Raw genomic sequence first — 72089 nt, 5'->3', positions numbered from 1 at the left:
TTAACTACTCAGGAAGCCGAACTAATTCCTGATGTGATAGCCGGTACGTTCTTAGTTCATGACGTGTTCGCCAAAGTATTATTTGACTCTGGTGCAAACCAAAGTTTTATTAATACTTCATTTTGTCAAGCTCTTAAGTTACCCTTAACCACCCTTAAGCAAATTTTTATGGTCGAAACGGCAGATGGGAATTCTATTAACATAGATAAAGTTTTGCAAGAAGGAAAAATAGAGCTTTTAGGCCATAAGTTTTCTGCAAACCTATTACCTATGAAATTAGCCGGATTCGATGTCGTGTTAGGAATGGATTGGTTAGTAGCCAACCATGCTCGAATCCTGTGTGATAAGAATTCCGTAGAAATTCGTACCCCCACAGGAGAAGTAATTTTAATCACAGGAGATAAACCTCGAAAGCCACTGAAATTCATTTCAGTAATGAAGTTGGCTAGTTATTCAAGAAAACAAGAAACGGTGTATATGATTTCTGTAATCATTAACACTAAAAGTAAGGAACTTCAGGACATCCCTATAGTCTCAGAATACCCAGATGTATTTCCAGAAGAATTACCTGGATTACCACCCGATAGAGAAGTAGAATTTAGAATTCATCTAATTCCGGGCACTACACCAATAGCCAAAGCACCATATCGATTAGCACCCACTGAAATGCTAGAATTGAAAAAGCAGTTAGATGAATTACTAATCAAAGGATTTATACAATCTAGTTCATCCCCTTGGGGAGCACCAGTGTTGTTTGTGAAAAAGAAAGATGGATCGATGAGGATGTGTATCGATTATAGGGAACTAAATAAAGTTACAATTAAGAATCGATACCCATTACCTAGGATTGATGATCTTTTTGATCAACTTCAAGGCGCTAGGTATTTTTCTAAGATAGACTTAAGATCCGGATATCATCAGCTGAAAGTACAAGAAGAAGACATACCTAAAACCGCTTTCAGAACTAGGTATGACCATTATGAGTTTACAGTCATGCCCTTTGGACTAACAAATGCTCCAGCAGCATTCATGGACATGATGAACAGAATCTGTAAACCATACTTGGATAAATTTGTAATTGTCTTTATCGACGATATACTTATTTATTCAAAGAATCAGAAAGAACACTGTGAGCATCTGCATGCACTCTTAACTTTGTTAAGAAAAGAAAAGCTTTATGCCAAATTCTCAAAGTGTGAATTCTGGCTACAAGAAGTGCAATTTTTAGGTCACATGGTGAATCACGAAGGTATTCACGTAGATCCTTCTAAGATAGAAGAAATCACCAAATGGAAGGTCCCACAAACGGCTATGGAAATTAGAAGTTTTCTAGGCTTAGCTGGATACTACAGACGATTTATTAAGGATTTCTCTAGAATAGCTGTACCTTTAACTAAGCTAACCTGTAAAGCAATTAAGTTTGAATGGGGACCTAGACAAGAAGAAGCTTTTAAGATTTTAAAGCACAGATTAACAAATGCTCCAATTTTAGCCTTACCCGAAGGAACAGAAGATTTTGAAGTATATTGTGATGCTTCAAAATTAGGATTCGGATGTGTGTTGATGCAACGCAAAAAGGTAATTGCGTATGCCTCCCGACAGTTGAAAAAGCACGAAGAAAATTTTACAACTCATGACTTAGAATTAGGAGCCATAATTTTTGCCCTTAAGATTTGGAGACACTATCTGTACGGAAGCAAGTTTACCATTTATACAGATCACAAAAGCTTAAGGTATATATTTGGGCACAAAAGTATTAAACATGAGGCAAAGAAGATGGATGGAAATCGTAAGCGATTACGACTGTGATATTCAATATCACGAAGAAAAGGCAAATGTAGTTGCGGATGCCTTAAGTCGTAAATATCAGGAGAAGCAAAAGCGAGTCCGAGCTCTTAGATTAAATCTACAAGTAGATTTAATGGAACAATTGAAGAAAGTTCAGGAAACAGCAATCAAAGACGATGCTGAAGGAATGAAAGGTTATATGAAGGAACTAGAACAAGGAAATGATGGAATTTGGAGATTCCACAAGAAACGAACTTTTTAGAAGAAGCTCATAAATCTAGGTATACCGTACATCCAGGAAACAGTAAGATGTACCAAGATTTAAGAAACAATTTCTGGTGGATAAGAATGAAAAAGGATATAGCTTAATATGTATCTAAATGTCTTACTTGTTCACAAGTTAAGGCCGAACACCAGAAACCTTCAGGACTACTACAACAGTTGGAAATGCCGGTATGGAAATGGGAACTCATAACAATGGATTTTGTTACTAAGTTACCCAAAACCAGAAAAGGTAATGATGCAATTTGGGTAATTGTGGATCGATTAACCAAATCAGCTCATTTTCTACCAATGAAGGAAACTTTTAGCATGGAAATGCTAGCCAAGTTGTACGTAGATGAAGTAGTATCTTTACATGGAGTTCCACTCTCCATTGTATCAGATAGGGATAGTCGTTTTACTTCTCATTTCTGGACTACTTTCCAAGAAGCAATGGGAACCCGACTAAATTTAAGTACTGCATATCATCCTCAAACAGACGAACAGAGTGAAAGGACAATACAAACCCTGGAAGACATGCTCCGAGCATGTGTAATTGATTTTGGTGGTAATTGGGATAACCACTTACCCTTAATTGAATTCTCCTATAATAATAGTTATCATTTAAGCATCGAAGCTGCTCCGTTCGAAGCACTGTATGGACGCAAGTGCAGAACTCCAGTCTGTTGGGCAGAAACAGGAGAAAGTCAATTATCAGGTCCAGAAATTGTGCAAGAAACTACTGACAAGATAACTCAAATCACGGAAAGATTAAAGACTGCTAGAGATCGTCAGAAAAGCTATGCAGACAACCGCCGCAAACCACTAGAATTTCAAATCGGAGACAAAGTACTCTTGAAAGTCTCTCCTTGGAAAGGAGTAGTACGATTCGGTAAGAAAGGAAAGCTGAGTCCAAGATACGTAGGACCATTTTCAGTAACGCAACGAATAGGACCAGTTGCTTATCGCTTACAACTACCAGAAGAATTAGCTGGAGTACATGATGTATTTCATGCATCCAATCTCAAGAAATGTTTATCCGACGAATCCCTGGTAGTACCTCTTCAAGATGTAGAGGTAAATGAAAAGCTGAAATTCGTATAGAAACCACTACAGATAGAAGATAGAAAAGTCAAGTTTCTCAAACACAAGCGACTAGTGCTAGTCAAAGTCAAATGGGATTCAAAGAGAGGACAAGAATATACTTGGGAGCTGGAATCAGAAATGAAGCGGAAATATCCTCATCTATTTTGAATCTCGAGGACGAGATCTTTCTTAAGGTGGGGAGGATGTAACAACTCTCACTAAAATTAATACTTAGTAGGTTAATTATCTATTAAGGAAACCCTAATTGAGAAACCCAAGTAATTCTGCACTAACCCTAAAATTTTTAGAACAATCGGAATTAGGATCAAGGCCCCTAAAACTCAAGGGGTTTAAACCCTAATTGATAATTATCCTTCGAAACTCGTTGTCTAAATTCTGAAATTTCAAATCAGCAACTCAACAGGCCTATACCCACGACAAGGCTACCCTAGGCCATAGAGGTGTGCCCCGCGACACGCGACAGGGACCAAGGAACCCTTCGCGGCGACAGGGACCAAGGAACCCTTCGCGACACGCGGGCGGTTCCAATTTCCAGTATATATAGAGGGGGTTGGGACTTGAATTCTGGCATTTGTTCGACGATCAAATTCCAAACTTACGTTAAGTAATAGCAGAAACAGTTCACAACACACACTAATCTCGAAACGCTGCTGCAATCAGGGTAATAACTCGATCGCTATTACGATTCAACGTCCGATCGATTGTAACTATCCAATGATTGTTTTAGTCCTGCTCAAATTGAGTTATACTTTGTTATTCATCGTGATTTCGACTTGAATGTTTGAGTGCTGTTCGAACTCGGACTATACTCTGTCATTCGTTGCAAATCCATTGAATTGTTAAGTATGGCACTTGTAAATCGTTGTGAGGGTTTAATCTCGTGAATTGTCGTAACTGCTGTATTAGTTACTAACCCGTTTGTGTGTGCATTGTTATAAAATTAGGTTAATCAAGGCTAATCAGTAGGCTTATATTCTGCTCGTTAAATCTGCAATGTGAGTCATTCTCTTTTTATCAAATTACTTTCAATATCATGTTTATTTTCAAAGATTATAATTACAGGGATTAAGTCGTGGCTATCTTAATCAATGGCTAGTGGGGTATTGTGCACATTACTAATTTTCTCACAGGGTTAGGCTAATAAGCCCTAACATAGGTTAGGCATATAAGCCCTAACAGTGATAATTATCACTAATTGGGTGACAGGACCCAATAGTGGTATGACCACCGTCACCAGGAGGTGATACGGTGCCATATAACAATAAGATAGGAACCATTGTAATCGCTCTTATGCTGTAATTTATAACTAAATGTTATTTTTATCAAAATGAATGATTCACTCAGTATTTCCCCGCTGACAAAACCTTTTTCAAACATGTTTCAGGTGATCTGTTGTAAGCAAAGAAAAGTGCCGTGGAGCACTACAAGCTTAGAAAAGTGGCTCAATGTAAATAAATAAAAGAAACATGTTTTGAGAAATAAAGATTTCACTATTGTAAATTATAGGGTTATATCCCAAAATCATGTAAACGGGCAGTTTTATATCAAAAGATCCTTTATTAAAAAGACTTCCGCTGTCGCCTAAAATTTATACCACGGGATTTCCTGCGTCGCGGCTCTGGACCGGGTCAAACCGGGGCTGAGGGCCGTGACACCTAGCATCAGAAATTCAGAGCCATGTGAAATCGGCTAACCTCGACAATATCCAGGACATTCAGCGTCTTGCTCATCGCCTCACGGATCAGGAAGTGGAACAGAACAGGCTGCCTAAACGTATCAGCGCTACTACTACCGCTACCACTTCTGCTACTCCCGCTACTCCCAATGACAACAAGCAAAAATGGGATGGGGATTCCAGTAAGGGTTCCGCTACCGTTCAGTCTCAAGAACAACAGCAACGCAAGAATAATGATTACTAGAGCCCGGGTCAGTAAACTTCTGGTGGTCAGGGGCAGGGTGGATATCAGGGAATTCACCCACTGTGTAACAGGTGCAACAGACACCACAGTGGTCGGTGCCGCAAGGGCCGCTGTCAGAGATGTCTCAAGATAGGGCACAAAGCTAAAGATTGCAGGAGCTCACGACCTGCGAATCAGAACCAACAACAACCACCAGCTCTTCAAAACCAGCAGCAGCAGCAACAGCGAGGCAACAGGGGATGCTTTCAGTGTGGTGCTAAAGGTCACTTCAAGCGGGATTGCCCCTAGTTGAACCAGAATCGCAACAACAATAACAATCAGGGCAATGGGAACAATAACGGTGGAAACAACAACGGCAATGAAGCTAGGGGACGTGCATTTGTGCTAGGGCAGGGAGAAGCAAGGAATGATCCCAACGTAGTTATGGGTAAGTTTCTTCTCGACGACTTTTATGTTACTGTATTGTTTGATTCGGGTGCGGATACAAGTTATATGTCTTTGAAAGTTAGCCAAATGTTAAAACGTGCACCAACCCCCTTAAACACCAAACATGTCGTAGAGTTAGCTAACGGTAAAAGTCTAGAGGCCACACACATAGTCCAGGGTTGTAATCTTATCCTCGCTGGTCAGAATTTCTCTATTGATCTCATTCCCATAGCTCTGGGTAGTTTCGACATCGTCATTGGAATGGACTGGTTATCCCAACGGCACGCAGAGATCCTATGTAAGGAGAAGATCGTTCGTATTCCCCGTACTGGTAAAGAACCTCTCGTGATTCAAGGCGACAAGAGTGGTGCAGTGGTTGGCATCATCTCCTTCCTGAAGGCCCAGAAGTGTTTGCGTAAGGGCCACACTGCCATTCTGGCACTTGTTACCGATGCATCAGCAAAAGAAAAGAAATTGGAAGATATTCCAGTTGTACGCGACTTTCCTCAGGTGTTCCCTGAAGATTTACCTGGTCTACCGCCTCATCGCCAGGTCGAGTTTCAAATCGAGCTAGCACCAGGAGCAGCACCGATAGCACGTGCACCGTATCGCTTAGCTCCATCAGAGTTAGAAGAACTCTCTGCACAGCTACAAGAACTCTTGGATAAGGGATTTATCCGACCTAGCTCTTCGCCTTGGGGAGCTCCAGTATTATTCGTGAAAAAGAAGGACGGTACCTTCAGGATGTGCATTGATTACCGCGAACTGAACAAGGTGACAGTGAATAACCGCTATCCTCTTCCACGTATTGATGACTTATTCGACCAGTTGCAAGGGTCGAGCTACTACTCCAAGATAGACTTGAGGTCAGGTTACCATCAGCTGAGAGTCCAGGATGAGGACGTCTCCAAAACAGCATTCAGAACTCGCTACGGCCACTACGAGTTTCTAGTCATGCCATTCGGGCTAACGAACGCACCGGCTGTCTTCATGGACCTTATGAATAGGGTGTGCAAGCCCTACCTAGATAAGTTTGTGATTGTATTCATCGACGACATCCTGATCTACTCTAAGAGTCAGGAGGAACACGAGCAGCATTTGCGCCTTATTTTGAAGCTCCTTCGAACAGAGCAATTGTACGCCAAGTTTTTGAAATGCGACTTCTGGCTTCGTGAAGTCCACTTTCTAGGCCACGTGGTAAACAAGGATGGGATCCATGTTGATCCATCCAAGGTAGATTCGATCAGGAACTGGCCTGCACCACGTACACCAACGGAAATACGCCAATTCTTGGGTTTGGCGGGTTATTACAGATGATTCATTAAAGATTTCTCAAAGATTGCACAGCCGCTTACTCTACTGACACAGAAGGACGTCACTTATCGTTGGGGTGATACTCAGGAAACCGCTTTTCAGCACTTAAAGGATAGACTTTGCAGTGCACCTATCCTCTCATTGCCAGAGGGCACGAACGATTTTGTGGGCTATTGTGACGCGTCGATACAGGGTCTTGGTTGTGTTTTGATGCAACGGGATAAAGTTATTGCTTACGCTTCGCGCCAACTCAAGGTTCACGAACGGAACTACACGACGCACGATTTAGAGCTGGGAGCTGTTGTTTTCGCGCTCAAGATATGGCGACACTACCTGTACGGTACCAAGTGCACTATCTACACCGATCACAGGAGTCTCGAGCATATCTTCAAGCAGAAGGAATTGAACATGCATCAACGTCGATGGGTTGAGCTACTTAATGATTACGAATGTGCCATCAAGTATCATCCAGGCAAAGCCAACGTTATGGCTGACGCCCTCAGCCGAAAGGACACTACGCCTAGGCGCGTGCGAGCACTACAGCTTACTATTCAGTCCGGTCTTCCTGCACAGATACGAGATGCTCAGGTAGAAGCATTGAAACCAGAAAACGTAAGGGCTGAAGCCTTACGTGGCTCAAGGCAACGATTAGAACAGAAGGAAGACGGCGCCTACTACGTAACGGGGCGTATTTGGGTCCCACTATATGGCGGTTTACGAGAACTTGTAATGGATGAAGCCCATAAATCTCGCTACTCGGTACATCCAGGTTCGGATAAAATGTACCACGATCTCAGAATTATGTATTGGTGGCCTAGTATGAAAGCCCACATAGCAACTTACGTTGGCAAGTGTTTGAGTGCGAGAGTCAAAACGGAATATCAGAAACCATCAGGCCTACTACAGCAACCCAAGATACCACAATGGAAATGGGAGGAAATTTCCATGGATTTTGTTACTGGCCTGCCTAGATCTCAACGTGGAAACGATACCATTTGGGTGATCGTGGATCGACTCACAAAGTCTGCACACTTCCTGGCTATTAAGGAAACGGACAAGTTCTCCACTCTAGCAGACGTATATCTCAAGGAAGTTGTCTCAAGGCACGGGGTGCCAACCTCTATTATTTCGGATCGTGATGCACGATTCACTTCAGAACTGTGGCAAGTGATGCACAAATCTTTTGGCTCTCGATTAGACATGAGCACAGCATATCATCCTCAGACGGATGGGCAGTCTGAGCGCACGATTCAAACCCTAGAAGACATGCTTCGGGCATGTGTTATTGATTTCGGCAACAGCTGGGAAAAGCATCTCCCTTTGGTGGAGTTTTCATACAATAACAGTTACCACACCAGCATTCAAGCCGCTCCATTCGAGGCATTGTACGGACGTAAATGCCGGTCGCCTCTCTGTTGGGCAGAGGTGGGGGATAGTCAAATCACAGGTCCAGAAATGGTAGTTGATGCTACTGAACGGATTGCTCAGATATAGCAACGCATGGCGGCGGCTCGCGACCGTCAGAAGATCTACGCTGATAAGCGTAGGAAACCACTCGAGTTTCAAGTTGGGGATCGAGTGCTACTCAAAGTTTCGCCCTGGAAGGGTGTAGATCGTTTTGGCAAACGGGGCAAACTCAATCCGCGGTATGTCAGACCGTTCGAAATCATAGAAAGAATAGGTAAGGTGGCCTACAAACTGAACCTACCAGCAGAACTCGGTGCAGTTCATAACGTTTTCCACGTGTCGAATCTGAAGAAGTGTCTGTCAGATGAAACCCTCATAGTTCCTTTAAAGGAGCTCACTATCGATGAACAGTTGCGATTTGTCGAGGAACCAATTGAAATCACGGACCGGGATGTCAAGGTCCTCAAGAACACGAGAATCCTTCTTGTTCGAGTTCGTTGGAACTCCCGTCGTGGCCCAGAGTTCACCTGGGAACGCGAAGATCAGATGAAACAAAAGTATCCCCAATTGTTCGCGAACAGCACAACCACTACTGAGGCTGAAGCTACCACGGAATTTCGGGACGAAATTCCAGATCAACGGGGGGAGGATGTGACACCCCAGGAAAACCAGGAAAACAGTGCAACTTAACTAGCTTCCTCAGTGAGTACGTACCAAAATTTCAGGTTGAAATTTCTTTCAAGTTGGGGATAATGTGACAACTCGTATTTCAGAACCGTCTCTTGTATTACGTGTTAACCTGTATGAACTCTATGTGATTACGTGAATTTTGTTGATTAAGTGAATGTTATGTTTTTGTGAATGTTTGAACCTTAATCTGATTACACGAACCCATTCGGCCCACACATCCTTGTACTCGAGACCATGAGGGCAACCCATTAAAGGGTTCGGCCCACTTCCCTTGTGTGCACAACACATACCCATTATGGGACTTGTTTCTCATAACTTGCAAACATAGGAAAACCACACACAACCCTAATCACCTCTCTCTCTCTCTCTCTCTCTCTCTCTCTCTCTTGTTTTCCCTTGGAACCCGACGGCAACCTCTCAACTCTCGAAGATTCCTTTGTGTTCATCTCGAATCGGGTTAGTATCTTAACACTATTTGAATGATTGTCGATCTATGTATGTATGTGGTGTGTTGAAAATATCTTGCATAATAATTTATGATAGAAATCGTATGGTATCAATATGTGAATGATAATCTTGAACCGAAAACATGTTAATCGGCTATATGTGTGTTGTAATTGGATGGACTAACTCGGATAGCAAACTGTTAGAGATCTCATGATAAGGAACTAGGGTTGATGTGGTTTTATGCATTAACTTGAATGAGCATGATTCATGATTTAATCTTGATGATGGTTGTTAGTCTATGTTTTGGGTTACATGTTAGTTCTGGAATTAGTTAATCAAATGATCCGATTGAGTGCTTGATGATTGTTCTTGATTTCGTGATGATTATAGTAGTATGAATATGCATGATTGATGAATTGAATGATGTATCTGCCAAGCAAACCAAGGTGAGTCACACTCTTAGCAAGGCATGGGATTCCCAGGGCCGGGAATGGGTTTGGAAGATTTCTTATACTTAAGTTATTATCGGGATTACGTACTTTGGACCTCGGGAGAGGAAGGATTATTGATAGATACTGCTAGACTAGTGATACAAATACTTCTCTTCGCACACACGCCGGGAATGGCTGCGATATTTGAACTAATCTTCGCGCACATGCCTGGAATGGTTGCGAACCATGAACTAAACTTCGCACACATGCCGGGTGGGCTGCGATACAAATATACCTAGTCTAGAATACTTGGGAAACTCCCACTAATCTTCACACACACGCCTAGAGGGCTGCGATACAAATGCATATGATACATGGTTTACTAAACGAACATACGATTTACTATCCTATTAAACACACTGAATAACCAACTGTGAACTCGCTCAACTAGTTGTTGACTCTCTGTTACATGCCTTCCAGGACCTTAGGTACTCATGGAGCTTGCACGGGAGGCACAGTCGTTGTGGGACATAGATCGTGGATGCCATGCTAAAACATTTAAACATTTGAACTTATTACTTACATTGGGTTTACATTTATGCTTTCGCTAGACACTTAATATGCTTTGTTTTGAACACCTTTCACATTGTTTGGTTGATTTACATTTATTACTTACTATGTTCGATATGATTGGTGGCTTGATCCTGGTCATGTCACGCATCCAAGCGGTGGTACTCCGCGTGTGGATTTTTGGGGGTGTGACAAATTTCGCTCCAAAGAAAAGTGTGATTTCGCTCCTGGGTGACATAAGTAGTGATTTCACTCAAAAGTCTTGATCTGATTTCGCTCTTGTGAACTTTATTAGTAATTTCGCTCCAGTGTGTCATTTGGAATTTCGCTTGAAGCTGGTTTCTTGTTAATTTCGCTCCAAAGTTGCTAGTTTTGAAAAATGTGTTACGTAATCATGGATACCGAGTTTTACAACGCGTTTGCTACACCGTCTAGCCCGTCTATCATTGCACAAGCCATGAGTTTAGAGAATGAGATGGGAACTACACAAAAGCCCCTGAAACCGATGAGTATCGAAGAATACTACGGGTGGAAAGACAGATTCGAGAACTGGGTTCAGGCAAACCATCTAAGGTCATGGGAATGTATTCTTAAGAAATATGTGCTGCCTCGAACAGATTTGCAGGTTATCAAAGATCTATCAGGGTTTACTGATCAAGAACGGGTTATGTATAAAGCCGAAAAGATGATGATCAGTCTGCTTCAGCAAGCTATCAAAGAAGACATCTTCATACTTCTACAGCACGTCAAAACTGCAAAATCAATCTGGGATGCACTTAAAGTCAAATTTGAGGGTAGTGAGAATATGATAAAGAGAAAAAAGGCGCTGCTCAAGAAAGAGTTTGATTTGTTTAGCAGTTTACTGGGAGAAGATACGAAGAAGCTGATAGAACGATACTTCCACCTAGTGCGATCAATGTCAGTGCTGAGTATTACAAAAGATCGTGAAGAGTGGGTAGACAAGTTAGCTGATGCATTACCGCAGAAAGAGTGGGGAATGTATTTGATGATTCTGAAAAATACGGGTGTTTATGACAGGCTAACGATTTCTCAGTTTATTGAAAAGATCGAGAGTCAGGATTTGGAACAGCAGAAGATTGCTAGGATGAACAGTCCAAGTGGTCAACAGGACATAAAAATGTACTACAAAGGTAGTGTTCCGGTTCCAGAAGCTGAGAGAAGTCCGAAAATCCAGACTGCGTTTAGTGCTGGGGATTCAACAGAAAAGGTTGATCAGGGTTCTAACAAAAGCAGTGGATTCTCATCATTTCCAAGTGTCAATCCTAAAGAGTCAAATACAAGCTTTCAGTCTTAGAGCACAAAGACAGGAAATGGTTATGTAATTCAGTGCAACATCGCTCTAAATCTTCCAGAAGGTCAAAATTCTTCAGAAGACACTGCTAAAGACCACATGGCTCTACTTGGTTCTGTATTGTTATCTTATGAGGGTCTAGTAGCTGGGAGGATCGGAAATCCTATGCTCACCAAAGAGGATTACGATCAAATAGACGCCGAAGAGATGGAACTGATGGATATCAAATGGTGTCTTGCGAGTGTTCTCAGACGAGCTGAAAAGTTCAAGCTTATTACTGGGAGAAATGACTTTCTCGATGCTCATCTGTCTACTTTAGGTTTTGATAAATCTAAAGTTACTTGTTTCCGATGTAGGGAGAAAGGCATTTCAAGCGAGAGTGCAAGAACAGGGAAGCTAGTGGTGCTCAGAATCCGTTCGGAAAAGATGATTACTACCGGAAAGCCATTATCAACAGGTTGGTCAACAGCAAGAATCACAGACGGCTCATGGTAGGAAGATTGAGGATTCCAAGAGAGCATGTTTGGTAGACTTCAACTGGAACAACTAAGAATCACAGACGACTCATGGTAGGAAGATTGAGGATTCCAAGAGAGCGTGTTTGGTAGACTTCAACTGGAACAACTACATATCACCTGAAAGCAAAGCATGTTTAGTCGATCAAGATAATGAAAGACTACTTGAAGGCTTCAGTTGGGATATGTTTGTTGATGAAAAGGGAGAGCTCAAAGCTTTCATCGCTAAGATTGTTAGAGAACCAGACATGTTTGCTACATGGATGAAGTCTATTGGTGAGATTGTGAAGAGCGTGGATGAAGAGTCTGTTGTTTCTTATGAAAGTTCAGAAAGTGCTGATGAAAACTCACAGAGTTCAGATGAGAGTGTACAAAACGATGTTAACTCAGAAAAAGAAGTTATCTTTGATCAAACACCATCTGATTCTGGTTTATCAGATGCTAGTTCTGAAAAATCTGTACAGTTTGATCAATCACCAACTGATGATAGCAGTAGTGATGATGAGGAGGAAAAACATATTAATGTTGCTAAATCTCATCTTTCTCCTGAAAGTTTTCATTTCTATTTTGCAGATCGCTTGGAGAAACTGAAGAAGAAACGAGCTGCTAAAGAACAACAACAAATGAAAACTGAAGATGTTGTTCAAAATGTGAATGTTGAAAGTGTTGCTGAGGAGATTGCTGAAGCTGAGAAGGTGATCGAGATAGAAAAAGTGGTTGAAGTAGTGAAAACAATTGAAGTTGAAAAGATTGTTGAAGTTGTCAAGCCTTGTGAAAAGTGTCTTGAAGATTGCAAAGAATGTGCAGTAAAGAATGAGATAATTGCTGAGTATGAGAAGAAGAAAGAGCCGTTACTGTTCAACCTCAATTATGTGAAAGAATCTTATGATGTCTTGAACAAAACAGTAACTGGTCTCCAAAAGACAAACTCTGAGAGAGAACAAGCACTAACGATGATGAATGCTGTGATGATGTCAAAGCAGAAAGCTATAAACTTCTACATCGAAGAGAGTACTAAGTGGAAGCAAGAGTTGGAGACAAAAAAGATTGAGAATGAAAGAATTAGACGTTTACTACAAAGTTACTCAAGTTCTGATTATCTCATTGACCGTATTTACCCAACTGTTGCAGGTATGGAAGCTTTTCAAGACGACAAGCCAAAGAAGAAGGATACTGGTAAGAAACCGACTGTTAGCTATAACAAGTGTCCGCCTCCAATTTGGGAAGGATATTCTCCTAGAAAACCAAACAAGGAGCAACTTGAAAAAGCAGTCAATGTAAAGCTAAAAACCGACACAACTGATGAATTACCAGAAAGCATTAACGTCACGTTTACCTCGTCTGACACTGATCATGAGTCTGAGTTAATCAAAAAGGTGGTCGATCAGGTGTTAGATACTGATGAGGAGTCCGAGTCAAAGTCTGAGTCTGGAGGGTCAAATTCGTCAGACAACAGTCTAAGGTCGTCGGTTAAACGGTCTTATAGTAAAGAATTTTTATTATCAAAAGCAAATTTGGATGATGAAACATTTGAAGTTGCATACACTTTAAATGATTCTGACAAATTATACTCTGACAAAGAGTTTCCAATAAGAAGTGTTCGTTTTGACATGATCAAAAGGGTTTTCAAAATGACAGAAATTAATATTTCTGAAATAAAAGATTTAAATCTTACTGGAAAACCTAAAAAATACACTTCAAGAGTTCAACAACGTTTAAACAAGAAAAAGGGTTACAATTCTGGTCCTGGTTCTCAAAAGAAACCAAACCAAAATCGTAGCTACAAAAAGAAAGGTCTTGGTTTTATTCCACCAGAAAATCATAAAAATGTGAAAAATTCTAAAACAAAAACAGAATTTGTTTCAGGTGGAAGTGCAGAGGATGAACAGAAGAAACCGTTCTGGAGACAGTCAAATCAAGAGTTTCTTGCTGAAAATAAGAGGATTGGAACTAGAGTGTCTCATCCAAGAGAGACTCGAACCTGTTTCAAATGCAATGAAGCTGGTCACATTGCATGGAACTGTCCAAAGAATATCAAGAAAAAACAGGGAGTTTCTGAGAAATTGAAAGAAAAAGTCGTTGATATTGAACCACCAACCGAAAAATTTAAAGTTTTTGAAAACTCAACTTATGAGGTTGGTGAGTGTTCTAAAAAGAATTTTTATAAAAAGAAAGAGAAAGACAACCAAGTGTGGGTTTTTAAGAAAGTTGATGAGAAAGTCGGCGATGAATCTGGTTCCACAAAGCCAGAAGAGCCACAGGTTGAGGTGAGAATTTGAGTGAACGATGATGATTTTCCATCACTGAAATTTGAAGAGGTTAAACAGAAAGTTGGTAAAGTTGATATCTCGAATCAGTTTTACACCGAGAAAACTAAGTTTGATGTCGAGAAAACATTCAATGGGAATTTAAAGAAAATTTTTGGGAAAATGTTGAATGGGAAAGCAAAGGGGGTTAAAGATTTTTATGCAACTAAAAAGGTAACTTACAACCCTACTGCGCAAGAATTGAAAGCCATCAAGTCTGAGAAGACTTGGATGGAAGTTTGTTTCCCTTAAAGTCTTATGACTTTGCCGGAGATCCCAAGTTTATATCGTGGATCAGGAATCGGCATCATTCATGTTCAATGAGTTTGAATGAAAGTTTGTTGAAATTGCTAAAATTTTACAGGTTGAAGGACTACACCGGAGCTTCCAGGTTGGTAAGTGTGAAGCAGGAATCGGCATCCTGATTGGTAAAGTGGTATTGTTTGTGATCTTACAATTGGTACAAAGGTTGCTTGAATGCAAAACGGTAAATCAGGGACATTAAGTTGTACTTGATTTACTATATATGGGTAAAGGACAGAGATGATGAACCATATCCCCAAATCTATTCTTGTTGATCTTAGAATTGGAAAAAGCACAAACTCATTTTCCGGAAAAATCATTTTGATTAAAATAAACTTAAGTGTTTTGAAATCTAAATGAGAAAATGGTTTGTGAAAGGGGGAGTTCTGATTGTTTATGCCTAGTGAATGGCGATTTGATGCAATTCGATGTCAGTTGTCAAGTTTCTGTATAGTTTTATAATTGGGTCAAGAGCTTTAGTTTGTTTTCAAATTTTTCTTTAATGTGTTTGCATTTTAGGGGGAGTAGAAAATTTTTTCAGAAAATCCAAAAACATTAGAAAATTTGAAAAATACAAAAACATGATAAAATGTAAAACGAGTTTTGTTTTCAAAGAGGAAATGATAGTACATCAGTGGACGGTCATAACATGCTAAAGAAATGTAAAGTTAAAATGTGATAAACAATCTTACTGTGGATGTGCCAGTAGGTTTTTGCACATTTAGTAATTGTGACGAGATATAATCCTAAAAAATTCAAACTTGCTTGTTCTGTGGGTTAACAACTTCTTGAATATATAGGTAACCCCTGAAATCTTGTTTGTAAGGTCCCTTATTCTGAGATACTAGGTCTTTATTCTCAGTGATATCTGGGGTATTATCCCGGGACTTCTGATGAATGGAAGTTCTGACCTAGTCCCCGGATAATGCTTTCCACAAAAAGCTTTGAAATATAAGCTCGCCCTCAGCAAGCTGATGAAACAATAAAATTGGTAGTCGCTGCTGTTGTAATCAAAAGATCCTCTAAAGGGACACACTGAAAAGTCGAAGCCGTCATCTCTTTGCGTATACGGAAGTATCGACCTGAGCTCTCACGGCCCTCGCACCTAACCCCTGAACAGATATCATCTGTGGTATACTCACCTGTAAGACTGAATATTGGGATCTGGATACGGGAGTATATTCAAGTAGTGGGATACACGGATAAGTTCAAGTGTTTAACACATTAACATCGTATCTCGAAACAGTTGAAATTTGTGTGAAAATTTAAGTGGACAAATATACTGACAATCTAGGTGAATTGTTTAGAACTTAAAATGTAATCAGCTTAACGGTGTTGGTGACATGTCTCATTAACTGATATGATCCTCTTACACAAACTCAAGAAAATATTGTCTGTAAATATTTCGTTTCTGCTTTTACTTTCTTTCAGAAAAATCCAAAAAGATTTTGTGTGTGTTTTAGCATAAATTTTGAAAAAGTCAAAAAGATTTTCGACAACTGATGTTGGAAAGCTGCTTTTCAAAATTCTGAGTGCTAAACATGATGACATTGCTGTGAGGGGGAGTGTGTTTTGAATGTCAAAATATGTTTTTAATTCAACAATTGGTTCATCAAAGAGGAAGTTAGTATGAGAGGGAGTCGTCTGATTATATCAGCGTGTTGGTGCATACGTTTATATTAGGAGTCGGTGTTGGTGCATACGTTTATATTCGAATTGTTAAATGTTGAAAATTTACTTCTGGGTTAAGAATGTGCAGGCATAGCCAGGTTTCAGTCTTGAACCTGAAGATAGAGTGCTAGGTTCCGATACATGAGGTTTCTGTGTTTTTAACAAGCCAGACTGCGATTCCAGCAAATCGAGAGGGGGAGTCTGAAGACATCCGAGTAGACAAAGTATGAGCCAGGGTATTCGATCCAGAGTCCTGAGCAGAAATAGAGCCAAGTTTCGATCTTGGAAATTAAAGACTCTGTGGAAAGAGCTTGAGCCAGGTTTCGATTCTGTGGACAAAGTTAAAGCCAGGCAACAATCTTGGAACATGAAGAGCCAGGCTGATCGATCATGAGAAGCTGTGGGATGGAAAGCCAGACAACGATCCTGATACAGATGCTGCTGAAGAACAAAGGAATGCCAGCACTTTGTTAGGGGGTGTCTGTTGATGAAGATAGAGAGAGAAAAGCCCAGAGACTGAACAAGACTGAAGATGAGAAGATATGGCATGATCTTAGTCTCGACGACTCGTCAACATCTGAGGGGGAGTCTGTTGGTGCATACATCTGTCGACTTCGTCTTGTATCGAGTCTTAGATTGCATTGTCTAGATTAAGGCACGTTTTACGAGAAAATAGGAGAATGTATGAGTATTAGATCCTGATTTCGCTCATAGGGTCATTTCAGGTGATTTCGTCCGAAACCCTTAGTTGCTGATTTCGCTCCTGTGGTCCCTGTGTTGTTTGGAGCGAAATCTGGACAATATATATATGTGTTCATGAGCGAAATCATGTAGCTGTTGTCTTGTATTCCACGTCGAGGTGCTGCCGGTGTGAAGACTGCTTGTATTCGTGTTATAATCAATACAATCAGTAGTTTAAAGTGAAGAATCAGCTGTTTCTAGCTTTGTTTCTTGTTATTCCGCACCTGAAACAGAGTAAAGCTCCTCTGAATGACTCATTCGGGTCAGATCACGATCCTACATATGGTTTATGGTTTCAATAATTTTTCATTAAGGCAACTCTGTATGTGACGATAAATAAATATCGAATACTTTGGTAATCTGAGTCAATCGATATCGTGCGAAAACCATCAGTGTAGGTACATGTGTTTGTTTTTATGGTTTTCGGTTAATATAAAACACGTGTTGCTTTCTGTATGAAGTGCATGTATCGTATCAATACTATAATGAACCGAACTGATACCAATCCAATGCTCGCAGTAATGTATCGCCGCAACGCGCGATGAAATAACCTAGTTATTAATTATTAAATAGTAACAATGAATAGTGTGATATTCTTAATTTTTAAATCTTTTTTATAGTATTTATTTATTTATTCAATCTTTATGTTTTCTTAAAATAATATCAAAGTTTTTAGAATTTTATTGCACACCGAAAGACTTTTTAAAGGATTTATAATACCATTACAAATCAACAAGCACTCAAATTACATGTACTTTTCAAAGGATTTGTGATGTCGAAATTCCAATTTTGAGGAATTGATAATATGGTCAAAAGTTGAGGAATACATGGTTTGAAACTATCTTAAGAAATCAACAAGCCTCAATTTAGAATTGGGCCAAATTAATTGGAAAATAGATAGATAGTACACAGAGCATAAGAGTTTGCCTATGAATACATAGGAGAATCCGATAAATGCGTGACAAGTAAATGCTGTAAATGTGATATGCTTGAAAATGATTATGTTATAAAAGCAAACTCAAGAACACAAAGTGTAAGGTCCTAAACTAGGCACCTTTCAATGTGATATGCTTGAAAATGATTATGATAAATGCGTGACCCGTTGCTCGGCCTACTACCTCTATACCCTTGAGCCGCTTGTTCCTTTTGCATAACATATAAAACCTCACATGTACAAAATTGCTAGAACGAACTCCTCCCATCATTAGACACACATGTCTAGACCACAAAATGTAGAATACAATTAACAACACAACAGTATAAAATACAACTTGGATCATTAGACACACAAGTCTGAAATGTATAATACAATTAACACCACAACAATATAATTAAAATACAACTTGGTCTACCACATTCAGCTATAGTACATACATAAATCCCATCATACAGAAGCTAACACATAATTCGGTCACATCACAAAGACTTGACCAAGATGCATCATTATCAGAAGACAACGACTACCTACATCATCAAGACGCATCGTTATCAAACGACGACTGCCCACATCATCAAGACGAATCACTATCGAAAGAAAACGACTGCCTACATCATCAGAACGCATCACTATCAAAAGAAAACGACTGCCTACATCATCAACATCATCCACCTACCTCATCGTCATCACAAACATGCGACTCACTCAAGTATAACGAACGAAGGGCCTGGTGTCTCATATGGCAAACAGTGTACATACCGAATATCTAAGAATTTGGGAATCTAGCAATAGGGCAGTAGTAACCTTGGGCTGCACGATGGATTGGTCTACAATAGATTAGCTTTAGGTTTATATCACTCAGCTAGCCATATGATTATAGTGGAGCCTACCAGTACATGATAATCATATGATGAAGCTGTTAGGTTTGACACATTCTTGGTATCTATGTGACATTCATCTAATCGATGTAATATGATATTACCCGAAATGCAACAAAAGCCCCCAATTTTCTTCTTTTTTGTGTTATTGGAAGAAAGAAAATATTAGCTTAAAGATTAAAAATTTAAAATAAAGAAAAGGAAATCTTCCAAGGTTCGTTTTAAACTTTTTACTCAGGGTGTCGCATACCTACAAGTTGTCACACCCCAACCGATGGCGGAAACATCGGAGTGAGATGAAAACGAGATTGCTCGAGACTTCATAACTTACTATTTTCGACCATATTTAAATAATTCGAATTTCATTTCATAATAGAAGAAGTACATTGTCCAAAGAGAAAATACAACATCCAGAACATAATAATTAAACAACAAAACATAATCTAAAGTATGGCGCGTTTCTAGTCCATCCTACTAGATTTCTTTTGTTGGTGCACTACATCTGTCGACTTCGTCTTGTATCGAGTCTTAGTTTGCATTGTATAGATTAGGGCACGTTTTACGAGAAAACGGGAGAATGTATGAGTATTAGGTGATGATTTCGCTCATAGTGTCAGTTAAGTGATTTCAGGCGAAATCACTATGTCTAATTTCGCTTATGTGGTCAGGATGATTTCACTCATGTGGACTCTGTATCTCTTGGGGCGAAATCAGAGTACTATATATAGGTCATGTTGAGCGAAATTAGGTAACAGTTGTACGATTTCCATACCGAGGTGCTGCCGGTGTGAAGACTGACCGTAATTGCATTCCGATCAATACAATCAGTAGTTAAAGTAAAGAATCAGCTGTTTCTAGCTTTGTTTCTTGTTATTCCGCACCTGAAACAGAGTAGAACCCCTCTGAACGACTCATTCGGGTCAGGTCACCGATCCTACAATTGGTATCAGAGCTCAGGAGGAGGAGTTCTGCAGAGATTAGCTGGAATTCATCAAGTTTTCTTACTTCTACACCTTCTTTCATCATTTCAGGAAGTTTTATCGGACAAAACCGGATCAAAATTTCACAGACAATAGATAATTGAACATTAACAAATCCCTGAAAGTTTCACATCTAAAATCGGACTAAAAATGGACCAAATTACCTTCCGATTTGATTTCGCTCATATGAACAATCTGTGATTTCGCTCAAGTTCACATCAGATTTCGCTCTAAAAGCAGCCTAATTTCGCTCTTGTGACACATTACTTTGAGGTTTCGCTCCAAATCAGATCTAATTTCGCTCCAGGGTAACTTCGTGGGATTTCGCTCAAAGTTCAAGAGCTATTTCGCTCCAAAGATCATTGGGATTTCGCTCCTGGGTGACATAAGTGTTGATTTCGCTCCAGTATACAAGTGTGATTTCGCTCTTAGTACACAAACATCTAATTTCGCTCGAAGGCCACTGATTTTGAAAAACGTGATAAATCATCATGGATACTGAATTCTACAACGCGTTTGCAACTCCGTCTAGTCCGTCCGTCATTGCTCAAGTTATGAATTTGGAAAATGAGACGGGAACCACCCAAAAGCCCCCGAAACTGATGAGTATCAAAGAATACTACGGGTGGAAAGACAGATTCGAGAATTGGGTTCAGGCAAACCATCTTAGGTCATGGGAGTGCATTCTGAAGAAATACGTGTTGCCTCGAACAGATTTGTAGGTTATCAAGGATTTATCAGAGTTTACTGATCAAGAACGGGTTATGTACAAAGCTGAGAAAATGATGATCAGTTTGCTGCAACAAGCTATCAAAGAAGACATCTTCATATTGCTTCAGCACGACAAAACTGCAAAATCGATCTGGGATGCACTTAAAGTCAAATTTGAGGGTAGTGAAAATATGATAAAGAGCAAAAAGGCGCTGCTCAAGAAAGAGTTTGATTTGTTTAGCAGTCTACCGGGAGAGGATACGAAGAAGCTGATTGAACGATACTGCCACCTAGTGCGATCAATGTCGATGTTGAGTATTACAAAAGATCGTGAAGAGTGGGTAGACAAGCTTGCTGATGCATTACCACAAAAAGAGTGGGGAACGTATTTGATGATTTTGAAGAATACTGGTGTTTATAATGGGCTAACAATATCTCAGTTTATTAAAAAGATCGAGAGTCAGGATCTGGAACAACAGAAGATCGCTAGGATGAACAGTCCAAGTGGTCAACAGGACGTAAAGATGTATTACAAAGGTAGTGTTCCAGTTCCAGAAGCTGAGAGAAGTCCGAAGATCCAAACTGCTTTTAGTGCTGGGGATTCAACAGAAAAGGTTGATCAGGGTTCTAACAAAAGCAGCAGTGGATTCTCATCATTTCCAAGTGTCAATCCTAAAGAGTCAAATACAAGTTTTCATTCTCAGAGCACAAAGACAGGAAATGGTTATGTGATTTTTCAGTGTAACATCGCTCTAAATCTTCCAGAAGGTCAAAGTTTTTCGGAAGAAACTGCTAAAGACCACATGGCATTACTTGGTTTAGTGCTTCTCTCATATGAAGGTCTTGTGGCTGGTCGGATCGGAAATCCTATGCTCACTAAGGAGGATTACGATCAAATAGACGCCGAAGAGATGGAACTGATGGATATTAAATGGTGTCTAGCTAGTGTTCTCAGACGAGCTGAAAAGTTCAAACTTATTACTGGGAGAAATGACTTTCTTGATGCTCATGTATCTACTTTAGGTTATGATAAATCTAAAGTTACTTGTTTTTGATGCAGGGAGAAAGCCATTTCAAGCGAGAGTGCAAGAACAGGGAAGCTAGTGGTGCTTAGAATCCGTTCGGAAAAGATGATTACTACCAGAAAGCCATTTATCAACAGGTTGGTCAACAGCAAGAATCACAGACGGCTCATGGTAGGAAGATTGAGGATTCCAAGAGAGCATGTTTGGTAGACTTCAACTGGAACAATTACATATCATCTGAAAGCAAAGCATGTATAGTCGATCAAGATGATGAAAGACTACCTGAAGGCTTCAGTTGGGATATGTTTGCTGATGAAAAAGGAGAGTTCAAAGCTTTTATCGCTAAGATTGTCAGAGAACCAGACATGTTTGCCACCTGGATGAAGTCTATTGGTGAGACTGTGAAGAGTGTGGAGGAAGATTCTGTTGTCTCTGATGAAAGCTCAGAAAGTGCTGATGAAAATTCACAGATTTCAGATGAGAGTGTACAAAATGATGTTAGTTCAGAAAAGGAAGTTGTCTTTGATCAAACACCATCTGATTCTGGTTTATCAGATGCTAGTTCTGAAAAATCTGTACAGTTTGATCAGTCACCTCCAGATGATAGCTGCAGTGACGATGAGGAAGAGAAACATATCAATATTGCTAAATCTCATCTTTCTCCTAAAAGTTTTCATTTCTATTTTGCAGATCGCTTGGAGAAACTGAAGGAAAAACGAGCTGCTAAAGAACAACAACAAATGAAAACTGAAGATGTTGTTCAGAATGAAAACGTTGAAAGTGTTGCTGAGGAGATGGTTGAGACTGAGAAAGTGAAAGTAGAAGAAAAGGTGAAAGAAGAAGAAATAGTGGTTGAAGAAGTGAAAACAATCGAAGTTGAAAAGATTGTTGAAATCATCAAACCTTGCACGAAGTGTTTGGAAGCATGCAAGGAATGTGCAGCAAAAGATGACATAATTGTTGAATATGAAAAGAAGAAGGAGCAGTTACTGTTCAACCTCAACTATGTGAAAGAATCTTATGATGTATTGAACAAAACAGTAACTGGTCTCCAAAAGACAAATTCAGAAAGAGAACAAGCACTAACGATGATGAATGCAGTCATGATGTCGAAGAAGAAAGCTATAAACTTCTACATCGAAGAGAGTGCTAAATGGAAGCAAGAGTTGGAGACAGAAAAGATCGAGAATGAGAGAATTAGATGTTTATTGCAGAGTTATTCTAGTTCTGATTATCTCATTGATCGTATTTACCCTACTGTTGCAGGTATGGAAGCTTTTCAAGACGACAACCCAAAGAAGAAAGATTGTGGTAAGAAACCGACTGTTAGCTATAACAAGTGTCCGCCTCCAATTTGGGAAGGGTATTCTCTTAGAAAACCGAATGAGGAGCAACTTGAAAAGGCAGTCAATATAAAGCTAAAAACCGACACAACTGATGAATTACCAGAAAACATTGATGTCACGTTCACCTCGTCTGACACTGATCATGAGTCTGAGTTAATAAAAAAGGTGGTCGATCAGGTGTTGGATACTGATGAGGAGTCCGAGTCAAAGTCTGAGTCTGGAGGGTCAAATTCGTCAGTCAACAGTCCAAAGTCGTCGGTTAAACGGTCTTATAGTAAAGAATTTTTGTTATCAAAAGCAAATTTGGATGATGAAACATTTGAAGTCGCATACACTTTAAATGATTCTGACAAATTATACTCTGACAAAGAGTTCCCAATAAGAAGTGTTCGTTTTGACATGATCAAAAAGGTTTTCAAAATGACAGAAATTAATATTTCTGAAATAAAAGATTTAAATCTTACTGGAAAACCTAAACCTTACACCTCAAGAGTACAACAACATTTAAACAAGAAAAAAGGTTACAGTTCTGGTTCTGGTTTTCAAAAGAAACCAAACCAAAATCGTAGCTACAAAAAGAAAGGTCTTGGTTTTATTCCATCAGAAAATCATAAAAATATGAGAAATTCTAAAACAAAAACAGAATTTGTGTCAGGTGGGAGTACAGAAGATGAACAGAAGAAACCGTTCTGGAGACAATCAAACCAAGAGTTTCTTGCTGAAAAGAAAAGGATTGGAGCTGATGTGTTTCATTCAAAGGAAACTCGAACCTGCTACAAATGCAATGAAGCTGGTCACATTGCATGGAACTGTCCGAAAAATACCAAAACAAAACAAGGAGTTTCTAAGAAATTGAAAGAAAAAGTTGTTGATGTTGAACCACCAACCGAAAAACTAAAGTTTTTGAAAACTCAACTTATGAGGTTGGTGAGTGCTCGAAAAAGAATTTTTATAAAAAGAATGAGAAGAACAACCAAGTGTGGGTTGTTAAGAAAGTTGATGAGAAAGTCAGCGATGAATCTGGTTCCACAAAGCCAAAAGAGCCACAGGTTGAAAGAAAAATTTCAGTAAATGATGATGAGTTTCCATCACTAAAATTTGAAGAGGTTAAACAGAAGGTTGGCAAGGTTGAAATCTCGAATCAGTTTTACACAGAGAAAACTAAGTTTGATGTCGAGAAAACATTTAATGGGAATGTAAAGAAATTTTTTGGGAAAATGCTGAATGGGAAAGCAAAGGGGGTTAAAGATTTTTATGCAACTAAAAAGGCGACATACAACCCCACTGCGCAAGAATTGAAAACCATCAAGTCTGAGAAGACTTGGATGGAAGTTTGTTTTCTGACGTGATGTCGTGGGTCACGCAAATTTAATCCCAATAACAACTATATAGATAGCAGCAAGTTGGTATCGAACACAGGGAGTTTGTGGAATGTGTGTTATTTGAAGATTTATCTAAGTTACCTAAAATTAAACTAATTGCAAAAGAAATAAGATTCAAGAGTTTATGTGAGTGAATTGGTTTTAGACTAAATTAAACTAAGTAAATTGCAAGAGAAAAGTTTGTTTGTAAGCAAATTAGAGATAAATGACCATCCTAGATTTCCGGTTTGTATCGACATTCATATTATCATTCCACTAGAAAGAACTACATAGACATAGCTCATGTGTGATTACTTGCAGTGATGAAAGGGAACTAAGTACTCAGATTCCTAGAACGTGAGGTTGTTACCCGATGATCAATCAACCCTTACCCAATCCTAATTCTACCCATGATATCTCGATTGCCAACAGCACCAAGAACGTATGGTTTCAAACTAGAAAATCATAAGAATTAACAAGTTACTAACAAACAATCACACACCATAACAAACCAACCATCAAGATTAAGATTGCTATTCTAGAAATTAGGAAATCAAATACAAATTGTCTCAAACAAACCTTCAATCTAGGACAGTCATAAAGTGTTTAGCCAAGCATGGCTCGAATCAACATCCTAACAAAGATAATATTGTTCATACGGATCAAAGACACAAACCGAATGTTAGAAATTGTCCAAAAACAAGCAAGCACCAGCCAATTCGCCCATGGAATGCCCCCAAAACCGACAATGATTGGAATATGTGAAAAGACACAAATAAAAATCACTTTAATGAGGCAGTTACACTTTTCCCGTCAGAGACCACCGTAATTTACGGCTCCACCGTAAATTACGGTGGACAATAAAATGTTACGGCGCTGCACTACTGATTTACGGTGGGAAAATGGACAAAATCAGATCCACCGTTACGGTGAGACCGTCATTTATGGTGACATCCTGAATGATATGCTTTGCTTCACGTGATGATGTCTGCCGCCCACAACATGTGTGGCCCAATCACAATATTCACATGTGGCCTATGTATATGGTGACCCAATAACAAACTAGCAGCCATCGATGATGATGAATTGATGTTATGTTGTTTTGACTTTTGCACCTCATGTGCAGCCTTCCATGTTTTTCAATGGCCCTACTATATGCAACGTGACTTCTTTTTGTTGATGTGATGATGTTGTTTGTTTGTTGACCATGTGCCATCAAAGAAATACAAACCCTCCTAAACCGGCCAAACCCATGTGCGGCCCATCTCTCATATGTATTCTTTTAGTTATCCAAAATGTAAATATGTGGCAGCCCTCTAAGTGATGATGATATTTGATGATATTCGCTCCAAGTCACGTGAACATGTAAGGATGTTGTAATTGTTTGCTGTTGTTTGGCGGCCCAATCCCAAAAGCATCCAACATGTGCGGCCCAATCACACCAGCCGCCCAAACTATAATCAGCTCACTTATGATGATGTTGAGTTGTTGACTATTGATGAGATGTGATGCTCTGATGATGTGATGATATTTTGATTGACTTTTTGTGTGCCTCCACAATGCTGCCGCCAATAGCCCCTCATGTGATTCAACAAGTCTCGGGCCCACTTGTCTCCACAAGTCTTATTTATGTTTTGTTGAATGAATAGGTCCCCCAAGATGATGTCCTTTTAATTCTTAGAACCACAACGTGACGATGCTATTTAATTTCCAAGAGTAGCCTATGCGTTCCAATTTAACCGAATTAAGCGATTTACCTGCAAAACACACAAACACTCGTAGTTACTAAGTTCAAGCAAATAACCAAGTAAAGCATGGAATTTTAATCTTTTTAAACCATTTAAGGGTTGTCCTATGGACCACCCGTCATTTTCCTTGAAGACTTAGGACTATACCGGAGATCCCAAGTTTATATCGTGGATCAGGAATCGGCATCATTCATGTTTTATGAAGTTGAAAGTTTTTGAAAAATGTTTGAATTTTTACAGGTTAAAGAACTACGCCGGAGCTTCCAGGTTGGTAAGTGCGAAGCAGGAATCGGCATTCTGATTGGTAAAGCGATTAATGTAGACGTAACATTCCTACAAGTGGTATTGTTTCAGATATACCTACAAGTGGTATTGTTTGTGATCTTACAATTGGTACAGAGGTTACTTGACTGCAAACGGTAAATCAGGGACATTAAGTTGTACTTGATTCACTAACATGATAAAAACAGACAAGATGATGAACCATATCCCCGTACTTAACAAGTGATAAACTTACAAGTGGTAAAAACAAACTCATTTTCCGGAAAAATCATTTTGATTAAAACAAACTTAAGTGTTTTGAAATCTTAATGAGAAAATGGTTTGTTGAAAGGGGGAGCTCGGATCGTTTATGCCTAGTGGATAGCGAATTGATGCAATTCGATGTCAGTTGTCAAGTTTCTGTATAGTTTTACAATTGGGTCAAGAGCTTAGATAGTTTTCAAATTTTTCGTAAATGTGTTTGCATTTTAGGGGGAGTAGAAAATTTTCAGAAAATCCAAAAACATTAGAAAATTTGAAAAATACAAAAACATGATAAAATCCAAAAATGAGTTTTGTTGTGAAAAGAGGAAATGATAGTACATCAGTAGACTGTCACAACATGCTAAAGATATGAAAAGATAAAATGTGATAAACAATCTCACTGAGGATATGCCAGTAAGTTTTTACACATTTAGTAAATTGTGACGAGATATACACCTAAAAATTCGAACTTGCTTGTTCTGTGGGTTAACAACTGCTTGGATATATAGGTAACACCTGAAATCTTGTTTGAAAGGTCCCTTATTCTGAGATACTAGGTCTTTATTCTCAGTGATATCTGGGGTATTATCCCGGGACTTCTGCTGTATGGAAGTACTAACCTAGTCCTCGGATAATGCTTTCTGCTAAAGCTTTGAAATATAAGCTCGCCCTCAGCAAGCTGATGAAAGAATAAAATTGATAGTCGCTACTGTTGTAATCAAAAGATTCTCTAAAGGGGACACACTGAAAAGTCGAAGCCGTCATCTCTTTGCGTATACAGAAGTATCGACCTGAGCTCTCACGGCCCTCGCATTTATCCCCTGACAGATATCATTTGTGGTATACTCACCTGTAAGACTGAATATTGGGATCTGGATACGGGAGTATATTCAAGTAGTGGGACACGCGAATAAGTTCAAGTTTAAAACATTAACATCGTATCTCAGATCAATTGAAATTTGTGTGAAAATTTAAGTGGACAAATATACTGACAATCTAGGTGAATTGTTTAGATCTTAAAATGTAATACAGCTTAACGGTGTTAGTGACACGTCTCATTAACTGATATGATCCTCTTACGCAAAATCACAAAAATATAGTTTGTAAATATTTCAGTTTGTGCATTCTGTTAATTCTACAAGTGGTGTCATTTACTTTCTTTCAGAAAATCCAAAAAAGATTTTGTGTGTGTTTTAGCATAAACTTTTGAAAAAGTCAAAAAGATTTTCGACAACTGATGTTGGAAAGCTGATTTTCAAAGTCTCAAAGTGCTAAACATGATGACATTGTTGTGAGGGGGAGAGTGTCCTTTGAATGTCAAAATATGTTTTTAAATCAACAATTGGTTCATCATAGAGGAGTTATTATGATTGGGAGTCGGTGTTGGTGCATACATGTATATTCAAATTGTTAAATTTTGAAAATTTACTTCTGAGTTAAGAATGTGCAGGAATAGCCAGGTTTCAATCTTGAACCTGAAGATAGAGTGCCAGGTTCCAATACCTGAGGTTTCTGTGATCTTAACAAGCCAGATTACGATCCCAGCAAATTGAGAGGGGGAGTCTGAAGACATCAAAGCAGGATAAGTTGAGCCAGGATATTCAATCTTGAGTCCTGAGCAGAACTAGAGCCAAGTTTCGATCTTGGAAATTAAAAACTCGATGGAAAGAGCTTGAGCCAGATTTCGATGCTGTGGACAAAGTTAAAGCCAGGCAACAATCTTGGAACATGAAGAGCCAGGCTGATGGATCCTGAGAAGCTGTGTGATGGAAAGCCAGACAACGATCCTGATACAGATGCTGCTGAAGAACAAATAAATTCCAGCACATTGTTAAAGGGGAGTATGTTGATGAAGATAGAAAGACAAGCCCAGAGGCTGATCAAGACTGAAGTTTGTGAAGACTCGATGGACGACTCGTCAACATCTGAGGGGGAGTCTGTTGGTGCACTACATCTGTCGACTTGGTCTTGTATCGAGTCTTAGTTTGCATTGTATAGATTAGGGCACGTTTTACGAGAAAACAGGAGAATGTATGAGTATTAGGTGATGATTTCGCTCATAGTGTCAGTCAGGTGATTTCAGGCGAAATCACTATGTCTGATTTCGCTTATGTGGTCAGGATGATTTCACTCATGTGACTCTGTGTCTCTTGGGGCGAAATCACAGTACTATATATAGGTCATGTTGAGCGAAATCAGGTAACAGTTGTACGATTTCCATACTGAGGTGCTGCCGGTGTGAAGACTGACTGTAATTGCATTCCGATCAATACAATCAGTAGTTAAAGTAAAGAATCAGCTGTTTCTAGCTTTGTTTCTTGTTATTCCGCACATGAAACAGAGTAGAACACCTCTGAACGACTCATTCGGGTCAGGTCACCGATCCTACATCTTTTCAACGCATCATCATCATATTCCTGCAATATATATTAAAGTAACGGTCAACACCTAAAGCATTGGTGAGCATACAAGTTTGGTTTACTAGCATACGCAAAAAAAGTTTAACAAAATCCACATCGCAAAATCGTATACTAAGGCATAACTTATCACGAACTAGCATGCATCACATACGTGTCAACCCAAAGATTCTACTCGTGAAATCAAGTCCTCAAAATGACAAGACCATTAACGTTTGAATACTTAACAATGACCCATCAAACGGGTGGTGTGCTACTCTTATAGCGCTATACATGTTAAGTTTGGCTCATGAAGTTAATGACAAGTATTTGTGCAAAATTGGCTTCTAGCATGCAAGTATCCTAGTGTATAACGTATTAAGCATGTATGTACGGATTTGTTTGATTGAATCATGTGAATATTTTGTGTATGTTTAAGTTTGATATGTATATATATTGCACCCTAAAAGAGTACTTAAAGTAAAAAGGGGTCATGTATACTCACAGTTTGCAAAGCCTCCAAATGTGAGCAGAGAGTCTTGAGAGTTTAGGAAAGCGCCGAGATTATCCTACAAGGATGAACGAGACGTTTGAGTTTATGGAGTTTAGTATTGCGTAGGGATTAAACATTTAAAGTAGTATATAAGTATGTATATCGCAAGAAATTACATCTTGTCTAAAGCACTCATATGGACACTATTTTGGTCATGTTTTCATGGGTACCGATTCACCCATTAGAATCCATAGTTTAAGGAACTTTAGTCCAAGATGAAAATGACCACAATACATAACATTCCACCATGAGATTGGTTGGTGTTATGATTTGGTTCTAATATATATATATATATATATATATATATATATATATATATATATATATATATATATATATATATATATATATATATATATATATATATATATATATATATATATATATATATAGGGGGAGGTTCATTTGAGAAGAATCTTCTTAAAAGAAGAAAAAATGAATTAATTTAGACCCTATATTTTTTATCAATGGTTGTGAATCAAAATTTCATTTTTGTCCACTTTTAATTAATGCTTTAATTACTAAGGGTAGTATAGACATTTTGATGTAAAATATTAATAGATATTTGAAAGAGTTACTCAAGTCTTATTAATGCAACCATAAATTTCTCCTTCACCGTCATTAATGTATTGACTCCTACACAAATTTTATTAGAAGTGCCAAAATTATTTAAAAATTTTGTGTCCTACACATATTTTATTATGAGTCGCAAAATTATTTAAAAGTGTTTGAGCCCTACACATTCTGTATCCTACATCAAAATATTGTTTTAATGGTGTAGGAAACGTTGAAAACGTAAGATCATGTGCATGATTGTTTTTATTGTGTAAGGTGCACAACTATTTTACAAGATAGACTCATTAAATGATTAGAGTTCATTAATTTGAATAGCAAAAATAAATAATGGACTTATTAAATGATTTGTTCAAATTACCTTGTATCCTTTATTCTTTTTATTCTTCTTATTTGAACTCTCCACTATATATATATATATATACTAGGTACGCGGGTAGAAAAATTTACTTTATATTAATCGAGTTATGTCATTAAATAAAATAAAATACATGTTTTCAAACATAATTTTTTATAATTGTTTTGATTGAAAGTTGTAGTCAATGGGTTGCGAGTAAGGTCAGAAACTTCGGGCAAGAACCGGAGGCAGAAACTTGCCTCTCTGAACGACCCATGAAACAAAAAAAAACTTTTATTTTTATAATAAAATATACACATGAAGTTGTTCGAACCTGCAAAACAAACTCATTTAATTAGATTTAGAAGTGGCAACTCTCTCTCTATCCTCTTTTCTGTGTGTTAAATTATTCTTTTTTTTCCTTTTCCTTTCAATTTTTTCAGAATATAATTCAGATTATAACAACCTCTCATTTTTTATACTTAAATGTGAATCTAATTGTTCAAACTTATTTGTCTACAATCAACAAAATCTCATATAACCAGCAATTTCATGCACAATCAAAGGTGTCACAATCAAACACAAACATAATTCAATCTACACATTTCTCAAAACACAATCTCTAACATCACTAACCTGTAGCAATAATTCAAAACCCTAACTAATGTGTTGTGCACTCACTAATATCTGCTACACATGTCTCACTTATTCATCTTCACAACTTCAAACACATCTTATCTAACACCTTATGCCAATCAACAAAATCTCATATATACATAAACCTTGAATATTACTCAAACACATCTTATTTAATGAATCAAAATAAAAACACATAAACCTTGAATATTACTCAATTTATGACTACTATCCCACAAAACAAAACTTTGTCAACAAATTATACTAACTTATGCAATGGTAAACCATAAAAATAACAAATTAATTTAGATGATTAGCCTTGCAGAAAACCCAAATCGGGAAAGTTTACCAGAATTGTTAGCGAAAAAAATCAGACTCAGATTGGGTTACTCAAGCGGATATTAATCACGAAAAAAATCAGACTCAGATTGTCATTACTTCAAAATTTAAATTTAAAATAATGATTGAGTTCAAAATTTAAAATTTAAAATCTGAAAATCAAATCACTAATATCCAATCCCGTAAATCAAGCAAACTTATTAGGAAAGTCTAACCTTTAAAATTTAAATTCAATTTACAGTTTCGAAATTTAAAATCAAACACATTAATGGCAAACTTTCAAATCTAATAAGTTATGTTCAAACTTATTTGTCTACAATCAACAAAATCTCATATAACCAGCAATTTCATACACAATCAAAGGTGTCACAATCAAACACAGACATAATTCAATCTACACATTTCTCATAACACAATCTCTAACATCACTAACCTGTAGCAATAATTCAAAACCCTAGCTAATGTGTTGTGCACTCACTAATATCTGCTACACATGTCTCACTTATTCATCTTCACAACTTCAAACACATCTTATCTAATACCTTATGCCAATCAACAAAATCTCATACATCAATCAGCGATACAATGCACAATCAAATACCTCACAATCAATTTCAAACATCAATCAATATACAAAATTTCTCAAGGCACAAATTTTAATATCACTAACCTAATGCGCTACTACTCAATAATGTGTCGGTGCCATGAAAAAACATCATAACCTTAACTAATGTGTTAACTTACCAAGGATCAAGGCTGTATATTTTCCCAATGTTGTTTGTCCGACGCATCGTCACAAATCTAGCAACCGAGTCAATCAAATTATTAGTTAAAACCAAATAAACAAAGTATACTAATATCCAATCCCGTAAAACAAGCAAACTTATTAGGAAAGACTAACTTTTCAAATTTAAATTCAATTTACAGATTCGAAATTTAAAATCAAACAGATTAATGGCAAACTTTCAAATTTAAATTTAACATAATAATTGACTTCGAAATTGAAAATTTAAAATCAAACACAATAATGGTTTATTTCAAAATTTAAATTTAGATTAATGATTAACTTCAAAATTTAAAATTTAAAATCTGAAAATCAAATCACTAATATCTAATCCCGTAAATCAATCAAACTTATTAGGAAAGTCTAACCTTACGAATCAAAACCAACCGACATGGTACCAATTTATAGCAATAGCAAGCATATCTCTGTCCAACATAGTTGCAGCCAAAAACTCCGGACCATCCAAAATAAACACCTAATGAATCAAAATAAAAGCACATCCCTAAAATTACAAATAATATAGTCAAAGCATCTCATAAAAAACATCAGGATTTCAAAGCATTCAAAATTTAAAATCAAACACAATAATGGTTTACTTCAAAATTTAAATTAAAATAATGATTGACTTCAAAATTTAAAATTTAAAATCTGAAAATCAAATCACTAATATCCAATCCCATAAATCAAGCAAACTTATTAGGAAAGTCTAACCTTTCAAATTTAAATTCAATTTACAGATTTGAAATTTAAAATCAAACACATTAATGGAAAACTTTCAAATTTAAATTTAAAATAATGATTGATTTCAAAATTTAAAATTTAAAAATCAAATCACTAAGGAAACATACCAAAAATATAGGATCATATTACTCAATAAACTTTAACAACGAATGAGAGTTGTTTTTAGGATCCATAACTGCAAATGAAGTAACCATTGTTTTAAAAAATATATAATGGTAATATATTTATAGAAACAAAGACTATTTACAGAAACCGAATCATACTTCCGAATACAAAAATAATCTTTAACAACAATAATCTGTTTATAGAAACAAAAACAACTTTAAAATTGAAATCAAAGGCATCTTTAAAGAATTAACAACTAACTAAATACAAAATTTATAACTCAATGACTCACGATAAATCATCATCAATAATTTTAAGACATTGACATATGGAAGTTGTTCTCCCCACAATAAGGTTGCAAAATCATATGGTATTTCCTATCAATCGAAACAAAAAAAAAACATATAAGTTGCAATAACTTATTGTGTGCACAAAACCGAAAACTTAAGAAACATACCAAAAATATAGGATCATAGTCCCCAATCAACTTTAACAACGAAGGAGCGTTGTTTTCATGATCCATAACTGCAATGGAAGTAACCACTGTTTTAAAAAAAAATATAACGATTTATAGAAACAAAGTCTATTTACATAAACTGAATCATAATTTCGAATACAAAAATCATCTTTAACAACACTAATCTATTTATAGAAACAAAAACAACTTTAAAAAGAAATTAAAGACATCTTTAAAGAATTAACAATTAACTAAGTACAAAAATCATAACTAAATACAAAAAAATTATAACTCACAAAACAAACCATAAGAACTTCAAAAGATAATCACATAAAATTTCAAATTAACACCTAAAGACAAAAATAAAAAAGAAAGACTATACATATCAAAAAACAAACAACACCAACAAAACTAAACTAACCTCTTTTTGGTCGACGAACAATTCGAAAAATATAGGATCATAGTCCTCAATCGACTTTAATAACGAAGGAGCATTGTTTTCATTATCCATAACTGCAAACGAAGTAACCATTGTTTAAAAAAAATATAACGGTAATCTATTTATAGAAACAAAGTCTATTTACAGAAACCGAATCATAATTTCGAATACAAAAATCATCTTTAACAACACTAATCTATTTATAGAAACAAAAACAGATTTAAAAAGAAATTAAAGACATCTTTAAAGAATTAAAAACTAATTAAATACAAAAATTATAACTCACAAAACAGTGCAAGATATACCTTTCCTTCAACTTCTCATAGGAACCCATTCAATAGTTCCTTGTAGGGGAAGGAGTCTGAAAAAAGCTCTTCACCTAAAATTACAAAACACAAAAAGTTTGTGAGATATGCAACTCGAGTACAAAAACAATAGTCAAAGACTCGAAGCATCCCTAAAGTTACAAATAATATAGTCAAAGCATCTCATAAAAAAACATCAAGATTTCAAAGCATACAAAATTTAAAATCAAACACAATAATGGTTTACTTCAAAATTTAAATTTAAAATAATGATTGACTTCAAAATTTAAAATTTAAAATCTGAAAATCAAATCACTAATATCCAATCCCGTAAATCAAGCAAACTTATTAGGAAAGTCTAAACTTTCAAATTTAAATTTAATTTACAGATTCGAAATTTAAAATGAAACACATTAATAGAAAACTTTTAAATTTAAAATTTAAATAGAAACCTTAATTCCAGAAAAATTATCATACTAAAAATAAATCACTAAAATTTGAATTTGAGGTTTCAAAAAAAAAAAAAAATCATTAACGAAATTTAAACTGTGACAATCAAAATAAGGATTTTTTTATTAGTACTCAACAAATGATCGTTAAATAATTAATTAAAAGTGTAATACCATATAAGAAAACAAATATTATATATATTTTGATAAAAAAAATAAATTATATACATCAAAATTATTTCTCATTCTATTGTAGTTTTCATTTTACTTAAATATGATTGTTAATTAATAAAGAAACAAATTTATCTAAAATAACTTTGATATGTTATTGCATTATAAATGGAAATATTACTTTACAAAACTTTGGAAATTACGAATAGACAAAATCGACCAAATAATTTAACATAAATAAATTATCATTGTTTTGTTAATTATTATAAATTTTATAAGTTTCCTAAAATTAATAATAAGTTAATAAAAATATAAGATATACATCTAGAAATAAGTCAACATACAAATTCAAACATCTACTTATTTGGTAATTTGACTGTTATGTTTTATCGTGTGTAAGATATATTCAATTGTTGTATTTTTTTATAAAAATATATAAAACTAACATTCGTATTGAAAAAAATACATAAGTAACTATCATAATTCGAACAAAATATCAAATCAGAAATACTCACATCAGAAAAAACTATGGAGGACAGACTCGGTTCAGAAATAAATATCTATAACTGCAAAAGAAGTAAGCAATTTTTTAAAAAAAATATAACTGTAACATATTTATAGAAACAATGTCTAATTAAAGAAACAGACTTGTAATTCAAATTTCAAAAATTAACCTTAAAAAACAGTGGTCTATTTATAGGAAAAAAATAAATTTTAAAAAGAAATTAAATGTTTCTTTAAAGCTAAATTGAACAAATGATAACTGAAAAATCAAAGAATATAAACTTCAAAACATTGATAATTTAATAAGAATAAAACACACTATATATATATATATATAAAAAATATGATAAACTAACCTCTGTTGCTTGACGAATGGTGGGATTCAGATTGTTATAACGGATGTAAGGAATCACATGAAAAAATACAACAACCAAAATCATTAACTGCGATAAATGTGGAATAGATGATTAAGAAAAACCCGAAAACTTGATTTTATACATAACAAAAATCAACAAAAAACATCTGATGTAGATTTTGGTTTAAGAAAAAAATAAACATGTTCAATCTCTTAGATTAAAGATGTATACTACATAAACAACCGAGTAAAACAACATACCTTCAAGATTTATGGTCTGATCTACAAAATCAGAAAAAAAGAAGTTAATATAGTTAAAAAAAAATTAAACATGTTCAATCGCTTAGATTAAAGATGAATACTACATAAACAACAGAGTAAAACAACATACCTTCAAGATATATAGGCGGATCTACAAAAAATCAGGAAAAAAAGGTTAATAGAAGTAGAAAGATTAAACAAAATAAAAACATCATAAAATCTTTGAAAAATCTGAAATGACTATTAAATCCTGAGACTACTTTTCCAGCTTTGCTTTCAAATACAAACCTTCATTGTTCTCACAATCACCCATACGCGGTTTAGTGGAAGACTGAGAAGAACATAAATCCACATCATAAACGGCATCCAAATTACGCTTAAGTTCATTCTCCAGCATCTTCTACCCAACATTGTATTAAGATTTTGATAGTAGTTAAAATATAAATGAAAGCGTATTAAGATTCTGATAGTAGTTAAAATATAAATGAAACCATAATTTAAAATGAACAACAAAATATAAATAAAAATTTAGTTGATAAAATTAGAAAAATTAAAATAATAAATTTTGCTCACTTTTCCTTAAATGTCAGTATCTGATCAAAATTGTCGTTAAATGAAAAGCCGTGTACCATCAAAATTTGTAGATATCCCCCATTTACCTGTTATTAAGTAACATAAATACACATCACATTTACTCGAAATATTGAAGCTTAAGATTGAGCCATTTTCAAATTAACATGAGATTGAACACTTACCTTGCATAACCCAACTTTGATCAAAACAAAACCTCAATTGCAAATAGAAAACTGTGACAATCAAAATAAGGATTTTTTTATTAGTACTCAACAAATGATCGTTAAATAATTAATTAAAAGTGTAATACCATATAAGAAAACAAATATTATATATATTTTGATAAAAAAAATAAATTATCTACATCAAAATTATTTGTCATTCTATTGTAGTTTCCATTTTACTTAAATATGATTGTTAATTAATAAAGAAACAAATTTATCTAAAATAACTTTGATATGTTATTGCATTATAAATGGAAATATTACTTTACAAAACTTTGGAAATTACGAATAGACAAAATCGACCAAATAATTTAACATAAATAAATTTTCATTGTTTTGTTAATTATTATAAATATTTATAAGTTTCCTAAAATTAATAATAAGTTAATAAAAATATAAGATATACATCTAGAAATAAGTCAACATACAAATTCAAACATCAACTTATTTGGTAATTTGACTGTTATGTTTTATCGTGTGTAAGATATATATTCAATTGTTGTATTTTTAATAAAAATATATAAAACTAACATTCGTATGAAAAAAATACATAAGTAACTATAATAATTCGAACAAAATATCAAATCAGAAATACTCACATCAAAAATACTCATATCAGAAAAAACTATGGAGGACAGACTCGGTTCAGAAATAAATATCTATAACTGCAAAGGAAGTAAGCAATTTTTTAAAAAAATATAACCGTAACATATTTATAGAAACAATGTCTAATTAAAGAAACAGACTTATAATTCAAATTTCAAAAATTAACCTTAAAAAACAGTGGTCTATTTATAGGAAAAAAATAAATTTTAAAAAGAAATTAAATGTTTCTTTAAAGCTAAATTGAACAAATGATAACTGAAAAATCAAAGAATATGAACTTCAAAACATTGATAATTTAATTAGAATAAAACACACTATATATATCAAAAAAAAATATGATAAACTAACCTCTGTTGCTTGACGAATGGTGGTATTCAGATTGTTATAACGGATGTAAGGATCACATGAAAAAATACAACAACCAAAATCATTAACTGCGATAAATGTGGAATAGATGATTAAGAAAAACCCGGAAACTTGATTTTATACATAACAAAAATCAACAAAAAACATCTGATGTAGATTTTGGTTTAAGAAAAAAATCAACATGTTCAATCTATTAGATTAAAGATGTATACTACATAAACAACCGAGTAAAACAACATACCTTCAAGATTTATGGTCTGATCTACAAAATCAGAAAAAAAGAGGTTAATATAGTTAAAAAAAATTAAACATGTTCAATCGCTTAGATTAAAGATGAATACTACATAAACAACAGAGTAAAACAACATACCTTTAAGATATATAGGCGGATCTACAAAAAATCAGGAAAAAAAAGGTTAATAGAAGTAGAAAGAACAAAGATTGAACATACCTTTAAATACAAAGGAATAACATAAATTCAACATCAGATCTTCATTCGGAACATATAATAACGAAGATTTAAGTTCGATTTGGTGTACGGAATAACATAAAATCAACATCCGATCTTCATTCAGAACATATAATAACAAAGATTTAACTTCGATTTGGTGTATTTACCTTTGATCTTGATTCAATGTTGAAAATCCGGTGAGAAGATGACGATTCTAGAAGAAAGAGAAGAGAGAAAAGAGTAAAGTTGTGGTAGGTATGTATGATTGTTATGACAATTCACATAGGTTTTATATGATCCGAATATATTCCGGAAAAAAAACCCGACCCAATACATAAAACGGATCCCGCCTCTTTTCTATAGAAATTGTGAATGTAGAAAGCAAAATGGGATTTCCCTCCCAAACCAAATTGCCACATCAGCTTACATGGCCAAAGACAAATGCCACATAGCCCAAATCCATCTCATTTATATATATATATATAGATATATATATATATATATATATATATATATTGGGTCAGGATTTAGGGAAAACACTGAAAAGTGTCAGAATAGTGAGAATGCTTGTGGATCGTCCGATAAAAACAATATACGGACTAGATTGGCGCGGTGGCGTTTTTGTAAATAACATCAATTTTATTACATGGACGCGTTTCATTAATGGTAAAAAAGGTCTTTTACCACTCAAATTCAAAACGCCAAACTAAAATAAGAACACGCCATTCAAAACGAATAAACGTCATTAATAAAAAAAGGCCAAAGCTTAGTGATAAAACGCATTGCAGACTTACAGGTAGAAGAAACAAACAGTAACTGAAATTTAATTATTAACATTTATTAGAAGAAATCCCCTCCTAAATTACGCGCCAAAACATCATTATATAAACAACGTTAACATCAAGCGATGGTTACATCTCTGATGTAATACCATCCACGGAAGACTATTAGTTTTTGTTTGATTTTGTCTTAGCTGTACTTTTTTAAATTACTAATGAATTTAAAAACGCCATGAACGCCAAGAAATTTACCTTTATAACATATATGAACTGTTGAAATCTACAAAAAACGCCTAATGAATTTGGGAATGCCATGGACGAAAAGAAGTTATAATTACTAATTGATTTTAATGAATTTGGGGACGCCATAAACGCCAAAATATATACTATGCACGTGATTTAAAAAAATAATAAAATGCCAAGTGGTTATTGAATCTAACTAAACGCCAAAAAAATCTTAGACGCCAAAAAAATGAAGCGGTGTTGTGAGACACATTGAAAAAAAGAATATAAAAGGACAAAAAACCCCTCCGCCCTTCACTTATCTCTTGCCACGTGTTGGGCCAGGATCCGTTCTCGCACTTTAGGGCGTTTTCTCTTGATCCCGTTTCTCTATATATATATATATACATATATATATACATATATGTATATATGTGTATATACATATATGTATATACATATATGTATATATATATATATGTATATATATATATATAGGGAGAAGATCATGCGAGAACCACCTCTTATTGTGAGAACCGTGAGAACCAATGTGAACACACCAAAAATGTCTAAAAATAGCTAAAAATCACACAAATTTTTTTTTTGAATTTTTTAATATTTTTTATAAAAAAATCGCTACTTTTCGAAGCCAAAAAAAAAAATTTTAAATTTAAAAAAAAAAATATTTTTTTTGGCTTCTAAAACTAGCGATTTTAACATGAAAAATATTAAAAAATTCAAAAAAAAATTTTTAGGTTTTTTTTTTGGGGGGGGGGGGTTAGGTTTTTTTTTGGGGGAGGGGGGTGGGGGGTTTAGGTTTTTTTTTAGGGGGGGGGGTGGTGGTTAGGTTTTTTTTAGGTTTTTTTAGCTATTTTAGGTTGTGTTCACATTGGTTCTCAAGGTTCTCACAATAAGGGTGGTTCTGGCATGAGCCCCTCCCTATATATATATATATATATATATATATATATATATATATATTTGTAAGTATATAGTCTAAGTCAAATAGTATCATGCATGAAGGTAGGATGAATTCCATCCATTTAACCTCATTGTATGGATTCACCAAAGCAAAAAATCATCAACTTAGTTGATGATTTTGTTTGGTCATGAATAAAACAAAGAATTTACAAGTAACTAATCATCTAAATCATTAAGTAACCAAGTGAAACTCACACTGCACTAGTGCATTCCAATCATAGTAAATGTTTGGAGACTTGGTGTAGTTTGGACACTTTGTGACTAGTAAGTTTACTTGATGACTTAGGTTCATTAGATTAGAGGTGTTTGTACCTCAATCTTTCTGAAATGAAGCCCCAACTCAAGTTCATCAACATGCAAATTGGTTGGGAACAAGGTTGAATCTATGTTCATAAGGAAAGTTGCATAAGATAAAAGTTTCATAAATACATAATTTAATCCAACTTTGGACCTCAAATATGGTGGTGTTCCAACTTAGTTTACCATGGTAAACTTGTGGAAACATTCCTAGAGGTTATACAAGTGGAATGCAAGAATAAAACATGAAGAAAAGAAGAAGAAAGTGAGTTGAAATCTCATTTAAACACTTGAAACTTTCTGCCCAAACTTGAGAATTTCTTGATGATTTTGGAGTGTCTGAGAGTAATTTGGAGTTGTGGAAACTGAAAATGTGATGAAGGAGGCTTGGTTTTATAGGGAAGGATTAGGGTTTAGGTTTAAACAAGGTTAGAAGGTGATTGGAGGAGAAAAGAGGTGGAAAGGGGTGAAATCTGGTTGGCTAAAAAAATCTGCTGAAAAATGAGTCTGGTCGCGCCACGCGACAAGACATTCTTCCTCGCCACATGGCGCAACGAGAGTTGTTTTCTCATTTTGAGGTTTGTTCAATTTCAGCCTCTGCACTTTGTTTTTAGGCTATTTTATGTCGTTTTCTCGTATTTTAGCTTGTTATTAGGTATCAAAAGTGTATTTAAGTATGGTATGATTATGATGAACGTATGATTGATATCAAAGTATTTTAAGTCTCGGTTTTGCGTATGAATGCGTATTTAAAGGTAGATTGCGTATATAACACAAGTATGAAATGTAACACATATGAGCATAAAAGTGAGTTCCCATTATGATCAAAGTCTCGGGTTACAACATTAGGAATAAAATACGAATACAGTACGAATGTAAGTTTTTAAAAATAGAAATGTGAATACAACTTTCTAAATAAGGAAAGTACAGAAATGTGAAACGTTACACTAGTTCTAGCAGGTAATTGAACCAAGTTCGATAAAAAGCCTTTGTAAAGAGGTCAGCTAAGTTCTCAAGAGAGCCGACTCGGAGAACTTCAATTAGGTGCTTTTTCTGCACAATCCCTTATGAAGTGATGGCGAATTTCAATGTGTATTGTCCTAGATTGTTGGACGGGATTGCGGATAATGGAAATTGTTGCATTATTGTCAATGTAAAGTGGGGTGGAAGTAAGATTCAAACCGTAGTCTTGCATTTGTTGCTGAATCCACGGAACTTGCGAGCAGCAACTAGAGGCTGCGACGTACTCAGCTTCGCATGACGATAGAGACACAGTGGTCTGTTTCTTGCATTGCCATGTCACAAGTCTAGTTCCAAACAGTTGACATCCTCCGGTTGTTGACTTCTGATTTATGATGCATCTACCCATATCAGAATATGAATATGCCTTGAATGTAAAGTCATCATCTACCGGGTACCACAACCCAAGAGTGGGTTTACCCTTTAGGTAACAGAGGATTCTCTTGACAGCCTTGTAACGTTTGACCTTAGGTCGAGCCTGAAACCTAGCACACACACACAAACAAACAACGAACAATATATTCGGTCTAGAAGCAGTAAGGGGCATGAGAGAACCTATCATAGCCTGATATAATTGAGGATCAACGTGTTCCTCAGTTAGATCAGGACCCAGTCCCTGATTAGCTTCAATGGGAATTCCTAGGGGTTGCGCAATCTGACATCTTGAACCAGCTCAAGTAGGGGTGTGCAGAATTCGTTTCGAATTCGAAAAATTCAAAATTTGTTTAAATTCGATTCAATTATGAAGAATTTGTTTCGATTATAAGAATTCGAATTTGATTCAATTCGAGGCAAGTAAATCGAATACGAATTTATAATTTCATATTCCATTCGATTCAAAATTCGAATAAAAATTATACATTTTTATTTATTATTTTTATATATAATACATATATAACTTTTATTAAGCTATACTATAAATTATTTTCAAATTTTTTTCCAAGTATTAAAATTAACCATTACCAAACCCACTACATGGCACATTACTAAAACCTAAGTAACAAATCTATCAATAGATTTCTAAGTGTAAAAATATTAACTTGTAATGTGGAGTGGTTATTCCCGACTTTTCGTTTTGAATTTTAGACTTGTGGTACTTTATTTAGAATTTTTTTAGGTGATATCGTGCTTTATGGCTGCCTTAAAATTTATGTTTCATTTTGAAAGTTTTTTACATGTTTTTAAAGAATCTGAATTAAATCGAATTTATTCGAATTCTATTCGAAATTGAATTTTGAATCGAATATGAATTGGGTTTTTTATTCAAATACGAATTCGAATCGAATTCGGTAGGTTTTAATCGAATTCGAATCGAATACGAATTCAAGGAAAAATAAAAAATATTCGAATAATTCAAAAATTCGATATTCGATTCGATGAACACCCCTAGGCTCAGGATACCATGCACCTACTGCATTTAATGAATGTAGATTCCTGTTGGGGACTGCTGAATCTGCAAACCCAAGAAAAATGACAATTCTCCCATAGCGCTCATCTCAAACTTGGACTTCATGATATCAAATTCCTTGCACAACACGTCATTGCTAGTCCCAAAAAATACACGTACACTTGGACAAACAATGAATCTCCATCAACTTTCTTGATGAATAAAGTACAGTCAACCTGGCCACATGTGAAACCATTGTCTAACAAGTGTGTGGACAATGTCTCGTACCAAGCTCTTGGGGCTTGATAAAGGCTATAGAGAGCCTTATTTAACTTGTAATCATGATTAGGGTAGTCATGATGATCAAAACCCCTTGGTTGGCTGACACATACTTCTTCTTTAACAATGCCATACTGAAAAGCCCTATTTACGTCAATTTGGTACACCTTGAAGTTCTAGTGTGAAGCAAAGGCTAGAAACAATAATATAGACTCCAGTTTAGCCACCAACGCATATACCTCAGTGTAGCCAATCCATTCTTGTTGATGGAAGCCCTGAACCACTTGTCGAGCCTTCTTTCGAACCACTACACCTCTATCGTGTGATTTGTTCTTGAAGACCCATTTAGTGCATGTTGGAAACATTCCTTCTGGTAAGTCTACTAGCTCCCAAACGTTTTACTTCTCAAATTGCTGGAGTTCCTCCTGCATCGCTAATACCCAATTGCTGTTAAAAAAAGCCATATTAACATGATTGGTCTCAACTTGAGACACAAAGCATGTGAACAAGCAGGTGGTCATCAATGAATTTCTGGTCTGAACTCCACTAGAAGTATCTCCTAAAATGTTTTCCAAAGGATGATCACTATGAATTCTTTGAGTAGGCGCCTCAGCAAGTTGAAGATTTTCCCCAAGATTTGATCCAATTTCCACTGCACCCGGTCCAGATGTTGTAGCGTCATCATGACCTACGGTTTTCTCAGATACACAGAACATACCATCATTCCCAACAGGACTGACCGAAGCATTGTTCCCTAGAGGATCAGGAGGAAATGATGAAGAAGGATCAACACCAACGTTAGAAGCAGTTGTAACAGAATCATCCATAGTAGGGTAAGAAGTTTCTGCAGCAGGTGCATTAGTTTGAACTGTTTGAGGTATAGAACCCCTCTAGGATCATGAAATTCATCGCCATCTGCAAAAACTAAATCCATATGTTCTACAGGAATGTCAGGAGGTAAGTTACAGGAATCAAACCAATCTTTATAATTAAAGAGTCATCTGGACTCTTCCCTGGTAAAGGCACAGTATGCTTGTCATAGGTGACATTATAAGCTAATTCTATTGTGCTAGTTGCTCGATTAAAAAACTCGTTTATTAGGTGAGTTAACAGAATAACCTAGAAAGATACATTCAACACCTTTAGATTTAAATTTAGGCAACTGACCCTCTACCACTAAGTAGTGTAAGAACTGAAAATGGGTTTCAGATATGTCAAATCTAGTGTAATGTGATGGATGAGTTCATGACAGGTTTTGTTACGATCCTTCACAGTCAAGACTCAATTCAACACATAACATGTTGTATTGACAGCTTCTGCCCAGAATGTGACACAAAACTGTGAATCAGCAAGCATAGTTCTTGTTGCCTCAACTAAGGTTCGATTCTTACGCTTAGCTATGCCATTCTGCTGAGGAGTGTATAGAGCCGTGAATTGATGATGAATTCTCTTGTCTTTGCAAAATTCCTCCAAAACATTATTCTTGAATTTGGTTCCATTGTTACTCCTTATCTTGTTGATCTTCAATTTACACATATTCTCGAGTCGAATCATAAGATATTTGAGAATACTAGTTGTCTCATCTTTAGTACTTAGAAATTTAACCCAAAAGTAACGAGAGAAATCATGAGTAACAACAAGACAGTAAGATTTGCCACCAATACTCTGAACACTAACAAGGCTAAAAAGGTCCATATGCAAAAATTCTAATGGAGAATCTATGGAGTTGATTTTCTTAGGTTTGTGTGACATTTTCACTTGCTTTCCCAACTTACAAGACAAGAACTTGTGGTTGATTGCAAAAGAATGTCGTTGGACCCCCCCTGAACTAGGTTATTACAAACTAGATAGTTAATCTTCCAAAAGTGAATGTGTCCTATCTTCCTGTGCCACAGAACTGATTCTTTCTCCGAAGCTTTAGATATCAAACAAGACACTAGGGCTTTGGTAAAAGCATTATTCATGTCAAGAATATAAGAATCATATTTTCGAGGAGCTCATAAGATTACCCACGAGTCAGGCATGGTGAAGTGAACTAGTAGTTCTTAGGAACAAGCATTCATTCTTGGTGTAGTGAACTAGTAGTTCTTATTACACACTTGAGAAACACTTAACAAATTGAACTTTAGCTCTTCGGCGTAATTCACATTGCTGAAGTCACCGTTGGAAACCATGCCTCGTCTGTTAATATGCCCACCTTAGTCACCAACTAAAGAAACATAACCTCCATCAAAATTCTGAACATCGTATAAGAGGGACAATTGTTCTGTTATTGTTAATAGTTCTTCCTGGTTGAACCTACACGGAAAGACAAACTAGTTTAAGATTGGCGCCCAAGCCATTGTGGTCTTGGGTCTTCCATTTGAATTAACATATGATACCTCAACCAATTCACAATCACGTTTATATTTGAAAGTCGAAGTCTCTTGGAAAAACTACTTTATTTGGAAAGACTTTATTTTGAGATTTTCACAATCACGTTCAACCAATTCACAATCATGTTTATTTGGAAAGACTTTATTTTGAGATTTTCGATGATCTACTATTGGTGAATTACTCAATTTATTATTAATTTTCCCAGAGGCTAAACATTCCCTTTTAGCTTTTTGCTTCAATCTGGCCTGATTATTCTTCCCTGGACGTTTCCTACCAGGTTGATTTGATGCACCACTAGTTCCTACATCATTAGTGATGTGAGGACTATCTTCCTTGTACTCCATCAGGCATTTTCCTCATATTTATAAGGACAATTTCTCATGATGTAACCAACTTCACCACAGTGATAACAAGTATGGTTATCAACACTACGCCTAGGACAATGATCAAAATATTCATAGGTACTAGATGTAGAGGTTAGTGATGTTGATTCGATATGAAAAGAAAATCTCGAGTCTCTTGCTTGAAACCATCTCCAAATGAATCTAGCATTAGATTCCTTTTGAAGTTCTGTAATTCCATCATTCATACACCTTGCTTTAACAAATGGAACTTTTCTTTCAACTCCTATTTTTTAGAAGTCTTTCTATGTTGATCAAGTTTCACGTTGTGAATGGCTGGAATAGGTTTAACTGGCGGAAATCTCTTGAGCACTTGCTTAGTAAAACCCTTTTCAATCAAATCAAGGTTAATATCATCCATGGAGTTTTCATCATGAAAAACATAGTTTTCACACCTTTTAGTTTAAAGAAAATTCATTCAGCAGTTGAAGATTGAACTTTGTTTGATGGCTCAATTACTAAAGACTGTTCAGTGGTCACAAAGTGATTCTTGAGTTTGACAGCATGATCAAGACAAAGGTTCACAATTTTCTACCACAACATTCAAAGGTTTAAAGTTACTACAAACCGTATTATCCATTGGCAGAATCAATTCAGCAAATTTTTCAAAATGAGTGTCAGTAATCCTAGATGAACATGCACTTTTCACTGGAACTAACGCCTTCTTGCTAACATCACAAACCTCCACACCAAGACCCTGTTCTGATTTCATTGCACAAGTATTTACTTTATCTATATAAGAATTTGGCACAGTTGTTGGGTCAATCACCTTGGGGTAAACTTCGACTATTCCAAAGTGAATCGAAAGTCCTTTCGAATTAAGGAAACGTGCTTTAGCCTATAGGTAAAATACTCTCGTCGAGAAGCGACTAACGGTATTTTACCTTTCCAGTTACTACACGTCCCTAATCGATTGAAAAATCGAAACTTTGGCAGGATTGAAAATTGAGGAATGGGACTAGTTGACAAGATGCGAGTTTCATCCTTAACTTGACAACATCGTACCCTAAGTGTAGTTGGTTTCGTCGAGTCAAGAAGGTTAATTCCGACACTATGACGAGGGTACACTAGAGTTTGAATCGGAAATTAACCATCAAGATGTGGATTTCACTCTTAACTTGATGGCGTAATTTCGTGTAAAATCGTATAAGCGGATTGAGATTCGTTCACTAAATTATGGGTTTCACGCCTACTTTGGTGAAGTCGTCTTGTTTGTATGATACGAGTGTCTTCAAGTCTTCAAACGTGTATTGTGTAATTAGGAAAGACATGTTGTAATATTAAGACAAAAGAAGTAGAAAGAAGCAAATAGGAAGAAGTAACATATTAAACATGAATTAAGAATGGTCAAAGTATGGTACCTACTATAGACTAGGTCGAACATGGCAATTCTACCTAATTCCCTATAGTTATGGCTCTGATACTAATCTGTCAGACCCCAACCGATGGTGGAAACATCGGAGTGAGACGAATGAGATTGCTCGAGACTTCATAACACTATTGTGACAGTATTTAATTCAAAACCGATTTCATTCATAGATAATAATTGTCAAGTACATGTAAAGGAATCAAAGTACAACATTGGAAATTCAAAGTACAACAAGGTTTAACATCAATATGATGACAAAATCTAGTATTTCGATATGTGTTGTTGTCCCTACTAGATTTCATCAAGATCATCATCATCAACCTATAACATGTTTGAAAGTATAGTTCAACACACAAGGCATTGGCGAGTACGCAAGTTTAATATAGCATAAGTATGAAAAACGGTTTAAACGAATCCACATGGCAAAAAAAGTTTAACTAGATAATTGTATCATGGCATGCAATTTAACAAGTCAACCCTCTGATTACCGCATTAAATAAACTTAACATGACCACAAGTCTACAGGCGGTGCGTTACTCCTATAACACTATACATGTTAAGGGGAGGCTCGTATGAAGTTAATGACAAGTATAACACACAAAAGAATCATCCAAGTATACAAATCAAGTTTTCACGTATTTAAGCATGTATGATGGATTGTTTGTGTTTGCATAAAGTATAAGTGTGATTGTGATTTTAATAGATTAAACATATTGCACCCAAAAAGTGTAAAACGTAAAAAAGGGTGTTCGAGTGTACTCACGATTTTGCAAAGCTTTCCTTTGAAATCCCGTGAAGAGTTTGAGAGTTGGAGGATGGAACACCGAGGTCACCCTACATGGGGCAAATGAAGGAGTGTGAGTAACGGAATTAAAACGGAAGATTCAGATTGGAATTTAAAAAGTGTGTATGAATAAAAGTATATCTAGTCTAAGTACTCGTTTTGACACTAAGTTGTATGTGATTTCATGGGTCCTAGTTTGCCCATTAGAATCAACAACGAGAGACTTAGAATCATAGATAAAGTAGCCCAAGTTTATGACGAATAATCATAAACCGATTATCATCATAAATTCAGCCATGTTTATATATATATATATATATATATATATATACATATATCTTCATATAGTTATAATAATAATCCTAAGCTAAGTCCATCATGAGTTTCATAGATTGTCATATAAGTCAAGCATGGATGATTAACCTCATTGTATGATTCACCACTACACAAATCATCACTGGGATGATTCAGAGGTCATGAATGAAAAGAAATAACAACTAACTAATACATTATCAAGTAGCAAAGTAAGACCTAACCCGGGTAAACCACCACAACTTGGAAAGAGTTAACTAAGTGTTGGAGGTTAGACGGGGTCATGTTACTTTGAGACTAGAAAGCTACTTGAGTGTTCATACACAAGGTTCACAAGTGAGGTAGTGGAACTAGGTTGGAAAGCCAAAGCTCCCACGGTTCACAGTTTTACAAGACACAAGTTCAACCATATGGAAGATGCTGAATCGTGAATGTTTTCAACACTTTGAATATAACATGTATGAATTTAAAGTAAAAGAGTTTTGAACTCACAACTTGATGGAAATCAACCTCAACACAAACCCACAACTAACCAAGTTTAGTAAAAGAAATAGAAGGTATAATAACATTGAACAAAACAGAATTTAATCTCACTTTGGACCTCAAATATGGTGAGGTTTCACCTTAGTTTGCCATGGCAAACTTGTGAAAACCTTCCTAGAGGTTATCCAAGTAAAATGATAGAAGAAACAAGGAAGAAATAAGTATAGAAGTGAGCTAGAACTCACTTAAAAGTCTTGAAAGTTTCTGCCCAAAAATCAATATTATTGAGTGTTTTTGAGAGGATTTGAGAGTGAATATGGTGTTTGGAAAGTGAAAATGAGGGTTAGGGAGGTTGTATTTATAGTGGAGAAGTTAGGTTAAGAGTTAATAGCGTTTTAAAGAGAGTTAGGTGGGAAAATGAGTGAGAAAATGGACCAATCCGTCAAAGAAAAACAACATTCTTCGGATTAAGGGGTTTCATGGGCTACGATAGATAAGGCTTAGGGTATCGCGTCCCGTGGCATCCCACTTTATCAGCCCCAAGTTTGATTTATTGCATTTTGACCTTGAACTTTGATATTCTTATTATTTTAAGCTATAACTTCCATTCTAGCACATTTTCAAGTATGTAACATGTATGCAACCATAATTTGAGTGTCGTGAATGCATGTATAAGTATTTGCACGTATAAAGAGTATCGAAAGATGTATTTAACCGGCTGATTATATGTATAACAAATAAGTATAAAGAACGAATTTCATTATGATCAATTCTCGGATTACAAGGCTGGAATGAAATACAACTACAAGAGATACAAGTTTCCAAAAATAGAAGTACAAGACAAACTTTCTAAATATGGAAAGTTACAAAAAGCGAGGCATTACATACTGCGTCTCTTACATTCAAATCATTGCGTTTAGCATCATATTGTTCATGCAAAATCTTTTCATTTTTCTTTCACACTTGCTTAACTTGCTCAAGTTTATCTTGGTCATCAATTAACCTTTTATTATGTTCTTGGTGTCTACTAATTTTATTAAGATTGTAAGCACAATTAGAACAAATCTTATTAAAGGGATTAGTATCTACCTCAGCTGCAATAGCTGGTATGGCTTTTGCCATAAGAGCATGATTCACCACGACATCTTTAGCATGAGCACTCCCATCATATCCTCAATCAGTTCGAGTAGTAACAAGTGCAGTAGATTCTAACAGAGTTGGAGTAGTAACTGTAGGTGTAGTAGTGGTTGTCTGAGAGGCATCATGAGTCCTTTTTGGTGCCTTGCATTTCCTTTGCGAAGTGACCAAGCTCTTGGTAGTTGTAACATCTGACCTTGTTCTTCAGGAAACCAACCTTTGACTTGCTACATTCACTGATCTCCTTCCTATTGTAATTCTTCAGAAATCGCTTAGCCCTGAGTGTCAACATAGCAAACTACCACTTGATGTCCATTTCCTCAATACCTTCATTAGTAATCTGTCCCAAATCTTCTTCTATCATGTCTGGGTTGGCCAAGGTTCCATCATCCCATTCCTGATGTGAAGCAACCATAGCATATAAGATAACAATATGATCTCCTATAACTAGGTTTGGAACATTGTTCAGATTTGAGTACGATGATGAGCTGGCTAGAGTTGTTTGAGGAGGTGCTGAAGCTGGAGTTGGTGCAACTTGAGGTGAAGGACCTGAATTGATGTTAGTTGGTACTGAATGCTGTCACGCCCCCGACCCGTTTTGCCTGGTTCGGAAGCCGCGAGACAGAAACCCGTGGTATCGGTTTTTATATTAGCAGCAGAAATTTTAACAAGAAGACACCAGATTATTTTATTAATAATATTAGGACAAACCCCGTATTTTACAAGAAAGGAATTTCACTGGGAAATCCCTTGATTACAGAAAACATGTTTATTTATTTACTGAGCCACTTCATTCAAGCTGGAGTGCTACGCGACACTTTTCCTTGTTCACAGTAAATCACCTAAAACATGTTTTAAAAAGATTTGATCAACGAAAAATACTGGCGAGTGCATTCAATTTATACATTGTTATAATTTACAGTATTAAGAGCGATTACAGTTGCTTCTATCTTATAATTAGCTGACCCAGTTGTCACTCGACCGGATCTGTGACTGTGGTCATATCACTATTGGGTCCGTTCACCCAAAAGTGACGTGTATCACTATTTAGGTCCGTTCACCTAAAAGTGATGCTAGATAAGTAATGTATACAAAACCCCACTTACTGTCAGTAATTTAAGATAACAAAGACTTAATCATTGTAAATATAACTGGAAAACATTTAGGGTTTTGCAAAACAATTTGATAAAACAGAATGACTCACATTGCATATTTAAATGGTCACAGGTGGCCTACTGGTTATGCTGGTAAACCTAGTAAAATATACAATGCAAACCAAACTAGGTTAGTAACTTAATTCAACATTTACGAAAATTCACGAGATCGAAACCCTCACGACGAATGACAAAGTATAGCCCGAATTTAGCCAGCACTTAAACATCCACCAGATCGGTTTTAATCGATCGGACATTGTATTGTAGCAGTGATCGAGTTATTACCCCGTTATCATAGCAGCGTTTCGATACTTTGGACGTGTATTTAGAGTAGAATATGGTGATTTGAAAGAAAATTTTCGAGCATAGAAGACTGCCCAGGCAAAGCTCAATATATAGCTGATTTGTGACTTTCTCGCGGCCCGCGACAAATGCAGTTAAGTCCTTCGCGGCCCGCGAGGGACTCCCTAGCTACGGCTAGGGCTGCCGTGTCACACCTTAGCTTTGCCACGTGTGTGACACGTGGCCGTCATCGCTATCCGGAGAATTCAAGGCTGTCGCGCCCCGCGACGGATGCCCTTGAATCTGTCGTGCCCCGCGACAAACTGTTTTTTCTTGTTTTCTTTGATTTTTGTAAATAGGAAAGATATACGGACTCGGGTTTTCAATTACGGAGCGTTTTAGGTCATTTTTGTGCAAGTCGTTACATCCTCCCCACCTTGTTTAAAATCTCGTCCTCGAGATTTAGTGGAACAAGTAAGGATATTTTCTTTTCATCTCCGATTCCAGCTCCCATGTATATTCATGTCCTCTTTTCGAATCCCATTTTACCTTGACCAACACCAATCTCTTGTGTTTGAGGTGCTTGACCGTTCTGTCTTCTATTTGAAGAGGTTTCTCAATAAATTTTAACTTTTCATTTACCTCTATATCTTGAAGAAGTACTACCAGTGATTCATCAGATAAACACTTCTTAAGGTTAGATATATGAAACACATCATGTACACCGGCTAACTCTTCTGGCAGTTGTAATTGATAGGCAACCAGTCCTGTTCGTTGGATAACTGTAAATGGTCCTACATACCTTGGACTTAGTTTTCCTTTCTTACCGTATCGGAATACCCCTTTCCAAGGAGAAACTTTCAAAAGTACTTTGTCTCCAACCTGAAATTCTAACGGCTTATGTCGATTGTCGGCATAACTCTTCTGGCGGTCTCGAGCCGTTTTCAGTCTTTCCTTGATTTGTGTTATCTTATCGGTGGTTTTTTGTACAATTTCGGGACCTGAAAATTGACTTTCTCATATTTCTGCCCAACACACAGGAGTTCGGCACTTTCATCCAAAAAGTGCTTCGAATGGGGAAGCATTGGTGCTCGTCTGATAACTGTTGTTGTAGGAGAATTCTATTAATGGTAAGTGGTCGTCCCAATTTCCACCGAAATCTATAACACATGCTCTTAACATGTCTTCCAGGGTTTGGATCGTCCTTTCACTTTGTCCATCTGTCTGGGGGTGGTATGCTGTACTTAGATTCAATCGTGTCCCCATTGCTTGTTGGAAACTTGTCTAAAAATGTGACGCGAAACGACTATCCCTATCTGATACAATGGAGAGTGGAACTCCATGTAGTGACACTACCTCGTCTACGTATAGTTTGGCTAGTTTTTCCATGCTAAAGGTTTCCTTCATTGGTAGGAAATGAGCTGATTTGGTTAATCGATCCACAATCACCCAGATTGCGTCGTTGCCTTTTCTTTTTTTGGGTAATTTAGTAACAAAATCCATTATTATTAATTCCCATTTCCATACAGGCATTTCTAATTGTTGAAGTAAACCTGAAGGTTTCTGGTGTTCTGCTTTAACTTGTGAACAAGTTAAACACTTAGAAACGTAACTAGCTATGTCCTTTTTCATTCCTATCCACCAAAAGTTATTCCTCAAATCTTGATACATCTTGTTGTTAACAGGATGCATCGTATACCTAGATTTATGGGCTTCCTCTAATATTCTATCTCGTAGATTCCCTTGTCTAGGTACCCAAATCCACTTCTTATGGAATCTCCGAATTCCATCAGTCCCTTGCTCTAATTCCTTTGTCCTTCCTTTCATTCCTTCAGCATCGTCCTTGATCGCTGTTTCTTGAACTCTTTTCAATTGTTCCATTAAATCTAACTGTAGATTTAATCTAAGAGCATGAACTCATCTTTGTTTCTCATGGTACTTACGACTTAAGGCATCGGCTACTACATTAACTTTTCCTTCGTGATATTGAATATCACAGTCGTAATCACTTAAAATTTCCATCCATCTCCTTTGCCTCATGTTTAGTTCTTTTTGCCCAAAAATATATCTTAAGCTCTTATGGTCTGTGTAGACAGTAAATTTACTACCATACAAAAAATGTCTCTAAATCTTAAGGGCAAAATTTATTGCTCCTAATTCTAAATCATGAGTTGTGTAATTTTCTTCGTGCTTTCAATTGCCTTGCTGCATAAGCGATCACTTTCTTACATTGCATTAATACACAACCTAATCCTAGCTTGAAGCATCGCAGTAGACTTCAAAATCTTTTGTTCCTTCTGGTAAGGCAAGAATCGGGGCATTTGTTAACCTTTGCTTTAGAATTCTAAAAGCTTCTTCCTGCTTAGGTCCCCATTCGAACTTAATAATTTTACAGGTTAACGTAGTTAATGGAACAACTATCTTAGAAAAGTCTCGGATGAAACGCCTATAATACCCAGCTTATCCTAGAAAACTTCTGACTTCTGTGGCTGACTTTGGGACTTTCCAACTTGTGATAGCTTCTACCTTGGAAGGATCTACGTGAATGCCTTCATGATTGACCATGTGTCCTAGAAATTGCACCTCTTGTAACCAAAATTCACACTTAGAAAATTTAGCGTAGAGCTTTTCTTTTCTTAACAGGGTTAAGAGTGCATGCAGGTGTTTACAGTGTTCGTCCTGGCTTTTGGAATAGATAAGTATATCGTCAATTAAGGCAATTACAAATTTATCTAAGTACAGCTTACAGATTCTATTCATCATATCCATAAATGCTGCAGGAGCATTCGTTAACCCAAATGGCATGACTGTAAACTCGTAGTGACCGTACCTAGTCCTGAAAGCAGTTTTAGGTATGTCTTCTTCCTGCACCTTTAGTTGATGGTATTCGGAGCGCAAATCTATCTTAGAGAAGTACCTAGCTCCCTGGAGTTGATTAAAAAGATCATCGATCCTAGGTAACGGGTATTGTTTCTTAATAGTAACCTTATTTAATTCTCTATAATCGATACACATTCGCATCGAACCATCCTTTTTCTTTACGAACAACACCGGTGCTCCCCAAGGGGATGAACTGGGTTGTATAAATCCTTTTCCTAACAATTCATCTAATTGCTTTTTCAGTTCTAACATTTCTGTCGGTGCTAAACGATAAGGTGCCTTAGCTATTGGAGTAGTTCCAGGTATTAGATGAATTCTAAATTCCACTTCCCTATCAGGTGGTAATCCAGGTAGATCTTCTGGGAATACATCGAGGTATTCTGATACTACTGGAATTTTCTGAAGTTCTTTTCCTTTAGTGTTAATGATTACTGAAATCATATACACTCTTCCTTGTTTCCGTTCGTAACTAGCGACTTTCATTACTGAAATGAATTTCATTGGCTTGTGTGGCTTATCTACTGTAATCAGAATCATGTCTCCTGTTGGTGTACGGATTTCTACGGAATTCTGATCACATAGGATTCGAGCATGGTTGGCTACTAACCAATCCATTCCTAACACGACATCGAATCTTGCTAAATTCATAGGTAGAAGGTTTGCCGAGAACTTATGACCTGAAAGTTCTATTTTTCCTTCTTGAAGTACCTTATCTTTACTGACAAAGTTTCCTTCTACCGTTTCTACCGTATAAACCTGACTAAGTTTGGTTAAGGGTTGTTAAAGTGCTTGGCAAAATGAAGTATTTATAAAACTTTGGTTTGCACCAGAGTCAAATAATACTTTTGCATAAACGTCATGGACAAGAAACGTACCAGCTATCACGTCCGGTATCAGATCTGCTTCTTGTGTCGTCAACTGAAAAGCTCTTGCATTCTTCTTATTATTTCCATCGACCGCTTTTGCTTTGTTGTCAGCTGTCTTGACCAAGTGAGGGCAATTCGGCTTAAAATGCCCTGCCTCTCCGCAGTTGTAGCAGACTGTGGATTTCTTCCTGCATTCCTCCTATCGATGCCCCGGTATTTCGCAGAAATTGCAGTATGCCTTACATTTACCAAAATGCTTTCTTTTACAGTTACTGCAGAATGGCAGGGTGGAAGACTGCCCGACTCCCTTTTTCTTGGAGTTACTATTATTACCCAAATGAAAACCTTGGGTAATCTTCTGGGCCAATTTCTTCTTTCTATTTTCTTCTCTCATACGAACCAACCCGTCAGTTAAGGTATTGGTCAATTCGACAGCATCATCGATAGTCCTAGGTCTCGCAGCCTTGACTATGTCACGAATCTCGCTAATCTATCCCCAAATGTAGCGAGAAATAAGTACAGGTTCTGGCGAGGCCAGAGTCGGTACTATCCTTGCATACTCGAAAAATTTCAAAGTATACTCACGACAATTAACATCCACCATCCGGTGGTTCAGGAACTGGTTTGTCATTTGTTCCTTTTCATAGGAAGGACAAAATTTCCTTTCTACCATTTCTTTAAATTCCTCCCAACTCATGGAATATGCCATGTCACTTCCTTTAGCTTGCAGCACCGTATTCCACCATTCTAATGCCTCTTCTTTAAAAAGGTGGGATGCATACATCACCCTGTCTTCTTCTGCACACTTACTTATTTTAATTACAGCTTCTGTCTTTTCTAACCAGCGAAGTGCAGCAGTTGCTCCTTCATTGCCCGCAAATTCGGTTGGCTTACAAGCGAGGAATTCTTTGTAAGTGCAACCAGTCGTCATCACTTTCCTCTTTTTAGGTAATGGGGCTTGAATTACCTTATTATTATTGCCTCCATTGATGCTATAACTGAAATTATCGTCGCAGGTGCGTTTGCTATGATCGGCTTTGGAAGGTTCAACTGGATTTTTAACGGCTGCAACGATTGCCGAGATAGCATTTGCTATACCCTGAGCAACTATATTTTCTATATCTTCTCTATTGAGAAAATGTTCCTGATTATTTGGTTTCGATTGATTAACTTCATTTGCCGATTGGTTTACTGCGTTATCCATCTGAGTTATAGATATATATGGATTAATATCACAAAGATAAATAGCAAATAAACACAATATTGCAAACACAACTAAGTCAGCACGTATAACCAAAATCGTCGACATTGCGACATTTCTATTTTTATAGATATATTTATGCATCCGTACAAGCCCTGTATTTACAGATGTTTTATTTGTATTATTATACATTATTTTATTACTATTATTATATATTATTATTATTATTATATATTATTATTATATTTTTTTCACATATTACTATTAGACAAAACTTCTACACTAGGATTAACGGTCTTCAGAAGTGAAATTCCCTTTCGTCGTACTTCCAGGAGATGTTCTCACCCACAGCTCGAAGCCGGTTCCCGGCATCCACCAATTCTTCGCCATAGCGGCGTAGTTCAGCAACATTTTCTAGGTTCATGGGTGGAAAAGTAGTGGGGGCAGGTTCAAACTGTGGGTAATAAGGGTTAGGATTGTTCATGATATTTTGGAAGTGCCAGACAATGGTCCACCACTCCTCGATTTGGTCAAGCAGTGGTAGTGGGTTGACAATAGGTTCAGGGATGGCAGGTTCCAGGTTTATTGGAAGTTCGTTTTGAACGAGAATGTTCACAAGGTTTTCATCCGCTGGCCCAAAAAGGTTGCAGTTTGCCAGCTTCCTGTCTAGTTCCTCCCAGGGTGGTAAGGTTGGTGTAACGCTCTGCTTATTTGTACTTTCCATTTATAGCAAGTCTTGTTCGTATTTCTATTTTTTGAAGTCTTATGTTCTTGTAATCGTCCTTTCTTTGTAATCGTTGTAAAATCCAAGACTTGGATCATAAATAAAACTCGTATTTTGTTAAATTCATGTTGTACATACTTTATACATGCTCATACATTCGATTTCGTGAAACAATTGATGCTTATTCGTAATTCTTGGAAACTATGTGCTAAAATTGCAAGTATGTGAAACTTATGCATAAAACGTGTTTGGATCATAAATGATACTTAAATACGACCTTCATACGCTTAATTATACTTTGTTTATGTTCCTCATACTTAAATTTATCTTATACTATGCTTTTATGGCGAAAATAGCCCCTAAAACACCTAAAAACCCTAATTTAGAAACTTCAGGGGCCAAATTGCAATTTAATGAAACTTCTGCCTCCCCCTTGTCATAGCCCGCATAAACTTACCTTTTCCCCTACGCGGCCCGCGTAAACAGTGAATCCGAGACCACCTCGTTTCAGCTTACGGGATTGGGCCATTTTGGGTGTGTTTGTTGCTTCCAATGTGTGTTTCTTGCATTAAAGACTCACAACCACTAACCCCAATCTTTCCCCTATAAATACCACACCACTCCAAGTCATTTGCACTTTACAAACCTCCTCACAACTCTCTCAAACACTCAAAAACGTTGCTGCAATCTGAAGTTCGGACAGAAACACTACTCTTCACTAAATTGAGCATAACTCACTCAATACTTGTCCGTTTTAGCTTATTCTTTTTCCTATGTACTTGGATTTTCCTTAGCTTCGATTCCATGGGTTTTTCACAGTAAATAAGTCCCTGGAACTCAGGCAAATTGGCTCCAAAGTTCACTGTTCGTTTTGTTTTGAATCAAACTTTGTTTATACTTGTTTAAACTTGAGTCTAACTCACTCAAACCCATGTCCTTATGCGCATAACCACTTGTATGGTTAGTTGGGCTTAAAAACGGGGCTGAGACATACGAAATCAGAGGTTAAAACTCACATATATTCTGTTTTGTTTAGGGTTTTTAACCCACAAGTGATGTTCAAGCTTCAATCTTGATGAAGGTGTGATTATGGACTAACTTGGGTTGTCCAACATAGAATCCCCACATTAATTGATGATTTCTCATAGTGTAGTTGTTTGTATTCTTGTATATTTCATAGTTCATGACCCTCCTTGTATGGTGTTACATCAAGTGTAGTGGTGAAACATAAGAGGTACCTAAATGGAAGCTTGTTCTTCCTACCTCCTACATCATTTCCATGATACTAGAGGTACCTAAATGAAGATTTAATCTTCTACCTCATGCTTGACTATTGAACATAATAATAGATATAATACTTATATATATATATATATATATATATATATATATATACTATTCAATATTCGAACCCTTGATGGTGAACTTGTGTTCATTCGTCAAAATATTAGAATAACATCATCTAAGGCATAAGACTTGTTACGATTCTAATGAGTATATTACTCATGAAAACATTAACCCTTGAGGTTTCATAGTGTCAAAAACAAGTACTTGTGCTAAAGGCTGATTATTTCGTATACATATGTGCTTGTGTTTTAAATTCCTAAATCCTTAATATTCCGAATTCCCAAAACTCATACACTTTGTTTCTTCGTGCAGAAGGACTTGGTGTTCCAACCTCCTAATCAACATCAACTCACTCACGGATTCACAAGTAGAAGACTTGCAAAACCGTGAGTATACTCACAACCCCCTTTTTATGTTTACCACTTTTGGGGTGTAACGTGTTAAATTATTAAACCACACTTAACTTATTCTTTATGCAATGCACGAAAACAATCCTTATACATGAATGCTATGTTGTTATACTTGATGCTTATACGTGGACCATACTTATGTGATATACTATAGTCATTAGCTTTATATGAGCCTCCATTTGACATGTATAGCGTTATAGGAGTAACGCACCGCCCGTAGACTAGTGGTCATGTTGAATTATATCATTTTGCGTAAACAGAGGGTTGACTAGAAATATTGCATGCCATGTTATGTTGATCTTGTATAAACTAAGTTGCCATGTGGATTCGTTTTTAAACTTTTAAACTTATGCTATACTTACTCTTAAACTTATATACTCGCCTTTGCTTTTGCATTGAATTGTATTTTAAACATGTTACAGGTTGAGGATTGATGATGCTATGAAATGATTAGCAATGATGCCTAGATACTCACTTAGACGTTTAGGTTTAAAGTGTTGTATCAATTTTTTTATGTTTATGTTATGAACAATGTTGTTATTTGAATTTCCTTGTAATATTTGATTTTGAAATGAAATCAGTTGAATTAAATATTGTCACAAATAGTGTTATGAAGTCTCTTACAATCTCGAACTAGTCCCACTCCAATGATTCACCATTGGTTGGGGTGTGACAGATTGGTATTAGAGCCATAACTATAGGGAATTAGGTAGAATTGCCATGTTCGACCTAGTCTATTGTAGGAACCATATTTTTGACCATTCTTGTTTCATGCTTAAAATGACATGCTTCCTTCTTTGCTCCTTTCTCTTCTTTTGGTCTTAATACTTACATTATGTCTTTCCTATGACATTTTACACAATACACTTGAAGACTTGAAGACACTCTTTATATAAAAGAGACGAGTTTACCAAATAGGCGTGAAACCCACAATTTGGTGAACGACTCTCATTCCGCTTATTCTTATTTTTGCACGAAATCTCGCCATTTAGCTAGGAGTGAAATCCACATCTAAATGGTAAATTTCCAATTCAAACTCTAGTGGACCCTCGTCATAGTGTCGAAATTATATTTTGACCCGACGAGTACCAACCACATTAGGGTACGAAATCGTCAAGTTAGGGGTGAAACCCGCACCTTGTCGATGGAGTCTCATTCCTCGTTTTTCGATCTCGCCAAAGTTTTAATTGTTTCAATCGATTAGAGACGTGTAGTAACTGGAAGGGTAAGATACCGTTAATCGCTTCTCGACGAGAGTATCTTACCTATAGGCCAAAGCACGTTTCTCTAATTCGAAAGGACTTTCGATTCACTTTAGAATAGTCGACGTTTCTCTACCCGAAGCAATCCTATGTTTTATGAGCCTCTCTTTTATGTGATTCAATTTATATGTGATTTTATACTTGTCACCTCGTTCTTTCAAAACCGTTACACAATTCGCACGTCTAGCGCAATCAAAAACAATAATAATTCTCGTGAACAAACTAAATTTATACTCTTTTTACGCATTCATACGTGTTTATACTTGTTGAATACTTATTGAAATCATACTAACCATGTGAACCATACGTGTTACATCATGTTTACATGTTTAAACCTTGCAAACTTATTTTGAATTTATGATCAAGTCTCATCCTTTTCCTTCTCTTTTTCCTTAGATGTCGTCCAACGGTGCTTCCAAGAAAACCAAGTCAAAGAAGGGTTCGACCTCCAACACCAAACCCAACTCCATGTCCCAAATGGATTGCATGAAATTCATGGCCAAGCAAATGGCTAAGGTCATACCCGACATTGTTAGCAAGATTTAGCCAAACACCGATTCACCGCATGGCTCTGTCGATTCAAAAGCCGAAAAACCCAAGCCGACATTCCAATTCAAGCAATTTATGGCTTGTAAACCTTTGGAGTTTACAGGCGAAGATGGCGCTACCGCCATGATGAATTGGTTTGACGCAGTGGAGCTTACATTCTTGCAAAGTGGTTGTCCTGATGATCTACGAACCTTGAACGCAACTGGAGTCTTCCGCTCGAGGGCACTCGAGTGGTGGACCACCGCACGCAACAAGAGGGGAAATGACGTTGCACATGCCATGCCTTGGGACGAGCTTAAGCAGCTTATGAAAGACCACTTTTGTCCTCCTCACGAGCTCCAAAAGTTGGGGAACGAATTTTGGAATCTAACGCAAAAGGGGAGCGACATGTATGGTCTGATTACGCGCTTCAAACAACTAAGTGTCCTCTGTCCTGGACAAGTCGACTCCATCCCCAAAACCATAGCCAAGTTCATTCGCTGTGTTGCACCTTCCGTGACCAATCATCTTGCCTCTGCTAACCCCAAAACCATAGAGGAAGCCTATACCATAGCCACCAAACTTAACAACAACTGTTTCCTTCATGGAGCCTTTGACAAGGTTTCAACGAAGAATGCACACCAAGCCACAACCGACACTGCCACTGTTGAGCCCTCACCCTCCCAATCGTCCAAGAAAAACCAAGGTAAGAAGTGGAAGGCTTCGAGCCGAAATTGTGCGGTCGTCATTCCGCCAAACCCACAACCTTTACAAGCTTTAGCCGCCGTTGCACCCGCAAACACCAAACCTCCAAAACAAGGCTATGTTGGATCTCATCCTCAATGTACTACCTGTTTGTTTCATCATCCTACCAATGTTCCATGCCGCAAATGCGCCAACTGTCAGAGGTATGGGCATTTTGCTAACCGATGTCGAAACTTCCCTCAGCCCCAAAACAACCAGAATCAAGCTCTTGTTACAAACCCTGCTCCCAACAAGGTTTAACCTCGAGCTGCTCCTGTGCGAGCATGCTTCAAGTGTGGCGATCTCAATCATCTCGCCAATGTTTGCCCTCAAAGGAATCAACTCCAGCAGCACCAACAACAGCCACAATAGCAGCAAAAGGCTCAACAACCTACTAGAGGCCGAGCTTTTGTCATCACTGCTGCTCAGGCTCAGAACGCAAACGATGTCATTACTGGTACGTTTCTTGTGAACCATGTTTATACTTCTTGTCTGTTTGATACTGGCGCCGATAAAAGTTTTGTGTCGCTAGAATTTGAAAAATTGCTTAAGTGTAAACGCTCTAAGTTGCCAAAATCTTTCGCTGTCGAAGTCGCCGATGGTAAATCCATCACTGTTGATTCCGTCCTTTCCAATTGTTCCTTGAATCTCAACGATCATATGTTTCCAATCGACCTTATACCTATGCAAATGGGTAGCTTTGACATCATAGTAGGCATGGACTGGCTTAGGTGAGTTCGTGCTGAAATTGTTTGTTCTGAAAAGTTTATCCGCCTCTCACTTCCAAACGGTGATTCTCTACATGTGTATGGTGAGAAACCTTCTCAAGGTCTCAAGCTTATGTCGTGTATCCAAGCGAACAAATGCTTACGCAAGGGTACCTTCGCCTTTCTCGCCCATATTATGGAAAAAGAAGGACAAAGGCCCAAGCATAAGTGACGTTCCCGTCGTACGTGACTTTCCCGATGTGTTTCCCGACGATCTTCCTGGTCCGCCTCCTGCTCGTTCGGTCGACTTTCGCATTGATTTAGTGCCTGGCGCTACGCCTGTCGCTAAGTCTCCATACCACTTAGCACCCCCTGAGATGCAAGAGCTCTCGAGTCAACTTCAAGAGCTTCTTGATAAAGGCTTTATACGCCCTAGTACTTCTCCTTGGGGCGCTCCCGTTTTGTTCGTCAAAAAGAAAGATGGGTCATTCCGTATGTGTATTAACTATCGTGAGCTCAACAAGCTTACTGTCAAGAACCGATACCCTCTTCCGCGCATCAATGATCTCTTTGATCAATTGCAAGGCGCGACCAGCTTTTCAAAGATCGATCTTCGTTCTGGGTATCATCAACTTCGAGTCCTCAAAGAAGATATACCTAAAACCGCCTTTCGTACACGTTATGGTCATTATGAGTTCGTGGTCATGCCCTTTGGTTTGACCAACGCACCTGCTGTTTTCATGGATTTGATGAACCGCGTGTGCAAAGCATACTTGGACCGTTTCGTGATCATCTTCATCGATGATATTCTTATCTATTCCAAGACACAAGGAGAGCATGAGCAACACTTGCGTCTTATCCTTCAACTTCTTCGTGCTGAACGTCTATACGCCAAATTCTCTAAGTGTGAATTTTGGTTAAAAGAGGTTCAATTCCTTGGTCATACTGTCAATGAACTTGGTATTCACGTTGACCTCGCTAAAATCAAAGCTGTGAGGAACTGGATCGCACCTAAATCTCTGTCTGAAATTCGTTCGTTTCTTTGTCTTGCTGGTTATTATCGTCGTTTTTTCTCTAACTTCTCGAAGATCGCTGTTCCTTTGACCTCTTTGACTCACAAAGATAAACCTTTTGTTTGGGGTCCCGAACAAGAGGAATCTTTTCAAACGCTCAAGGAGATGCTTTGTAATGCTCCTATTCTCGCGCTTCCTGATGGTAACGACGACTTCGTCGTATATTGCGATGCTTCAAACCTTGGACTTGGTTGTGTGCTTATGCAACGAGACAAGGTCATCGCTTATGCGTCGAGACAACTCAAAATACATGAGAAAAACTATACTACTCATGACCTTGAACTTGGTGCAGTTGTTTTTGTGTTGAAGATTTGGGGACACTACCTTTATGGTACTAAGTGTGTGGTCTTCACCGACCATAAGAGCCTTCAGCATATCTTCGACCAAAAGGAACTGAACATGCGTCAACGTCGTTGGGTGGAACTGTTAAACGACAACGACTGCGAAATCAAATACCATCCAGGTAAAGCGAATGTAGTAGCCGACGCTCTTAGTCATAAAACTCATGTCAAGAGTATCCGTTGTTTCCAACTCATCCATGATCTTCAGAACCGCATACGTAACGCTCAATATTCATCTGTTAACGAGGGTGACCTCTATGACGAGATGCGATGTGTGCTGAAGAAAGCCTCGTAACCAAATTCGATGGTATTCAATACTATCTCGATCGAATCTGGATTCCGAATCGTGATAACCTTCGAGAGTTCCTGATGAAGGAGGCACATCACACGAAATATTCTATTCACCCTTGTGCCGACAAGATGCACCATGATATGCGTGCATCCTATTGGTGGCCTGGAATGAAGAAGGATATAGCCACTTTCCTCTCGAAATGTCTCACTTGTTCGAAGGTGAAAGCTGAACATCAACGTCCCTCTGGCTTACTCAAACAACCAGAAATTCCTGTCTGGAAATGGGAGAGCGTTGCCATGGATTTTATCACTAAGCTCCCTCGTACTTCTTCTGGTCATGATAATATTTGGGTGATCGTTGATCGATTGACCAAATCAGCTCATTTTCTTCCCATTCGTGAAGATTTCAAAGTCGATGTAGGATCGTTTGCAGACCCAAAACGAGTCGTTCAGAAGAGATCTCGTTCAATACGAGTGGCGGAAACAAACGTATCGAAGTTCTTTCAGCTGGTTTGCACAAGAAATCACTTTAAACTGTCTCTGTATTGAAAACACAATGATTTACAGCCTGGAGACACTTCGGCAACACTTCGGCACCAGAATCAGATTCTTACAAAAGAAATCACAAGACACGTATTTATAGGCAAGACCATTTCGCACGAAACAGTCCAAACGAAATGGCCAGCCCATTTCGTACGAAATGAACATGTTCCTTTCGTGCGAAATGGCAACTTTCCATTTCGTGCGAAATGGTTTTACACACCCAATTTCTCGTATTTCGTGCCCTGATCTCTCTAGTCTAAACCAAGACTCGATACAAGACGAAGTCGACAGACATATGCACCAACAGACTCCCCCTTGGATGTTGACGAAGTCTTCGGTGTTGAGTCTTCAGCATCTTCAATCTTTATCAGTCCTCTCGCTCTCTCCAAAGATTCTCCATTGTAAGCATCCTCAATCAATTTCTCTATTTTCTCTTCTAATCTTCAGGATCAGAATCGCAACCTGGCACTTGAGCTATCTAATTCTCTTGATCAAGTCTCTTGATTCCTTAAGTTCATCAGTATCAGCATCTTGCGTGGACACAATTCCAGGATCAGACACTGGCTCTAACCATTCCTTCTTGACTGTCTTCAGACTCCCCCTTTCGATAAGCTGGGATCGCAATCTGGAATTCACAATCTACAGGCTTTGGATCGAACACCTGGCTCAAACTCTCACAGGTTCTAAAATCGTAACCTGGCTCTTTGTAACCACGGGATTCTCAAGAATTTAGACCTAGCTCTTTCCAAGCTTCATTCCTTCACATCCTCTACCTCACAATAAATTTCACAAAAATTTTACAAATTTAGAAACCACATTGCAGGTATCGTTCAAAAATGATTTAATCTCTGATCACCACTTTTAAGATTAACACTCTTTCTTTCTGAACCAAACTCTCCTAAACCTGTTCATCATGTTTAGCACTCGGAATTTTGAAAATCAGCTCTTTAACATCAATTGTCGAAAATATTTTTGTATTTTTCAAAATTTTAAGCTAAACATATTGAAAACCTTTTTGGATTTTTGATTTTAGTGAAAAACAGGAAAGAAATATTTACATACAATATTTTTGCGAGTTTGTGTAAAAGGATCATATCAGTTTATGAGACAAATCACTAACACCGTTAAGCTTTAAACATTTTAAGTTCTAAACGATTCACATAAATTGTCAGTATACTGATCCACTTAAATTTTCATACAAAGTTCAATTGTTTCGAGATACGAGATTAATGTTTTAAGAGCTTGACTTATTCGAGTGTCCCACCTCAGAATATACTCCTATATCCAGACTCCTATATTCAGTCTTACAGGTGAGTGCACACTAATGATATCTGTAAATGGGTAATTGCGAGACCATGAGAGCTCTGGTTAGAACTTCCGTTCAGACAAAGAGATGATGGCTCGTCTTTAGGTGTGTCCCGTTTGGGGATCTTTTCTTCAATAACACATGATTAGCATTTTTCAATCTTTTATCATTTTTTATGCTGAGGGTGAGCTTTTAAGATTAAAGCTGTGCAAAGTATTATACGAGGACTAGGTTATTGCTCCCGCAAAATCAGAAGTCCTGGTATAATACCCCAGATATCATCACATACAAAGACCTAGTATGTCAGAAATAGAAAGCCCTTTAAACAAGATTTCGGGGGTTACCCATATATCCGAGAGATGTTCCCCACGAAATAAGTAAGTTATGATATTTATGTTTATATCTCAAAAACAATCTACTGAATGTATAAAAACCTACTGGCACATCCTCAGTGATATCGTTTATCACATTTGACTTTTCATTTCTTTAGCGTGCTGTGATAGTCCACTGATGTACTATCATTTCCTCTTTTTCACAACAAAACTCAATTTTTTATCATGTTTTTGACTTTTTCAAATTTTCTAATGTTTTTTTTTTGGATTTTTCAAATTTTTGAAATTTTCTAAATTTTTACTCCCCCTAAAATCAAAATATGTTTCAATTTTGATTTTCTAGAAAAATTTGAAAACAAACTGTACAAAAATTGACAACTGTTGTGAATTGCTTCAATTCGCCATTCTCTTGGCATAAACAATCAGAACTCCCCCTTTCAACAAACTATTTTCCCATTATGATTTCAAAACACTTAAGTTTGTTTTAATCAAAATGGTTTTTCCGGAAAATAAGTTTTGTTGATTTTTATAACCCATTTGCAGGTTAGGAGTTAATTTCATCACTTTGTTTTTCAAACACTTGTTATAATAGTTAAATCAAGTTCAACTTAATGACCTTGATTAACCACTTGCAGGTGAAAACCTACTTTTCTACCACTTGTAGGTTTACTCAAACAAACATATTCAGGAAAGATACTGATTCCTGCTCCACGATTACCAACTAGGGAGCTCCGGCAAGTCAGGCTTTTCAGTCAGAGAGATTCTCCCAAGCCTGACAGTCCTTGGGAGATTCCGAGTTATCAATGCTCGGTTTCTTGCCTTTCTTCTTCTTCTTCTCATAAAATTCCTTTACCCCATTGACCTTTCTATCAATCATTTTTCCAAAAATATGTTTCACTTTGGGGTTAAATGCCTTTTCAATATCAAATTCTTTCTTTTCAGAAAAGAATTGATTTGAAATCTCAATTTTTCCAACTTTTTGCTTAAAATTCTCAGCCCGCAATGGTGGAAAATTTGCATCATCCAATGGCGGTACTGACTTTTCATCTTTTAGCTCAACATGTGGCTCATTTGACTTTGACGAGTCAGATTCATTGCCAGAAAATAGCTCTTCTGATTTTGACGAATCAGAATCGTTGCTAGAACTATCATCAGATATCTTAACAACCCACTTTTTGTTGTTAAGTTTTGATTTTCTTTTGTAAACACTTTTTGAACATTCACCAACCTCAAACTTTGAATTTTTGAAAACAATAAATTGTTTGGTTGGTGTTTCATTCTCAACCACCTTTTCTTTCATTTTAATAGACACTCCCTGTTTTGGTTGAATTGCCTTCGAACAATTCCTGGCAATATGACCAGCTGTTTTGCATTGAAAACAAGTTCTTGTCTCCTTCTTCTGAGCAACATTCTTCATCATTTCTTCTTGCTTCTTAGCAATGAACTCCTTATTTGATTGCTTTCTGAACAATTGCTCTTTTTCCTCTTCAGATGATGTTCCTGAAACAAAAAATAGTTTTTGGTTTATATTCTTTTTTCATTTTTATGATTTTTTGGTGGAATAAAACCCAATCCCTTCTTTTTGAAATTACCGTTATGGTTTGGTTTCTTTCGATAACCTGAACCAGAACTGTAACCCTTTTTCTTGTTTAATCTTTGTTGAACTCTTGAGGTGTAAGATTTAGGTTTTTTTTGCAAGATTTACATCTTTTATTTCAGAAATATTAATTTCTGTTAATTTGAAAACCTTGTTAATCATTTCAGTTTTAACACCTCTTATTGGAAATTCTTCATCAGAATATAATTTGTCAGAATCATTCAAAGTATATGCTACTTTGATTGGTTCGTCATTCAAATTAGATTTTGATAACAAAAATTCTTTATTGTAAACCCGTTTGCCCTTTTTGACTGTTGAACTTGAGATGTCGGACTCAGATTTTGACTCCTCCGTTTCATCTTTATCCAACACCTGATCGACCACTTTCTTTATTAACACAGACTCATGATTAGTGTCGGATGATGTGAACGTGACATCAATGTTGTCTGGCAAATTATCTGAAGACTCGGATTCCCACTGTAAATTGGTTGCCTTTTTGACTCTCTCCGAATTAGGATTTCGTGGAGAATATCCATTTTCAAGCGGAGGCGGACACTTGGTATAACTGGCACTAGATTTCTTACCAGAATGCTTTTCTTCAGTATCCTCTTCTTCAAATGCCTTCATGCCTTCAACGGTTGGATAAATCCTGTCAATAACATAAGAAGTACATGAGTAACTTTTTAACAACCTGTTTACCCTTTCTGTTTCAATCCTCTGGGTTTCCAGTTTCTGTTCCAGCACAGCACACTTCTCAATGTAATTATTGACAAATTTTTGCTTTGTCATGAAAGCTCCTTGAAGTGTCTTCATAGCTGTTGCTTGTTCACTGCTTGATTGATTGTACTGATTCATTGCTTTATTTAAAACATCATAGGATTCTTTTAATCTGTTCATGTTATGAATAAAAGTACTGTTTTGCTTCTTCACTGCTTCACAGGTTTCACATTTTATAGAAATCTTTCGTGCATCAGCTTCTGCTTCGACCGTGAAAGCTGGAATTTCTTTTACCTTTTTCTTTATCACACGAACTTCTTCATCATCACTACTAACTTTTTTTTTAACTTTCTTCTTTTTCACTCGAACTTTTCCATCATCACTGTCATCACTCTCTTCTAGCATTCTTAAGTGCTCTTTCATTCTGTTTGCATAATAATCATCATTATCACTATCTTCAACAACTTGAGCAACAAAAGCTTTATGATCTGAAGTTTTGTTAGGATCATTCTCATCCCAACTAAAACCTTTTGGAAGTCATTCATCATCTTGATCTATCATTTTGTTCATCAAATATGCTTTACTTTCTGCTGAAATATATTTATCCAAACTGAATCCTTTAGATGAACTTCCATCATCTTGATTCACCAAATAAGCTTTCTTTGATTCTTCAACCTCCTTCCTAGCATGAGCAGTTTGTGGTTGTTGTTGATGTGGTTGTTGAGCAACTTGATGATAAATCGCTTTCCGATAATAATCATTGTTGTTAAAAGGATTTTGAGCTCCACTTGCTTCGCGGTTTGTGCACTCTCGCTTGAAATTCCCTTTTCCCTGTAACGAAAACAAGTAACTTTAGATTTATCAAAACCTATAGTAGAAACATTAGCATCACGGAAGTCATCTCTTCCTGTGATCTGTTTAAATTTCTCAGCTCTTCTTAACACACTCGCCAAACACCACTTTATATCCATTAACTCCATCTCCTCGGCATCAATCTGATCGTAATCCTCTTTTGTCAACATTGGATTTCCGATCCGTCCTGCAACTAAACACTCATATGACTCTAACACAGTCACCAACAAAGACATGTGACCTTTCGCAACCTCTTCCGAGAAATTCTGACCATTCTCAAAGTTTAATGCAATGTTGCATTGTAACATCTTTCCATTCTTGGTTGCTGAAAAGTTTGGATCAAATGATGGATATGAAGAAAATCTCGTTTTGCTGTTTGATCCTTGAGATGACCCTTCAGAAGAACTTTTAGCGTTGAATGCAGTTTTGATCTTTGGTGACATGTTGGTCTTATCACTGATACCTTCTTTGTAATATAAACCAATATCTTGTTCACCATCAAAATCTTTTTTATTCCTCAACATCATAAGGTATATGCCCCAAACATCATGTGGCAACGCATCGGCCAATTTTTCAATCAATTCTTCATTATCTTTTGTGATGCTCAACCTCTTCATGTTAACTATCAAATTGAATATCTTTCTATAATTTGCTTGGTGTTTTCAGTTCTTAAACCACGAAATAGATCAAACTCTTTTTTCAAAAGTGATTTTTTGTTCTTGATCATTGATCATTTCTTTACTTCCAACAAACTTAGATTTTAATGCTTTCCAAATTGAATATTCACTTCCATTGTGTTGCAATAAAACCAAGATATCTTCTTTAACAGCTTGCTGCAATAGACTAGTCATCATCTTTTTATCTTTGTATTTCTTTTTCTCTTCAACACTTAGATCTTTAATAGCAATAACCTCTTCATCATCATTCACCGGTCTAACATATTTTGTTTCAACACATTCCCAAGCATCCAAGTAATTTGCTTGAACCCAATTTTCGAATCGCTCCTCCCATCCTTTATACTCCTCAATATTCATGAGCTTTGGCGGTTTTTGCATGATGCCCGTTTCATTTTCTAACATTGTGTTCTGTGCAATAGTAATCGGAGTAGCAAACGCGTTGTAAAATTCTTCTTCCATGATTTGGTATCAAAATTTCACAAACTTTGACTTTCAAACGAAAAGACTTTCACGCGAAATGGATTCAAACGAAATGATGATTTCGTACGAAATGGTCACGCGAAATACCAACTTGGTGCGAAATGAGCTGATTTCGTACGAAATAAGATCAAAGTCTTCTAAATCATGCGAAATAGATCAAACTAAGTGATTTCGTGCGAAATGAACGAATCACATCGGCGAAATGAACCTGAAGAACTATTCCGTGTGAAATGCAAAGTTTATTTCGTGGGAAATGATGCTGACATCATCACATCGGCCATGTTTTTGACAAATTGAACAGTTTCGCATATAATGTGAGAAAATCAAGCCATTTTTTCCGTGAAAACTTGTTAATTTTGAAAAAGAAGGTGTAGAAATCAGAATTTGCAGCTGAAATGGTAAGAACTCTTCTTCCTGAGCTCTGATACCACTTGTAGGATCGTTTGCAGACCCAAAACGAGTCGTTCAGAAGAGATCTCGTTCAATACGAGTGCCGGAACCAGCCATATCGAAGTTATTTCAGCTGGTTTGCACAAGAAATCACTTTAAACTGTCTCTGTATTGAAAACACAACGATTTACAGCCTGGAGACACTTCGGCACTGGAATCAGATTCTTACAAAAGAAATCACAAGACACGTATTTATAGGCAAGACCATTTCGCACGAAACAGTCCAAACGAAATGGTCAGCCCATTTCGTACGAAATGAACATGTTCATTTCGTGCGAAATGGCAACTTTCCATTTCATGCGAAATGGTTATACACACCCAATTTCTCGTATTTCGTACCCTGATCTCTCTAGTCTAAACCAAGACTCGATACAAGACGAAGTCGACAGACATATTAACCAACAGTCGAGAAATTGGCTAGAATCTACACTAATGAGATCATCTGTCGTCATGGTATCCCAATAATGACATCATTTCCGATCGTGATGCTCGTTTTACGTCTCGCCTTTGGCAAACTTTTCAATCTGCTATGGGTATTGTTCTTAACCGTAGCACTGATTTTCATCCTCAGTCAGACAGTCAAACCGAGCATACTATCCAAACCTTAGAGGATATGCTTCGTTCAAGCGTAATCGATTTTGGTGGCAACTGGGATTCACACTTGTCGTTGATCGAATTCTCGTACAACAACAGTTATCACGCGAGTATTCAAATGGCACCCTTCGAAGCTTTGTATGGTCGCAAGTGCCGTTCGCCTATTTTTGGCACGAGATTGGTGAAGTTCAGATCACTGGTCCCGAGCTCATACAAGAGACGACGGACAAGATATTACAGGTTCGAGACAACTTATTGAAAGCCAGGAGCCGACAAAAGAGTTACGCTGACAAGCGTCGTAAGCCCTTGGAATTCTAGACAGGTGACTTCGTACTTCTCAAGGTATCCCCTTGGAAGGGTGTGGTTCGATTTGGCAAGAAAGGGAAACTCACACCTCTCTACGTTGTTCCTTTCAAGATTCTCGAAAGGATTGGCAAGGTTGCGTATAGATTGGACCTGCCTGAAGACCTCAACAATGTACACCCTGTCTTCCACGTATCCAACTTGAAGAAGTTTCTAGCTGACGAAGGACTGCAAGTTCCTCTCAAAGACTTTCAAGT

General features: G+C 36.8%; 1 long non-coding RNA gene across 8 annotated transcripts; it reads right to left on the bottom strand.

Moving 5' to 3' along the window:
• Positions 1 to 30774: 30774 nt before the first annotated feature.
• Positions 30775 to 38654, bottom strand: LOC110879831. 8 transcript variants are annotated; one of them, XR_004883749.1, is made up of 10 exons: positions 36413 to 36544; positions 36255 to 36275; positions 35865 to 36145; positions 35520 to 35570; positions 34385 to 34458; positions 34062 to 34153; positions 33641 to 33708; positions 32706 to 32812; positions 32298 to 32354; positions 30775 to 30912 (listed from the first exon to the last, which is right to left on the bottom strand). It is a non-coding gene; the product is annotated as an uncharacterized LOC110879831 (long non-coding RNA). The 8 variants fall into 8 exon arrangements; XR_004883748.1 differs by lacking the exon at positions 30775 to 30912 and adding an exon at positions 32050 to 32154; XR_004883751.1 differs by lacking the exon at positions 30775 to 30912 and having other exon boundaries at positions 32137 to 32354; positions 35865 to 35951; positions 36125 to 36145.
• Positions 38655 to 72089: the final 33435 nt, after the last annotated feature.

Source organism: Helianthus annuus, chromosome 16, assembly GCF_002127325.2.
Source record: "Helianthus annuus cultivar XRQ/B chromosome 16, HanXRQr2.0-SUNRISE, whole genome shotgun sequence".
Classification (NCBI taxonomy): domain Eukaryota; kingdom Viridiplantae; phylum Streptophyta; class Magnoliopsida; order Asterales; family Asteraceae; genus Helianthus; species Helianthus annuus.
The sequence above is the reverse complement of the archived record's forward strand: the minus strand, read 5'-3'. Positions and strand labels throughout refer to the sequence as shown.